Here is a 72089-nt window from a genome sequence, read left to right as displayed (position 1 = left end):
GGAAAGCGATAAAGTCACTAGGCCGAAGCCCGAGGAAAGCAGTAAAATGGACGCGAAGTCCGTGGACGCGAAGTCCGTGGACGCGAAGTCCGGAAAGCGATAAAGTCACTAGGCCGAAGCCCGAGGAAAGCAGTAAAATGGACGCGAAGTTCGTGGACGCGAAGTCCGGAAAGCAGTAAAGTCACTAGGCCGAAGCCCGAGGAAAGCAGTAAAATGGAGAGAGCGAGGGGAAGTAAGGGTGGGGAAGGATGCTAAGCGGTTCGTCGGGGACGTCGGCAGAGGCAGATTGTCCCATTCCAGGTTGAGCTTGTCATTTGTCGTTTCCTTGAGTTAGGGTCGAAAGGGTTCCTTATCATGCCCTTCGTTTGGTTCGGTGCCCCGATCTGCCGCACAAGCCAAACGCGCGTTCGTCAAGAAGGAGATGCCTCCTGGGATTCCCGATCACACCTGTGCATGGAAATGAAGGAACCTACAAAGGGCGTCAGTTGCACTTAGTCGGCGAGACAGGCATACGTAAGAGGAATCTATGTAAAGATGCGTCGGGGATTTGATATCGGTGACCATTGTAGGGTGGTCGTGTCCCTGTCGGAGAATGGCTTTTCTGAAACGGGTGACCAGTAGAACACGTGCGTAAAGGTAAAAGGATGGATCTTATGGAATCCTCCAAGTCAAGGATACGTTGATTCGACCCCCATTTCGAAGTGGGCCTCGAACCTGGAGAGTTGAAGAGAGTTTGCTTGCGTCGGAGAGTGCCGAACCACTACTCGGTGTAGCTTCACAAGGAAAGTGTCGCTTTTCTTTCATGGTCGAGCCGACATTGTCCCCTAACTTTTGCCTAGGTCGCGGGATGCGTGACGGCCTAGCGGGGTATTTTATTTAATTTCTCTCACATGAATGCTCACCTTTTGCTACGATTCCCCATGTTTGGGTGGGATCGTACCCCTCGGGTCCTCTAACTTTTGCCTAGGCCGCCTCAAAGAGGTTTTCGACCTAGCGAGGAAGTGATTTGTGCTCTCCTTTTGCCGCGACCCCCCTTTGCGGGATTTTAAGTCGTGCCACTCGTTCCCTAGTTTTTGCCTAGGCCGTCTCAAGGAGGTTTTCGACCTAGCGGGAAAATTTATTTTTCTCTCAAGAAAGCTTAGTGTTGGATAAATTGTGGGAATTGAAGCTCGTCCACGGAAATAGAAATCTCTTACAATGAAAGGGGCACGGAGCCCGAAGAATAAAGAATATACAAGTGTTCACGGATAATACTTCTTAAGGGCGTCAGCGTTGACGGGAAGGGCATTTTCAGTGCCGTCCATGTCGCTCAAGACGACCGCTCCTCTGGAGAAAACCTCTTTGACGACGAAGGGGCCATCGTATTTGTACGAGAACTTCCCTCAAGAGTCCGGCGTGACGTGTAGGACTTTCCTCAAAACGAGGTCGCCGGGGTTGAAATCGCGGTGGCGGACTCTTGCGTTGAAGGCTCGAGCCATTCTTTGTTGATAGCACTGTCCGTGGCATAGCGCTTTCAGCCTCTTCTCATCAATGAAATTTAACTGTTCGTACCGCTGCTTTCCCATTTCGCTTCTTCAAGCTCGGCCTCGGCAATAATCCTCATGGAGGGGATCTCCACTTCGATTGGGAGGACGGCCTCCATGCCATAGACTAGCGAGTACGGGGTTGCCCCGGTTGAGGTCCGTATGGATGTACGGTACGCCAGGAGTGCATAGGGGAGCATCTCGTGCCAATCCTTATAGTTCACCGTCATTTTTTCAATGATCTTTTTGATGTTCTTATTCGCCGCTTCCACCGCACCGTTCATTTGGGGACGGTACGGGGTGGAATTGCGGTGTCGGATTTTGAATTGTGCACAAATCTCGTCGATGACCTTGTTGTTCAGGTTCTTGGCGTTGTCTGTGATGATTGTCGCAGGGACCCCGTATCGGGCTATGACGTCGCGTCTGAGAAAACGGGCCACGGCTTTTGCGGTGACTGACGCAAGAGTGACGGCTTCGATCCATTTGGTGAAGTAGTCGATCGCCACCAAAATGAACATATGCCCGTTAGACGTTTTGGGGTTGATCGGGCCAATCACATCCATTCCCCACATTGAAAAAGGCCATGGTGCCGTCATGGGGCGCAATTCGTTGGGCGGCGCTTTGATCTGATCGGTGTAAACTTGACATCGGTGGCAATGTCTAACATGCTTCACACAATCAGTCTCCATGGTGGACCAATAATAACCCAAGCGCATGATCTTCTTAGCAAGCATGAGGCCGTTCATGTGAGGCCCACAGTTTCCCCCGTGCACTTCCTCCATGAGACGCCGCGACTCGTGTTCGTCGATGCACCGGAGGAGTGTGGAGTCGAAGGAACGGCGGTAGAGTATCTCACCGCTCAGAAAGTAGTGTATCGCGAGGCGTCTGAGAGTCTTCCGATCGCGGCGATCGGCGAATGGGGGATATTGGCCGGTTCGTAGAAGGTTCTTGATGTCCTCGTACCACGGCTTTGCCTCGGAAGCTTCGATTGAATTGCAGTGTGCCGATCCTTCGGCTATCTCGATCTCAAGGGGCTCGATAAGGTTCTCCCTCGTGATGCTCACCATGGAGGCGAGCGTCACAAGCGCGTCCACGAATTGATTTGTCATGCGCGGAGTATAGGTGAATGAGATGTCCTCGAAGTTCTCGGTTAACTTCTCGAGGTACTCGTGATACGGCACTAGCTTCGCGTCTTTCGTCTTCCATTGCCCCAGTGTTTGGAAGATAGTGAGCATAGAATCGCCGAACACTTCGAGCTCTTTTACTTTGAAATCCAACGCCGCTTGGAGGCCGAGAATACATGCCTCGTACTCGGCCACATTATTGGTGCACGGGAAGTCGATCTTTGTCGCTACTGGGTAATAGTGTCCGTCCGGGGATATCAGTACTGCGCCGATACCTGATCCCATGGAATTGACAGCACCGTCGAAATACATCTTTCATCCCGGCTCCTCTCCCTCGTCGTCTACTCGGAGGATTCCCTCATCCGAGAAGTCGGGGTTAATGGGTGTGTGGTCTTCAATTGGGAATTCTGCCAAATGATCCGCGATCGCTTGCCTCTTGACCGAAGTGCGGGACACGTACTCGATATCGTATTCCGTCAATTGACAACGCCATTTGGCGAGGTTCCGCGTGGAGGAGGGACTGTCGAGTAAGTACTTCAAGGGGTCTGCCTTTGACAGCAAGCGGACCGTGTGATAGAGCGTGTATTGTCGGAGCCTTTGCATGACCCACACCAATGCGCAGCACATCTTCTCGATTTCCGGGTAATTGGACTCTCCATCGGTGAACTTTTTGCTCAGATAGTAGATCGCGCGCTCCGTGTGCGCGGACTCCTCCTCTTGTCCCAACATGCATCCTAATGATTGGCGGCGTACCGTTAGATAAAGTACGAGGGGACGACCCGGTGTAGGCGGGACCAATACCGGTGGTTGGACCAGGTACGCCTTGATGGTGTCAAAGGCCTTCTGACATTCTTCGTCCCATTCAATCGCCGCGTTCTTGCGGAGCAAGCAAAAGAGTGGTTGGCATTTGTCTGTTAGGTTCGCAATGAATCGTGCGATGTAATTCAGCCGCCCCAAGAAGCCTCGTACTTCGCGGACCGAAGATGGCGGAGGAAGCTCTTTGATCGCCTTGACTTTATCGGGATCTACTTCGATGCCGCGCTCGCTGACCACGAATCCTAGTAGCTTTCCCGATCGAGCGCCGAACGTGCATTTTGCTGGATTAAGCCGAAGCTTGTACTCCTTTAAGCGGTCGAAGAGACGCTTCAAATTAACGAGGTGATCCTCTCCTTCTTTGGACTTGGCAATCATGTCGTCAACATAGACCTCGACTTCCTTATGCATCATGTCGTGGAACAATGTGACCATAGCCCTCTGATAAGTTGCCCCGGCGTTCTTGAGACCGAAAGGCATGACGCGATAACAGAAGGTTCCCCACATGGTAGTGAACGTCGTCTTGACCTTGTCTTCCTCGGCCATCCGAATTTGGTTGTATCCGGAGAAACCGTCCATGAAAGAAAACTGGGCGTGGCGCGCCGTGTTATCGACTAGTATGTCGATATGGGGCAAAGGAAAGTTGTCTTTGGGACTGGCCTTATTGAGGTCCCGGTAGTCGACGCAGACTCGGACCCTTCCATCTTTCTTCTCCACCGGTACGATGTTTGCCACCCATTTGGAGTAGTTGCAGACCTCGAGAAAGCCCGCGTTGATCTGTTTGACAACCTCCTCCTTGATGCGGAGAAGGAGGCTTGCTCATTGCCGTCGTAATTGTTGCCGTTTGGGCGGGAACTTCTCGGTGTCCAGCGGGAGGAAGTGCTTTACTATTGACGGGTCTAGACCCGGCATGTCGGCGTAGGACCAGGCAAAGACCTCTTGATACCTGGTCAAGAAATCGATCATTCGGACCCGCTGTGTTGGGTCGAGGCTTGTGCCGATCTTTAGGATGCGGGGCTCCTCTTGAGTACCCACGTTGATCTCTTCTGTTGGCTCGAGCGAGGTGAGTTGGCGATCCTCGAGGTGGCGCAAACTCTCTTCTATCTCAGGCACTAGACTGTCTTCGTCGAGCCCTTCCCCGAAGTATATGGGTCCAGGCTCTTCGAGACATTCTTCGGATGGGTTCGAATCAACGCATCGAGGATTTGGATTCGAGTGGAGCCTGGAGAATTGAAAGAATTGTCTTAGAGAAATTTAGAATGATATGAACAAAAGAGTAAGGAAGAGAGAGTGGAATAGACAAGGATTCAAAAAATGCATATAGGGAATTCATTGATAGTATGGATCATGAAGCCATAACAGAGTTCCTCCTTCCGTCGTAGGCTGAAGGCGTTCGGGATATCCAATACTTGGAATGTGACGCTAAAGGAGCATGGGCCGATATCTATGAGGAGATCGATTTCACCGTTCACCTCTCTCCTCGAACCATCGAAAGCTCGGACCGCTGTTTTGCTGGGACAGATGCGGTTGAGATCCACATTCATCTTCTTCAAAGTGGTCACCGGGCATACGTTGAGCGCGGAACCGTTGTCGATCATGACCCGGCCCACGATATGGTTGTTGCACTTGCAGACGATGTGCAGTGCCCGGGAGTGTGCGCATCCTTCAGAGGGGAGCTCATCGTCCGAAAACGAGATGGTGTTGGAGAAAATAGAGTTGACGGTTTCCTCTATCCGGTCCGGGGGCGTCCCTTTGGGGACTTGCGCGGCCGTCAGGACGCGCATGAGGGCCTCCCTGTGAGGTTCCGAGTTGAGTAGGAGGGCAAGCAACGAGATGTGGGCCGGAGATTTGGCCATCTACTCTACCACCTTATACTCGCTTGCTTTGATGACCTTCATGAAGGCTTCGGCCTCCTCTTCTGTCACCTTCTTAGACGAAGCAGGCAGGGTGCTAGGCCTCCTCTCCTCTTCGGCAGCGGGTGCCTTCCCTCTGTCAGTGGTCGTCGGATTCTCATATAGTCGCCCTGAGCGGGTTATGCCCATGACACCAAATTGTTGCTCCAGGTTTCCGACAGCTCCGTCATAGATCCAGGGGACCCTATCGCTCGAGTATGGCTCCGGGGCGGGGACGTCTATAACAAGCGGGGCATGAGGTATGTCCGTCCCGGTGAACCCGACTGCGGCTTCCGCAGGTACGTATTCGATTACTAAGGGGGAGGAACAACTTGGCTCGCCTTCGCCCTCTCCCGATGCGCATATAGTGATCATATTGATAGAGGGCCCCGGAGCCGGTCCATCGTCGGGGAGAGGATTAGCCTGTACGTTCGGAGGCTTTACAGCATTGAATACGAGCTCCTTCGCATCGATCATCTCTTGGATCCTCTCCCTCATTCTCCAACAAGTGTCCAGGGTATGCCCCGGCGCCCCCAGATGATATTCGCACTGCTTGCTTTGATCTTGAATGGTTGGATCGAAGCTCGGGCCGGGCGCTATTGTTCCGATATTCTCGCGAATTTATCGGTAGATGTGGGAAGGCGGAACCGGTAGGGTCGGGTATTGTCAGCGGGGTCGCGACGGTCCTGCACCGCCCTGTTGACTTTGCGGGGGCGGGGCCCGTTGTGCCGGCTGAGTAGTCCTAGGAGCCGGAGGTTGATATTGAGGGGCTTGGGATGGAGCAGGGGCATAATGGTGGACGACGGGCGATGATACTGCAGGTAGGGGTGGAGGCGGCAGTGCGGAATAGTAGATTGATTGGGCAGGGGCTTGAGATCGATACTGAGGTGCCTGCGGGGCGAATGAGGGAACTGCGGGAGGCACCGCCGTGTAGTTCATCGAATATTGCTGGGGGGCCTGTTGCGCCGTATGGACGGCGTTTACCGAGACTTCCTTTCCCCTTCTCCCGCTCGAAGATGATGATGTCGTGGGGGCCTTCTTCGACGACTCATCTCCTTTGCTGGTGGGGTCCTCCATCCTTCCGAGCTTGATGCCCAAATCCAGCTTTTTCCCGGCCTCGATGAGGTCGAAGAACGAGGAGGTGTGCGCCAACAAGTGCGAGTAATATACCCCTCTCAACGTGGAGTGGAACAATTGGATCTGTTGCACCTCGCTGATTGGAAGGATGTGCTTTGCTGCTTGGGCCCGCCACTTGGCAGCATACTCCTCAAACCTTTGGCCCCTCGCCATCTCTTTGGTGCTTAGCTCCAACAGGGTGGGAGGCGCTTCTGCGCAATACCGATACTGGTCGGTGAACTTCCGGGAGAGGTCCTCCCACGTTGGGATGTCTTCGGCCTTCAACGACATGAACCAATCGAGGGCCGATCCTGACAGGCTATCCTGGAAGGAGTGGATGACGAATTCCTCGTATTCCCAATACTGCAGCATCTTCCCTCGGTAATGGCGGAGGTGGTGGCGCGGATCCGTCGTGCCTTCATAGGTCTTGAACTCTGGAACCTTGAACTTCGGGGGCAGACGCATGCCCGGGAATAGGCTACAGTCGCCGTAGCGGGTGTTGGGGTGAACGTCGTTCGCTTGCAGGGCCCGTATAGTTTCCTCCATTCGATTCAGCCTACGCTCCTGTTCGGCGTCGGCCTCGGGGAAGAATTGCGTCGGTGGGGCGAGTTGGGCCGCATGAGTCGGCGTGCCCGGTTCGTGGAAGGTGGTGTTTATGGGGGGCGGTGCCTGGTAGGAGAGGCCGACGTGAGGCTGCAGAGTCGGATAAGGAGGGAGCTCCATGGCTTGAGGATGAGTTGGAGCAGGTGCGGTGGTTGCCGGGAAAACCGTCGGCGGGGGCGCCGTGTAGATCATAGCCGGAGCCGGTATGGAAACAGATGGAGGTGCAGACAGGATGTGCTCCGCGGACAGGAAGGCAGCCGGTGGAAGAGGGACTACCGAAGGGGCCGGCGGTGGCGGAAATTGACTTGTGAAGGGGTGGACCGTGGACGTATACAGCGTTGGTGGTGCGGGAGCTTCAACGTTCTCCGGGGCTTGGGTCGGTGGAGCCCACGGGGTTGGATCGACTGTTGGTCCCGGTCCCGGGGGAGGAGTAGAACTCGAGGAGGCCCGGTTAGGTCCTCTGAGCAAGGCGAGCAGCTCCGCCATATTAGTGACTATTTGGTTGACCGTGCCCTCGAGGGCCGCAATGCGGGCTTGGTCATTGGTGGCGGTGGATGTTGGTGAGGCCGGTGGGAGAGGCGCCCCTGAAGGTGCCGGGGGCGGGAGATGCGTCGGAAGGGCGCCGGAGTATGCCGGGAGTACGCCTGCGGGAGTAGGAGGGGGCAAAGCGTGTGTCTGCGGTGGTTGAGAGAGGGTCGGGACTGAAGGGTTGACTTCTTCGGAAATATCGACGTGGTCTCCTTCCGCCATCCTGAGACGTTAACGAGTCGGGTAGCGGTGTGACGCCAGTTGTAATCACCTAGATTCCAAGAATGTGTAAGGACAGACACCGATAACTCGAATGATAAGTGCGGAATTAAGTAGGATGAGGAAATGTGTGAGATGCATGAGCTTTCAAAACACTAATGTCATTACATTGATTCGCTCCAAGTCCCGTGGTTTTACAAAATAGAATATTCAGAAGAAAAGAAAGGAACATAAACGTAAAGCCGACATCCCTTTGCGCTCGGTGGCCGCTCGAAAGTGGCGTAGGTCCGAGCGAGGGCAAAAAATGAGTGCGTCTACTAATCCTAAGGATGGGTGAGGTTGCGCGCCCTCTTGTGCACTCGATCCAACTCCGCATCCAAGCGGGCCATCTCCCGGTCTAAGTGTGCGACCCGGGCGCGTGCTCGAGTCAACTGTGTCTGAAGCTCTCTATAGTCCGCGACCTCTGCGCGGGAGTCAACAAGCTCGTAACGAAGCCTATCCCGTTCCTCCCTGATGGCCCGTAGCTCTGCGTGCATGGCCGCTCGGGTGGAACTTTCGGCTTCGGGGGCGAGGGTGGATGTAGCGCAGGAAGTCGAGGCGGCCTGAGACCGTTGAGGCGGTGTCGATCCTTGCGGGTAGAACTGGGCCACGTATGCTGAGGTGGCAGAGAATGCTCGTTCCTCGTCGGTGGGGTGCTCGAGGAAGTACAGGCGTTGTATGACACTAGCGTCCCGTTGGCGACGGATCTCCCGAATCTGTAGGAATCTATCGGGGGCCGTGGATGTGGAGTCGGCCCATTGGAGGCGGAAAGGTAGGCGGTCCGCCTCGGCGGGAATGTCCTGTAAGCAGCCGAGTTGTCTGATTACTCGGCCGGGAAATATGAGGGTGCTTCCCAAGTGGCTGAGAAGGGGGACTCCCACAATTCCGGGATATCCCGTGATCATGGGGCCGCCGGGATTCCATCGGGTGACCCATAGGAACCGTGAGGGCGTCAGCTCGCGCCAAAAGCACCTCCATTCTGAGAAACTATGCTCGGGAGGTGGGATAACTGGTACCAGGCGCTCGATCAACGAGCGCTCGTCGGCAATGTAGGAGAACGGATGTGATGAACAAAAGGGGCGGATATGAGCTAGAAGCCAAATCTGTAGCAAGTGCGGGGATCCTCTCATCCTTCCGCGCCGAACCTCCCTAACATAGTCAAGAGACCGAACGGTCTCGGCTAACAAAGCCTCCACATAACTATGGCCTCCCACCGCTTGGAGGACGACTTGGGCTATAGCCCCGTCGATGAGGTTCAGCGAGTACGGGAAGAGGAGGGTGCCAAAGACCAAGAGCAAGAATCCATGGCAAGCGTCGCGCTGATAGGAAGCCGTTGTAGGCGTCATGGCGCGGAGGAGCGTCCAATCGGAGAGCCATGCAATCCGGATGCCTTGGTCCCACCTCTCGTGAAGCTCCTCGTGGATGTCTTGAGCAGGTATGTGGAGGAGATTGGAGAGCTGACCCTGGATGGTTGTGAACGGATTAGGCACGAAGATGCCGTGGATCGTGGACGTAGGCCTTTGGACGAGTGCCGTGTATTCCTCGATCGTGGGGGCCAACTCCGTCCCCTGGAAGTTGAATACCGCATGCTCAGGATCCCAAAGTTCGGCGGCAGCCCTCAGGAAGATCCAATCCACCGGGGTGTCGGTGAACATGACCACGTCTCCGATGATGCCCTGGATGAATGCATGGTCCACCGGTCGGAGAGTCCTCCAGATGCGCATGATGTCCTGCCTTGGCGGCGTGATTGCTTCGAGTCTAAGACCGGGAGCCGGGCGGTCCATCCTTACCTAGATGGGGGAGATGTCGGCTTAACATTTTTAGGATCAAATCAATGTAATGTCCTAAGTTTTTCGAAAAAATGTATGCAGTGCGGAAAAGTAAACTATAGTTGCGTTCTTTACAGTGTACATCGCTCTTTCTTATAAAAACAACAAAATGCCCGTCCTAAAGAAAACTACGGGCTGACTCAAGGACTCGACTTTGGGTCGGTTGACGGCATGAAGGTAAAATTGGTCGAGCATGACGGTCCCTGTGTATGCATGGTTTTCGGTGCTACTGGGAGAACCGCTAACTAGGGATGGGGGCTCCCGACTCAAGGGTGTGAATTCCTTGAAATCGAGCGAGGATCTTTGGGGGCCGGTTCGGTGGCATAGCCGACTCGATCCGTTCCCTTACTCGGAACCTCTGACTAACCTAGCTTCCTATATTGGTGCCCGTGGGATGTCGGACAAGGTGCCTAAGAAACTAGTATGATGTGCAATGCATGTGCGGAAAATAAAAGTGCGTAAAGTAGATAAGCGGGAAATGCGGAAAGCGGTAAATAGACAAGCAAACAAAACAAGCGGGAATGAGCCCGAACCCTCTAAGTGTCCCCAATGGAGTCGCCAAGCTGTGCGCACCCGAATTTCATCTCGTCGGGGCACGCATGCGCGCGCCTAAGCAAACGCGGCTTGGGAGTATCCACCTTCCCGGGGACGCGCGACGGACGCACGTGAGAAGGAGTCGCCACTTGCCATTTTACGACCCGAAGGTCGAGGGCCGGCAAGTTATCCGGGTCTAGGGGTACGGGGTACACCTAAATGCTAAGGCAATGGTCGTACGGAACCGAAAATTCCGAATTCGGGGGTTCTATTACGTGCGGGTCTATATCCCGCATGCCCTTTCGGTACTCTAGCTTGCTAGGCTTGCCATTTTGTTTATTTACCGCATGATTTAGAGTTGTGCTCGACTCGCCCGTTTTGACTCCGTAAATTCGATGAATCGATTGAGTTGGACCAAGAATCCGAAAGATGAGTAGGCTTGCACGTCGAGGAATCGGTTCACTATCTTAGCGTTACAGTTCATCGAACCGTGATGGTCGATTCCCTGCGCGAACCGAAACCGCGAGTATTCGAGCTTACTCACCTCTTGGTAACAATAGACCGACTTGGCCGGTTCGACACTCGGACCTCTCGCTCGCCGGTCGGGGATCCTTACAAGTGAATGATTATACAAATAAAATCCTCACGATGTTCTCTCGAATAATTATAAAGTGCAACTGAATAAGTAAATGGATCCCGATTGGTTTGCATTGGGCCAATATTCCGCTCCGGCTCACCGTGTGTTTTGAATGACCGATAAATAAATTAACGCAACGCGGACTCAAAGAGCCGGGGGTCGGGTCCAATCGAACCGACGGTTTGCAGGAGAACCAATTAGTTCCCATTGTAACCGTTGGACCGATCGAGCTCCCGGGTGATATCTAAACACGTTTCACACATCCAATCCAAATTTCCTTCCACATAGGCCATATTTGGAGTGCGATGGAAACTCGAGGCTAGATCCCATTCCGCACTCGGGTTGCACGCGCTCGGTGAGTTAAGAGGCGTTGGACCTCGTGTTCGGTGATTTGGGGCGTTGGACCCCGTGCAATACGTGACCTATGGGTTCGGGCCCGAACCGCAATAAATCATCAAAAGCAAGAATAAAGCAGAAGAAAACTGATATAAATGACACGATACAGAAAGCAACTGACAATTACTAATAAGTGTCGGTGAATACAAACGAATTGTGTATTAGGCCGAATATACGTGATTTAATCAGTTATTATCCGTGGTTGATTGGCAAACAATACATCTAACCTAGGCAAACATAGAGGGCGGGCTAGGATAAGGTTCTAAGCCAATTATATGTGTGTGTTTGTTTTATGACTCTTATTCAGTTAAGTGTCACTGCGGTTTCACCGAATTAGCCAAACTCGTGTTTTGACTCTAGATTGGAATCTATCATTCCGCCTATCCATTACCTAGTGTTTGATTAAGTCGAATGTACGGTTAATCCGATTGTTCGTGTTTTGTACCTGAAATAAGATACTCCCCACCGAATCTATGATAGAAAGAAAGAAACACCGAAAACAAACGAAATGGACCACGCGAATGAAACTCGCACCCGAACGGGTTGTCCTTTCTCGTTCATAGCTCTAGATGTTTCCAACTCCCTAAAGCCTAGGGTATCGGTGAATCACGGAATGACGACTATGCCCTTGGATAATAAAATTGTAATGTTCGTGTATAAATTGGAGGTCGTATTACGCGAAGGAGTCTAAGAAGGATTCTCGTGCCGCGACTCGGGCCGCCTCAAATCGGGCCCGGACTCGAGTCATGGCACGTGAGTACTCCCTAGACAACAATTCTATTCGCGTTACGTGACTCGGCATTTTAAAATTGTGGATTTTTTAATGGAAAAGGACATTCACGCCGTTCCGTAAATCATCGATGCGTTTACAAGTTAATGACCAATTTACCCAATTATTTATCCCGAATGATTTAATTAACCAAATAACACGTTCCGTTTCCCCGTTTGTGAAATTATTCGATGAAGGTGACCTTATATCGTGGGTATTATAGATTTAATGGATAATGATCTAAAATCGTCGCGTCTATCATGCGATCCTCACATAGCCAACGATAAAAATATCAATGCACTCAATTCCAAGAAACGACCCCGAAACGGCTAAGGAGGTCACCCTAGACTCGGGAAGGGTTCGGGGGCATTCGACCAATCCCGAAGGGGACAAGCCGAATGGTCTCCCCAACCCAACTCGAGTTATGGGCGATCTCCCACGCCGATTCTAATTATTTCTTACATGCATAATACATCGATTACGGTAATATTGCAAATTTCAACCGAATCAAAATAGTCACAATCGTGGATGCGCAAACGACCACGTCAACATGCACAAACGAGGCATTTATAGGAACAACCAAGAATAACGTTGACCCATGCGGTAGTGAAACGGAGGAACACGGGAACTAACCCCCTCGGAAAGAGAGAAGCCTCCATGGACCCGTGTAGTCAAAGGGGGCTCTCGGTCACCTTTCTTCAAAAGTGACCGTGAGCCCTCATGGCTCGCACGAGTCCAATGGGAGGTTCTCCAATCCCGAATCGAGCTTTTTCCCGTCATGTTAGTACATTATACATGGTACATGACAAAATAACGACAAAAGGGAACGGGGACCGATTAGTTTCGAGAAAGAAGAGGCGCCCTAGCCTCGGAAAAATCATGGAGGCTCACGAGTCGCCCCCTCAAGGCTTGACCGTGGGTTCCATGGTTCGGCCGTGACCCGGGTCTCTTCCGTCTCGACCCACATCGTCTCCCCTCATGAGATACACGTTCATCAACTTATAGGCATGATATATAAAAAAAAAAAAGAAATAAACATGGAACGTTGTATGGCATGCATGGGAAGTTCGGATCTAAAGGAAAAATGACATCTTGCATGCATTCCGGTTATTTCAAGACTTCATTCGCACTTCATACATACAAACATCGAAGATTCTAACCCTCCTAAGTTGTAGTAAGATGTTACCTAGCCTCGATGTACGAGGGAAAGAGTCGGGGAAGCGGCCACGAGAGTCGCAAGACTCGGTTTGGGGTCGCGGGGTGGGGTGACCCGAGAGGAGGACAGCCGCGGCAGTCTCGGGAGAATGGCTTGGCACGCGAGCTCCGGGCACGGCACGGTGCAAGGTCGGGCTCGTTGGACTCCTAAGAGGCGGATCTAGAGGAGCACGGGCAGACCCGAGCGTGCCAAGGCCTGAATAAACCCGAAAACGTGAGAGGAAACTCGGTAAAAATGGGGAAAACCCGGTTTGAGAGAAACGGGTGAATGGCTGTTGTGCACGGTTGATCGGCCCTCGGACCGTGACCACCTCTTCACGGGGGAGAGTGAGGGTCGTGAGGAACCCTTTGAACGTGATGGCACGACTCTCCGAAGTCGTGGGAAGAAACGGCACGTCGAGAAGCTCGGTATCACGCGGGTGACGTTATCGGGACCCGACTCTCTTCACGGCTGGAACATGATGATGGAGGCCTCAAATGGAGAATCTAAGCCCGGAAATGGACTTAGGGGGTGGAAAATATGTAGGTTAGGGAGTTTGGTGATTTTTGGTTTAAGTCGGGTCGGGTGGTTACCGGAATACCGGGTGGTTTTCCGGCGGTTTTGGCCGGTTTCGGCCTTGGCAAGGGGTGGCGCGAGCTATGGGAGTGGGCTGAAAGTTGAGAGGACTTTAGAGAGAAGTTGGCTTGAGAGAGAGTGAGAATGAAGAAGTCATTAGAACTAATGATGCTAGAGGCTTTATAGGGAAGACTAATGGTGTGATTAAGTGAAGCTAAGTGTGGTTTAAGGGGGGAAAAGGGGCTGCCGAAAATTAAAGAGAGGTTAGGGAGGGGAAGTGGTCATGTTGAGTGAAGGGGAAGGCAAAGGGGAGTAATGGGTGTGATGGATGGGTGATGGGAGGTGATAGAGGAAGTGATGGGTGTAAGAGCCAAAAATTCAAATTGTGTGGAGGGGGGAGCTTTGGAGCCGACGGTGGGAGGGAGGAGCCGACGGCTTGGGGCTGTCAATTCGAGCCGAGGGTTAAGCCGTGGCTTGGGGTTGAGCCGCGGCTTGATGCTTGGCTTGGCTAGGCTGTGGGTCCCATTCGGTTGAGGAAAAAGCCGGGAAACGCTTGAAACTTGATTGAACGCGCATCCGGCCTCCGATGTCCAATTAATTTGAAGATTTGGAATGCTTGAACTACGAGGATTTGAACGAGCCCAATATCACCATGCATCGCGTGGACGAACGTTCGGGCGACTCGACGCCTCAAGAGTCGGTTTTGCCTCGTTTGGACATTCGGAGTGGAGTTTAGTGTCCCTCGACCCCCGATTGACCTTTGTGCATCCTTGCATTTGTTTTGACGATCCTTTTGCCCCGTGGGGGATCGTTGGCCCGTTGTCCTCGGTCGGGGACCGTTGGCCCGGGAAGACCTAGGGACTTCGACCGGGATTTTCTCAGTGTGCCCTGAATGCCTTGAGGTGCTTGGAGATTATCGTGAGGTACTCGGAGATCGTTGTGGTCTCTGCTTTCCGTGGAAATACCCGAAGGTTCACCGGGAGGCGCTCGTGATCACTGAAACGTACTTCGGGAGATCGAGCCGAGTTCCGGAAGGTTGTCTGAAGCTTGTTCCCCGGCCCTGGTGGTCCCTGGGCGCCTGTAGACCCGTTTTGAGGGGCCATTTGCTTGTTAGTGGAGCGAACCCCGGGAGCTCTGTTTGAAAAGGCGTCCGTGGGGGATCGGGGTGTCCCGGCTTAAGCAGGATGTCCCAGAAATGCGCCCGGACGTGTCATTGGTCATTTTGGCACTGGGAGGGATTTTTGGAGCCCCATATTGGGCACCTTTCGGTGCTTCGGTGACTCAGTGATGAATAGTGCCACAGTGCCAGCTCCGTTGTTTTCGGGATTCCTCGTTCGTCTGTTCTTCTGACTGCTTTCTTCCGCCTTTCTCAGTGGACCGTGCTTTTCTTTATTGTTCATGACCCCGTGCCCGCCTATTTGCCTCCGATTGCCGGGCGATGAATAGTGTCCCGAGCTTCAGTCGGGAATTCTTGTGCGGGAAGCCGGTGGGCCAAAATGGGGTGTTGACAACTTCCGAGCGACAAAACGGGCATACCCCTCTTTGGAAGAGCATAACCGGAGACTGGTCTGATGGAATAACGACAAACAAAGTTGACCCTATATTGCCCCAAAAACTCCAGCGGACAGACGCAATTGGGCAAATCAGACAGCAGAACCCTTTTCAGTTTCCCGAGTAACCTCCGAGGAGCATAAAAGGCCATTTTCAGTGGAAATTCATATCCGGATGTCCTCTTTGGGGAAACTTGACGCCGGATGCCTACCTTACACTATGATAGCCTTCTCAAGGCTCAATGTGGAATCGTCGGAATGAATCACACAACTCATCTAGACCCCCCAAGCAGTGCTTTAAGGGTCTCAGATGCACTTTTCATGTCCTTAGAGGCCCAATCTCAACAACTAGAGATCACAGTGATCTCCGGATCGCCCAAGCAACTCAAAAAGCAATCTGAGAAATCCAGTTTCGGCCTCTTAGGACATCTTCGGCACCATATTTACATTACCAGCTTAAGGGTCATGTACCCACGTAATTTGACAATTTATGTCCAAATGACCGACATGGGATGCAGATACAAGATATGTTGTCAGAAGTGGGTAACCTCGCTCTGAATGCATAAAAGGAGCAAAATCGACTTCCGAGCCTCATACAGACATTTGGCAATTTCTCACGGAAAATGCCAATCTCTGACTCACTAAATATGTTTCCTCGCGTATATCGATAATTCAACATTCAATTCGAACCACGAGTTTCAAATATGCGATCAATCGAGACCCGAGCTTTTTCCCGGTTTCTCCTCTTCCGTCATGGGACCCACGGGCTTCCCAAGATGAGTCACCCCTTGCCCTAGAAGTTTCGGCTTCTTCTTCTTCAATGCAAGAAGCCAACTTGCACTCTTGCATAAAAATATCCAAGAAGTTTGAAGACAACACTCAAGCCTTCATCAATGCTCATCAATGCTCTTGGCTCTTCCACATGAATGATACTTGGCTCACATTCATCCTCATCCTCATTAAGTGGCCGAAATTTGCTAAGCATGGGGGTTAAGAGCACTTGCTTTTGCTAATTGTGTCATTAGCTTTGCCTATATATTGCATATTTGTTATTAAGTTATTAACTTCTCCTCTTGCACACTCTCTCCAAGCATTCTCCCTCTAGAAAACCTCTCAAACTCCATAGCCAAGAGCACCCAAGAACCAGCAAGCTTTAGCTTTGAAAAACCAAAAAGAAAACATCGAACAAAACCCGAAGTTCTTAACTCGGAAGCCGGTGTTCATCATCCTGACTTAAGTTCAAATATTCTCAAACTCCATGGACCACATGTTTTGGACCCAAGGAGTTCATTTATGAACTTAGATTTTTGGTTTGAAGTCATTTGCTCTTCATTTCAGGTTGATTTCTTCATTTCGGGCGAAGACCATGCTCTCGGGTGAACAGTACCCGCGTACAGCCGCGTGCTCTCGCGCGCCCGCGTGCCCTGCCCGCGCACCTGACGTCTTCCCGCGTGCCATCCTTACCCGAACATGCATCCTTTGCACCCGAGCATCCCTCCAAGCGTTCAACCGAGTCACCCGACTCTCGAACACTTCCCCGACTCTTTTCTCGTATCACGAGGCTAGGTAAAACATTCTCGACTTAGAGGAGTTAGGAATTTTTATATTTTTGCATGGCTATGGAGTGATATGGAGTATATGACATATTCCATCTGCAAGATTTAATTTTTATGCATTTTCACGTTATATTATGCATGCTCGTCATCATATAACATGTTAGCATGTCGGGAAACGTTTGGATCGTCACTCGGAAGACCATCCCAACCCGAAACAAGCAAAAGAGCTCTCGGGTTTGCCTCAAGAAGAGGTGACCGAGGCTTGGCTTGCTTTCCTCGGGTTAAGATCGGCCTTCTTAGTCCGATCCAAGCTCGATTCCCGAGTTTTCTCGTGTTTTCTTACGTGCATGAAGTCGGTATTGTTTAATCGATTCCGTAAATAACATGTTTGTGCATGCTTCCATGTTTGAATGTGTTAAACAAATCATGGCAATACCGGCTTTTGTCAAAAATGTGTCATTTATCGTGTTTGTTGTTTGAGCATGCGAGAAATGATTCAAAACAAGACGTGGAAATCTCGTGGAACCTAATACGGGCCATGAGATCTCTCGGCTTTCTCCAAGGAGAATTGGCCGAGAGTTTCATGGAGTTATTCGGGTTCCATGAGGCTTCCTCCTTCCGTTTTAAGTCCGTTCTCGGATCTCGTGCAATTTACAAGTTTCTTTACATCAAGAACCTCACATGAAATGTCTTTCAAGCAAAACATGCATGGATTCGAATATCGATGACTTATTTGGGTTCATTCGGTTATGAGGGTATCTTTGGTTATTTGACCAAATTATCCTCGATCCTTGTGAAACCATCTCGGTTGTCGAATCACGAATCGTTTTCACAATTAATGCATTCGGCAATAACTTTGAGCATTAATTCCACGAACGGGCTAATCGGGACGCTCACACGATTAATTCATTCAATTTAAATAAGTTTGCATGAATTGAACAATAATTTGTAACTTGCGTCGACGAATTACAAAACGGTGTTAAAGCCCTTTTCAAAACCCTCATACTTTCAAATCCGTATTGTGTTGTTCCCTTTTCGAAAAACAAATTTTCAAATCAAGGGCAAAAACATCATTTTGTGATTTGGTGTCATCTTAGCATCGTTTAGGGTGCTAGTCGGGTATTCTGCATCGAAAATACAATTGCCTGACTAATCATTTCACTCGACTTAACAAAATGCTAGAAAATGGTTAGGTGGAACTCTAGGTTCCAAATCTAGAGTCAAAATACAACTTTGGATCAATTCAGTGGTAATTCAGTGTCACAACACCGAATCACTGTAAAAGCAATCCACACACATGAGACTTGACTGCGAATATCTTGTTCATCAGGTTCTCAAAAGCAAAGCCGAATGCTAAATATTTTGAACATGATTGCTTGCTTAGAATATGGCATTTGCTTGCAAAAACAGCCATGGGTCAATAAACTTGCTAAGACACGTACAATTGATAGTAACAAACACTTTGTCTGTTATTAACATGTTGCGTGTTATCTTTCTGCACCTGTTTGTCATGCGGGTCGAGCCTAATCCCTAGGCCGAACAATATTAGGGTTCAACGCCCTAATCATCGATCACAGGATTCGACGCCCTAATCAACACTCACAGGGTCCAACACCCTATTCAGTGAGAGCGTGCATTAAATTTCAATTCTTCGGTCTTTTCCCTAAACTCACGATGAGTTAGAGCAGAATAATAACCAAACGCGAGTCGACTGGAATTCAGCCATTTGCAAGTTGTATTTATTCTGTACATTCATTTTGTAAGAATTCAAGTCGGTAAGCATTGTAAGGATTTTATTCTGTACATTCATTTTGTAAGAATTCAAGTCGGTAAGCGAACGGTCCGAGAGTCGAATTAATCGAATCGGTCTAATGCTTGCCCAAAGGAAAGTAAGTCCAAGAACTCGCGGTTCTGGTTCACGCAGGGATTCAACCTCCATGGTTCGATGAACTGTAACGCAAGATTGTGAACCAATTCCCCGACACACGGGGTTTACTTCTCTCTCGGCTTCTCCACCGACATCGTTTAGTTCATCAAATCTCCAGTGTCAAAACGTGCGAGCTGAGTGCAACTTAATCCACGCGGTAAATAATAAAACATGCAAGCCTAGCAAACCAGAGTATCGAAACGGCGTGCGGGATATAGGCCCGCACGTAACATGAACCCCCGAACACGGACTTTCCTGTTCCGCATAGACCAATGCCTTAACAACAACCAGGTGTTCCATACCCCTAGACCTCGGGTAACTTATCCGCCTTCGACCTACGGGTCGTAAAATGATAAGTGGCGACTCCTTCTATCATGTGTGTCCGTCACGCGTCCCCACGGGAAGGTGGGCACTCCCAAGCCGCGTGATCCAATAGCGCGCATGCGGGCCCCGACGAGAGTCCACATTCGGGTCCGTACAATCATGTTTGACGTTTTATGCATGCAAGAAACGATTAGAACCGATACGAGAGACCATCCAGAAATCAAATTGAGTCAAGGAAATATTCGGTCATCTCTATTATGGAATGACCGAATTCCCCGTGACCCTCTTTGAGTTTAAGTTGGCCTCTTTTGTTGCTTCGAAATCGGCTCTTGGAATTGAGTGTAATTTCTTTTTTCGTTTAATCGTTGATTACACGTTAGCTCCCATGTTAGGCGCGTTAGTTTTGAACGATCGCCCATCGAATCCATAACTTTCATGACTCGAAGACATAATCACTAAATAATCCCACAAACAGAGAAATGTGACGTGTCATTGGACTAATTAAACCATTTGGCCTAAATAATTGGACAAACCGAATATCAATTTGTAAACGCATCGCCGGATTACGAAACGGTGGAAATGCCCTTTTCAAAATGCACAATTTCATAACATCGAGACGTATAACACGAATAGAATCAGTGTCTGGGGAGCACTCGCGTGCTACAACTCGAGTCCGAGCCCAATTTGAGGCTGCTCAAATCGAAATACGTGAGTTCTCTTTGGACCTCTTCGTGTCACGCGATCTCCATTTTACACATGCACTTCACACATTTTACCGCCCAAGGGCATAACCGTCATTTCGTGATCCGCCGATATCCTAGACGTTAAGGAGATCGAACCACCACGATCTATGGATAGAAAGGGGTAGCCCGTTCGGTGTTTCTATCCTCTTACCGTATATTCGGTAGTTGGTGTCAGCACCCCATTTTGGCCCACCGGCTTCCCACACGAGGATTTCCCACCGAGGCCCGGGACACTATTCATCACCCGGCAAACAGAGACAAGTAGGCGAGCATGGGGTCATGAGCAATAGGAGAAGAGCACGGTCTACTGAGAAAAGCGGAGGAAAGCCATCGGAAGAACGAATGAACAAGGAATCCCCGAAACGACGGAGCTGACATTGTGGCACTATTCATCATCGAGTCACCGAAGCACCGAAAGGTGCCCAATATGGGACTCCAAAAATCCCTCTCAGTGCCAAAGTGACCAATGACACGTCCGAGCGCATTTCCGGGGCATCCTGCTTAAGCCGGGACACCCCGATCCCCCACGGACGCCTTTTCTGACAGAGCTCCTGGGATTCGCCCCACTGACAAGCAAACGGCCCCTCAAAACGGGCTTAGAGGCATCCAGGGACCACCAGGGCCGGGGAACAAGCTTCAGACAACCTTCCGGAACTCGACTCGTTCTCCCGAGCTACGTTTCAGTGGGCACGAACGTCTCCCGGCGAACCTTCGGGGCATTTCCACGGAAAACAGAGATCGCAACGATTTCCGGGCACCTCACAACGATCCCCGAGCACCTCAAGATATTCAGGGCACACTGAGAAAACCCTGGTCAAAGTCCCTAGGTCTTCCCGGGCCAACGGTCCCCGACCGAGGACGACGAGCCAACAATCACTCACGGGGCAAAAGGATCGCCAAAACAAATGCAAGGATGCACAAAGGTCAATCGGGGGTCGAGGGGCACTAAACTCCACTCCGAATGTCCAAACGAGGCAAAACCGACTCTCGAGGCGTCGAGTCGCCCGAACGTTCGTCCACACGACGCATGGCGATATTGGGCTCGTTCAAATTCTCGTAGTTCAAGCATTCCAAATCTTCAAATTAATTGGACATCGGAGGTCGGATGCAAGCTCAATCGGGTTTCAAGCATTTTTCGGCTTTTCTCACAATCGAACGGGACCCACAGCTCAGCCAAGCCGAGCCATCAAGCCACGGCTCAACCCCAAGCCACGGCTCAAACCCTCAAGCCGCGGCTCAGCCGCAATAAGCCACGGCTTGCCCCTATGGCCGGCGGCTCAAGCTTCCCCCCACCACAAAATTCAAATCTTCTTACACCTCTTACACATCCATCACTTCCTCTTACACATCCATCACACCTATCACCCTCCTTTGCCTTCCCCTACACTCAACATGACATTTTCCCCTCATCAATGCCCCTCTAATTTCGGCAGCCCACTAATCCCCCCCCTAACTGCACTTAGCTTCTCTTAATCGGGCCATTAGCCTAGCCTATAAAGCCCCTTTCACCATTAGGCCTAATCACTTCTTCATTCTCACTCTCTCTCAAGCCAATTTCTCTCTAGAATCCTCTCAAGCTCTAGCCCTCTCCCTCACTTTCGTTCAGCCCGTGCCAAGGCCGAAACTGGCTAAAATCGCCGGAAAACCACCCGGTATTCCGGTAACCACCCGACCCGACTTAAGCCAAAAATCATCAAACTTCCTAGCCTACATATTTCCCACCCCCTAAGTCCATTTCCGGGCTTAGATTTTCGATTCGAGGCCTCCAACACCCCGTTCCAGCCGTGAGAACTTTCGGGTCCCGAGACTTCCATAGCCGCGCACACCGAGCAAGCCACGTGCCATTTCTTCCCACGACTGCGGCGAGTCGTGCCATCACGTTCAAAGGGTCCCTCACAACCCTCACTCTCCCCCGTGAAGAGGTGGTCACGGTCCGAGGCCCGATCGACCGTGCACAACCGTCATTCACCCGTTTCTCTCAAACCGGGTTTTCCTCATTTTTACCGAGTTTTCTCTCACATTTTCGGGTTTGTTCAGGCCTTGGCACGCTCGGGTCTGCCCGTGCTCGTGTAGATCCGCCTCTTAGGAGTCCAACGAACCCGACCTCGCACCGTGCCGTGACCGGAGCAAGCGTGCCGACTTGTTTTTCCCCGACTGGCCGCGGCTGTTTTCTACCCGGGTCACCCATCCGCGACTTCAAGCCGAGTCTTGCGACTCCCACGGCCACTTCCCCGACTCTTTCCCTCGCACATCAAGCCTAGGTAACGTCTCTCTACAACTTAGAGGAGTTAGGATCCCCGATATTTGTTTGAATGAAACGATAACGAGGATTGGAGAACCGGGATACATAAAAGATGTCACCTTTTTTTTAGATTCGAACTCCCCATGCAAAGCATGCATCGTTACGCATTTTATTTCCATTGTTACGTCCATATTTCGTATGACCATGCATACATAGTACGAGGTGGTTAGGATCCGTTGGGATGAGACCGTCACCAACTCAAGAGAGCCGTGAGGCCTCTCGGCCAAACCTCCTAAGGGAGGCCGTGAGCCCTTTTGGCTCTCTAGAGTTCGTGGTCGCCTCATCCTTTCGGATTAGGTCATCTCTATAGTCGTGATCCCCTTAACCGTGACCAAGATACGATAATACGGTGAGAAACATTCGAGATCTAGGGGGGAGAGGTCCTCACGGGTGCTGAATAAGCCAAATGTAGTATCGCAAATTTCATTAAACATGATGTTCGTGTTCATTTCGTGTGTTTGTTCATATGCTTGATGTCATGACGGCACCCTTTTATTGAACGCTCGTATTGATGATTTATATGGTACGTGAAGCATGCAAGAAACAATTGAAATCGGTGTAAGAGACCGCTCAAGACTCGGGGATGAGCCAAGGAAATGTTCAGTCACCTCCATCGGGGCGTGATCAAGTGTCCCGTGGCTCTTCTCAAGTCTAGGTCGGCCTCTTCTCCCGTTTGGGAATTGGTTCTTAGAGTTGTGTGTGATTGTATCTTCCATTTAATTGTCGATCGTGTATCGGTTATTCATTAAATATGTTAATTTGGATAATCACCCATCGAATCAGTGATTGTGATACAAATTGATAACCACCGAACAATTTCACAAAAATGGGAAAACGGGATGTACTATTCGATTAATTAAAACACTCAGATTAAACAATTGGGCAAATTGGTTATTAATTTGTAAACGCATCGATGATTCACGGAACGGCGAGAGTGTCCTTTTCCATTAAAAATTCACAATTTCAAAATACCGAGTCGCATAACACGAATAGAATTGATGTCTAGGGAGTACTCACATGCCACGACTCGAGTCCGGGCCCGATTTGAGGCGGTCCGAGTCGTGGCACGAGAGTCCTTCTTAGACTCCTTCGCGTGATGCGATCTCCCATTCATACATGAATATTGCAACTTTATCATCCAAGGACATAATCGTCATCCCGTAATTCACCGATACCCTAGGCGCTAGGAAGTCGGAAATACCTCGATCTATGGACGGAAAAGGGCCACCCGTCCGGGTGCGAGTCTCATTCGCACGACCCATTCCGCCCACTCTCGGTGTTTCCATCTTCCTATCGTAAATTCGGTGGGAAGCATTTTATTTCAGTTGCAAAACACGAACAACCGGATTAATCGTACATTCGGCCTAATCGAACCCTAGATAATGGATAGGTGGGATAATAGATCCCAATCTAGAGTCAAAACACGAGTTTGGCTAATTCGGTGAAACCACAGTGACACTTAACTGAATGAAAGTCATAAAACAAACACACACATGTAAATGGCTTAGAACCTTATCCTAGCCCGCCCTCTATGTTTGCCTAGGTTAGATGCATTGTTTGCCAATCAACCACGGATAATAACTGATTAAATCACGTATATTCGGCCTAATACACAATTCGTTTGTATTCACCGACACTTATTAGTAATTGTCAGTTGCTTTCTGTATTGTGTCAGTTATATCAGTTTTCTTCTGTTTTATTCTTGCTTTCGATGATTTATTGCGGTTCGGGCCCGAACCCATAGGTCACGTGTTACATGGGGTCCAACGCCCCAAATCACCGAACACGAGGTCCAACGCCTTTTAACTCACCGAGCGCGTGCAACCCGAGTGCGGAATGGGATCTAGCCTCGATTCACCGTCACACTCCGAATACGGCCTATGTGGAAGGCGGATTTGGATTGAGCGCGTGAAACGTGTCTGGATATCACCCGGGAGCTCGATCGATCCAACGGTTACAGTGGAAACATGTCGTTTTTCTACAAACCGTCAGTTCGATCGGTACCGACCCCTGGCTCTTCGAGCCCGCGTTGCCTTAATTCGTTTACCGGTCATTCAAAACACACGGTGAGCCGGAGCGGAATATTGGCCCAATATCGGGATCCATTTACTTATTCAGTTGTACTTTGTAATTATTCGAGAGAATATTGCGAGGATTTTATTTGTATAATCATTCACTTGTAAGGATCCCCGATCGGTGGGCGAGAGGTCCGAGTGTCGAATCGGTCGAGTTGGTCTATTATCACCAAGAGATGAGTAAGCTCGAATACTCGCGGTCTCGGTTCGCGCAGGGAATCGACCATCATGGTTCGATGAACTGTAACGCTAAGATAGTGAACCGATTCCTCGATGCACAAGCCTACTCATCTTTCGGACTCTTGGCCCAACTTGATCACTTCAACGAATTTACGGTGTCAAAACGGGAGAGTCGAGCGCAACTCTAAATCACGCGGTAAATAAATAAAATGGCAAGCCTAGCAAGCTAGAGTACCGAAAGGGCGTGCGGGATATAGGCCCGCACGTAATAGAACCCCCGAATTCGAAACTTCCGGTTCCATACGACCATTGCCTTAGCATTTAGGTGTACCCCGTACCCCTAGACCCGGGTAACTTGCCGGCCCTCGACCTTCAGGTCGTAAAATGGCAAGTGGCGACTCCTTCTCACGTGCGTCCGTCGCGCGTCCTCGGGAAGGTGGACACTCCCAAGCCGCGTTTGCTTAGGCGGGCTCATGCGTGCCCCGACGAGATCAAATTCGGGTGCGCACAGCTTGGCGACTCCACTGGGGACATCTAGAGGGTTCGGGCTCAATCCCGTTTGCTTGCTTGTTTGTTTATTTACTGCTTTCCGTCGTTTACCGCTTATCTACTTACGCACATTTATTTCATGCATGCATTGCATATCATGCTAGTTTTAGGTACCTCGTCCGAAATCCCACGGGCGCCAAAGTAGGAAGCTATGTTAGTCAGAGGTTCCGAGTAAAGGAACGGATCGAGTTGGCTATGCCACCGAACCGGCCCCCAAAGATCCTCGCTCGATTTCAAGGAATTCACACCCTTGAGTCGGGAGCCCCCATCCATAGATAGCACGGTCCCTGTAGTACCAAACCATGCATCGTGTTATGCCTCCGTGCAAGCCTTCAACCCGACTCCGACAACAGTCCATCGAGTCGGCCTGCGAGCCATTTGAGTCTTTTCCCTTTCGAGAGCGATGTACATGTAATTTCTATTAAGCCATGGGCATTTACTCTCTTCGCACTCATGCATCATGCAATTTTCAAAAATTAGGATGTCATTCATGTTGACGAGTCATAAGCGGATTTTCCTGCCGTCTTGGTAAGGGACGCCTTGCTCGGTCTCCTGCCCGCACCTCGACAGAGTTCGCCAATACACGAGGACCTCACCGACCCGCCACAGAACGCGAATGGTGTATATTCCGGGACAACATGATCGACCTCATCAACACTAGGTTCGATCACCGAGAGGTCGCTGAGAGATGAAGAACTCGTCGGCCAACCACCTTAGAAGGAGCTCTCCCAAACCCGTGCCAAGATGCAGAGATGCGGTCAGGAGCTCGCTTGGGCGAACGCCGCCCTGGAGAGGTCTAGGAAAGGGCCTCATGGAGACCCACACATGGACTCTAGGATAGATGTCTCCGCAAGGCCCTCGCCTAGACCCGGTGCTTTCCGAGGCGGCGCTCGCTCAAACCCCGAGTGTGGTGGCAAATCAGCTTAAGGCTCTATTTTACAAAATTTGCATTGTACTTTGAACCTTTCGAGTCAATGTGCACGACAACATTAGCTTTTGAAAACTCACGCATTGCACGCATCCTATTCATTTACTGTTTTACACGACAATTAATACTACCACACGGTAGACAAAGTTGTGACCGCCTTTGCAGGTGTACCAATCGTGGTCCTCACCCTTCCTCTAGGGCGAGCCGATCAGTAGCTCAAGGGCCAACCGTCCAAGCAACACTAACTTCCCATTAATCCCGCACAATCGATTATGTCATTGCATGGTTGAGTACACGTCCCTCTATGCTACAAGTGCTTCCATCAGCACAACTGAGCGTGCCATTTCCGCGTCGTGCGAGCATGCCTCCACCTTCTCCATGCACACACCCTCAGCGCGCTCGCACGACGCCTACCAGGCTCAACTAAAATCCAAAATCGACTTGGATTCAAATTCATCCAAGCGATACTCCGAGGAGCAAGTCTAATCCTTCAACCGCAAAAGATCACAGGCAACAGCTCCGACGAACAGAGCATGGCCCTGCCCACCCGCCGCGAAAGTCACTAGCACGATCACATCTCCGACCGGAGAATGATCCCTGCCCACCCTCCGCTGTGGCCATCAACCAGCCACTGGGGCAACATGCACTTTTCCCTAAACTCTCTTTTACACTTATTTATATGCATTCCAAAACGAGCTCCTGGCATGAACGAACCTTTCACGGGCGCACTAGGACAACCCCGAAGACGCCCTTTTGGTTCTGTCGGAATTGTTCGATTCGTCTGTCCTCATGGGATCCGGCTCCTCGAGCCTCCCCTAGGACGGCTGAGCATGCCAACCCGTAATCGGGGAAAGTACACCTATGTGGCCCCTAGCCGCGGTCTGCCCACTCCAGGGTGGCGATGACTAGATCTCGGAATTGAGTGTCCTCCACGCACGGCACCCCATGGGTCGTACGTTGGACAAGGGGATTTTCCTATGGGTCCACTCCACATTTCTTACCACATATTCCACCGATCAATCACCTAATACATCGTCTTCTTTGTCATCTCTCACAGCGACATGCCGGTCACAAGCAAAGAACGATACACGGGTTCATATCTCCCTGAGAATTCCTCTCGGACCCTTCCCTCATACTTCGATGAGGGAGGTTTCCGACGAATATGTACCCCCCACGAAGCCGAAGACAGAGACAATCGAACAAATCGTTCAACCTCGACGAGTGCATCTCCACCGAGATCGAACGACACCCCGGGGCAAATTGGGCCTTCCCCCACTGCACACTTATCACCGACAACATGCAACGACAAGTCCCGGGGTAGGACACATTCGGCTTCAAGAGTGCCTATCATCCAAAGGGCACCCTCCACGGGAGCGACAATGCACAATCGGGAGCGGCGATGGCACAAGACGCCCGACACAAATCACAAAGACCGGGGCATCCCCGTCCAACATTCACGCGGAGGCAACCTTGGTCACCCACACTCCTGGAGCAATTTTGTTTTCGTATTAGACAATAAGGGAAAGGACTTGTAAAGTTTGCAAGGAAAAAGACACGAAGTTCGACTTTCGAGTGCATAAGAATCAGACTTCTGAGAAAACCAGCCATCACAAAATTGGGCTAGGACAACGAAGTACATCAAGTCTCCACGGGGCTAAGCAAACGAAAGTAGCCTCGGTGATGCAAAGTCGAGGAGTTTCAAACGAATACAAGGGGCACAATACAGACCCCAGCTGCAAGAAAAAAATAGAGCGAAAAGAAGCGGGAAAAACCCGCCAATGAAGAGAGAGAGAAAAGATGCGGGAAAAACCCGCCAATGAACAAAACAAGGCACCGCCGAGATATAAAACTCCGGCACCGCTAATTTGAAGAAGAAATCAACAAACCCCGACAAAAAGGGGGAGCAGCAGACGCAACTCCTCGACGGAGATAGAACGTAACGCACTTGGAAGTTGAATCCTTCGAACCCTTCGCCCTTGCAAACTCGTGAGACAAAAGAATCAAGCCCGCTAGGTCGAAAACCCCTCAGGGCGACCTAGGCAAAAACTAGGGCAGGAGAGAGGCACGACTGAAAATCCCGAGGCGGGCGGTCGTGGCAAAAGGAGAGCTCATCCCCTTTAGGTTGAGAGGTACGGCCCCGAGGCGGGTGACCGTAGCAAAAGGAGAGTAAAATGAGAGATAAGCAAAACAGTCACCCTAGGCTCTCGCACACTGCGCGAACCAGGGATCCCCAAGAGAAATGGCCAGGTTGTCTACTCCGACACGATCCCCGATCGGCTCTCCTACCGAACTCAACCGTCCAAGGCGGATTCTTCTATAAGCACAGCGGGCGACCAAGTACGCAATCCAAACAGTTCAAGATAGCCAACACCAACCGAAGGACGGAAGAGAATGGGGGTACATCTCACTGCAGGCGTGAACTCGTGTATCCTTTCAGTCCTGGGGCAATGTGCTCCCCAAGCTTTCTCTTTTCTCTTTGTCATTGCACAACTCCAAAATGGGTCACAGCCACCCTTCAATCGGCTACCACAAAGCCAAAATCCTAGACATTTCTTTCCGGGAGTCTAGTTATAACACTCTGGAAATGACTAGACCAAGGTCTGACCAAATTTGAACAAAAATTCCCCATGCGGGTTACAAATGCAGCCGCCCTATGGCACCTTGATGAGAAGGGTCCTAAGCTCACAGGCGCGTCGAACAACCGATAGAGCCACTTGGGCACCTTTGAGAACGTCTCGATATGCCCATGCAAGGCCAACAGGAGCCCCGGAGGCCTCGCATCGGGGCCTCTGAAAGCGGGACCCCCATTCACATCACCAAATCAAAACTCTCCACGGGTCGCCCAGGCGACTCGAAACGGAAGAGCATGCGTCACAAACACTTCCTTTTACCTGTGCTTACAAATCGCTAGTAATCCCATGACTTGATAATGATGTTAGGATCACAGATGCCAAGCAGCTAGAACCATGGCAGGCGTTGATTCCCGGTCTCACGGGGTACGTAGGCGTTCACTTTCATGCAGGGCCAAGTCCCGTCATTATCACTATTCTGCAGGGCTAAGTCCCATCATTACTCTTCTGCAGGGCCGAGCCCCATCTTTACTTTTATGTAGGGCCGAGTCCCATCTTTGCTTTTATGCAGGGCCAAGTCCCACCACCACTCTTATGTAGGGCCAAGTCCCACCATCTTCACTTTCATGCAGGGCCAAGTTCCATCATCATTTTTCTGCAGGGCCGAGCCCCATCTTTACTTTTATGCAGGGCCGAGTCCCGTCTTCACTTTCATGCAGGGCCAAGTCCCGTCATCACTTTTCTGCAGGGCCGAGTCCCGTCTTCACTTTTATGCAGGGCCAAGTCCCATCTTTACTTTTATGCAGGGCCGAGTTCTGTCTTCACTTTTATGCAGGGCCGAGTCCCGTCTTCACTTTCATGCAGGGCCGAGTCCCGTCATCACTTTCATGCAGGGCCGAGTCCCGTATTCACTTTCATGCAGGGCCGAGTCCCGTCATCACTTTTCTGCAGGGCCGAGTCCCGTCTTCACTTTCATGCAGGGCCGAGTCCCGTCTTCACTTTTATGCAGGGCCAAGTCCCATCTTTACTTTTATGCAGGGTCGAGTCCCGTCTTCACTTTTATGCAGGGCCAAGTCCCATCTTTACTTTTATGCAGGGTCGAGTCTCGTCTTCACTTTTATGCAGGGCCGAGTCCCGTCTTCACTTTCATGCAAGGTCAAGTCCCGTCATCACTTTTCTGCAGAGCCGAGTCCCGTCTTCACTTTTATGCAGGGCCAAGTCCCATCTTTACTTTTATGCAGGGCCGAGTACGGTCTTCACTTTTATGCAGGGCCGAGTCCCGTCTTCACTTTCATGCAGGGCCAAGTCCCGTCATCACTTTTCTGCAGGGCCGAGTCCCATCTTCACTTTTATGCAGGGCCAAGTCCCATCATTACTCTTCTGCAGGGCCGAGCCCCATCTTTACTTTTATGTAGGGCCGAGTCCCATCTTTGCTTTTATGCAGGGCCAAGTCCCACCACCACTCTTATGTAGGGCCAAGTCCTACCATCTTCACTTTCACGCAGGGCCAAGTCCCATCATCATTTTTTTGCAGGGCCGAGTCCCGTCATCACTATTCTGCAAGGCCGGGTCCCGTCTTTACTTTTCTATAGGGCCGAGTCCCATCTTTGCTTTTATGCAGGGCCAAGTCCCATCATTACTTTTATGCAGGGCCAAGTCCCATCATTACTTTTCTGCAGGGCCGAGTCCCGTCTTCACCCTTTGCAGGGCTGAGTCCTGTCTTTACTTTGCTGCATGGGCCCATAAGCCCGTGTTCTTACCTCCCTGCACCACACGGACCCATAAACCCGTGTCTCTACTTTTCGTAAACTTATAATTTACTGCTTTTCGGACTTCATGTCCACGGACTTCGCGTCCATTTTACTGCTTTCCGCGGGTTTCGGCCCTTCACCTACTACTTCACATCCTCCAAATCCCAATCATGCTACTATCTCATGACAGGAGGGGCAAGCTACCATGGAGAACGACGATAGAAGCGGCCGCCGGGACCAAAAGGGTGCCTCTCATGGTCTTTGGCTACATCCTCTAACCGAGCACGCAACCAAAGAGGGGCAAGCTGTCAGCACCCCATTTTGGCCCACCGGCTTCCCACACGAGGATTTCCCACCGAGGCTCGGGACACTATTCATCACCCGGCAATCAGAGACAAGTAGGCGAGCATGGGGTCATGAGCAATAGGAGAAGAGCACGGTCTACTGAGAAAAGCGGAGGAAATCCATCGGAAGAACGAACGAACAAGGAATCCCCGAAACGACGGAGCTGACACTGTGGCACTATTCATCATCGAGTCACCGAAGCACCGAAAGGTGCCCAATATGGGACTCCAAAAATCCCTCTCAGTGCCAAAGTGACCAATGACACGTCCGGGCGCATTTCCGGGGCATCCTGCTTAAGCCGGGACACCCCGATCCCCCACGAACGCCTTTTCTGACAGAGCTCCTGGGGTTCGCCCCACTGACAAGCAAACGGCCCCTCAAAACGGGCTTAGAGGCATCCAGGGACCACCGGGGCCAGGGAACAAGCTTCAGACAACCTTCCGGAACTCGACTCGTTCTCCCGAGCTACGTTTCAGTGGGCACGAACGTCTCCCAGCGAACCTTCGGGGCATTTCCAAGGAAAACAGAGATCGCAACGATTTCCGGGCACCTCACAACGATCCCCGAGCACCTCAAGACATTCAGGGCACACTGAGAAAACCCTGGTCAAAGTCCCTACGTCATCCCGGGCCAACGGTCCCCGACCGAGGACGACGAGCCAACAATCACTCACGGGGCAAAAGGATCGCCAAAACAAATGCAAGGATGCACAAAGGTCAATCGGGGGTCGAGGGGCACTAAACTCCACTCCGAATGTCCAAACGAGGCAAAACCGACTCTCGAGGCGTCGAGTCGCCCGAACGTTCGTCCACACGACGCATGGCGATATTGGGCTCGTTCAAATTCTCGTAGTTCAAGCATTCCAAATCTTCAAATTAATTGGACATCGGAGGTCGGATGCAAGCTCAATCGGGTTTCAAGCATTTTCCGGCTTTTCTCTCAATCGAATGGGACCCACAGCTCAGCCAAGCCGAGCCATCAAGCCACGGCTCAACCCCAAGCCACGGCTCAAACCCTCAAGCCGCGGCTCAGCCGCAATAAGCCACGGCTTGCCCCTATGGCCGGCGGCTCAAGCTTCCCCCCACCACAAAATTCAAATCTTCTTACACCTCTTACACATCCATCACTTCCTCTTACGCATCCATCACACCTATCACCCTCCTTTGCCTTCCCCTACACTCAACATGACATTTTCCCCTCATCAATGCCCCTCTAATTTCGGCAGCCCACTAATCCCCCCCCTAACTGCACTTAGCTTCTCTTAATCGGGCCATTAGCCTAGCCTATAAAGCCCCTTTCACCATTAGGCCTAATCACTTCTTCATTCTCACTCTCTCTCAAGCCAATTTCTCTCTAGAATCCTCTCAAGCTCTAGCCCTCTCCTCACTTTCATTCAGCCCGTGCCAAGGCCGAAATCGGCAAAAATCGCCGGAAAACCACCCGGTATTCCGGTAACCACCCGACCCGACTTAAGCCAAAAATCATCAAACTTCCTAGCCTACATATTTCCCACCCCCTAAGTCCATTTCCGGGCTTAGATTTTCGATTCGAGGCCTCCAACACCCCGTTCCAGCAGTGAGAACTTTCGGGTCCCGAGACTTCCATAGCCGCGCACACCGAGCAAGCCACGTGCCATTTCTTCCCACGACTTCGGCGAGTCGTGCCATCACGTTCAAAGGGTCTCTCACAACCGTCACTCTCCCCCGTGAAGAGGTGGTCACGGTCCGAGGGCCAATCAACCGTGCACAACCGTCATTCACCCGTTTCTCTCAAACCGGGTTTTCCTCATTTTTACCGAGTTTTCTCTCACATTTTTGGGTTTGTTCAGGCCTTGGCACGCTCGGATCTGCCTGTGCTCGTGTAGATCCGCCTCTTAGGAGTCCAACGAACCCGACCTCGCACCGTGCCGTGACCGGAGCAAGCGTGCTGACTTTTTTTCCCCGACTGGCTGCGGCTGTTTTCTACCCGGGTCACCCATCCGCGACTTCAAGCCGAGTCTTGAGACTCCCACGGCCACTTCCCCGACTCTTTCCCTCGCACATCGAGGCTACGTAACGTCTCTCTACAACTTAGAGGAGTTAAGATCCCCGATATTTGTTTGAATGAAACGATAACGAGGATTGGAGAACCGGGATACATAAAAGATGTCACCTTTTTTTTAGATTCGAACTCCCCATGCAAAGCATGCATCGTTACGCATTTTATTTCCATTGTTACGTCCATATTTCGTATGACCATGCATACATAGTACGAGGTGGTTAGGATCCGTTGGGATGAGACCGTCACCAACTCAAGAGAGCCGTGAGGCCTCTCGGCCAAACCTCCTAAGGGAGGCCGTGAGCCCTTTTGGCTCTCTAGAGTTCGTGGTCGCCTCATCCTTTCGGATTAGGTCATCTCTATAGTCGTGATCCCCTTAACCGTGACCAAGATACGATAATACGGTGAGAAACATTCGAGATCTAAGGGGGAGAGGTCCTCACGGGTTGGCGGTATCAAGGGGCACGACCACCTTCCTTACTAGGAGGCCGAGTGGCCCTTGACCCAACCGAGACCATGGACTTCTCTTCCCGTGATGTCGAAAGCTTCTCGAGACATATTTCCGGATTTGGTGCTGAATAAGCCAAATGTAGTATCGCAAATTTCATTAAACATGATGTTCGTGTTCATTTCGCGTGTTTGTTCATATGCTTGATGTCATGACGGCACCCTTTTATTGAACGCTCGTATTGATGATTTATATGGTACATGAAGCATGTAAGAAACAATTGAAATCGGTGTAAGAGACCGCTCAAGACTCGGGGATGAGCCAAGGAAATGTTCGGTCACCTCCGTCGGGGCGTGATCAAGTGTCCCGTGGCTCTTCTCAAGTCTAGGTCGGCCTCTTCTCCCGTTTGGGAATTGGTTCTTAGAGTTGTGTGTGATTGTATCTTCCATTTAATTGTCGATCGTGTATCAGTTATTCATTAAATATGTTAATTTGGATAATCACCCATCGAATCAGTGATTGTGATACAAATTGATAACCACCGAACAATTTCACAAAAATGGGAAAACGGGATGTACTATTCGATTAATTAAAACACTCGGATTAAACAATTGGGCAAATTGGTTATTAATTTGTAAACGCATCGATGATTCACGGAACGGCGAGAGTGTCCTTTTCCATTAAAAATTCACAATTTCAAAATACCGAGTCGCATAACACGAATAGAATTGATGTCTAGGGAGTACTCACGTGCCACGACTCGAGTCCGGGCCCGATTTGAGGCGGTCCGAGTCGGGGCACGAGAGTCCTTCTTAGACTCCTTCGCGTGATGCGATCTCCCATTCATACATGAATATTGCAACTTTATCATCCAAGGACATAATCGTCATCCCGTAATTCACCGATACCCTAGGCGCTAGGAAGTCGGAAATACCTCGATCTATGGACGGAAAAGGGCCACCCGTCCGGGTGCGAGTCTCATTCGCACGACCCATTCCGCCCACTCTCGGTGTTTCCATCTTCCTATCGTAGATTCGGTGGGAAGCATTTTATTTCAGTTGCAAAACACGAACAACCGGATTAATCGTACATTCGGCCTAATCGAACCCTAGATAATGGATAGGTGGGATAATAGATCCCAATCTAGAGTCAAAACACGAGTTTGGCTAATTCGGTGAAACCACAGTGACAATTAACTGAATGAAAGTCATAAAACAAACACACACATGTAATTGGCTTAGAACCTTATCCTAGCCCACCCTCTATGTTTGCCTAGGTTAGATGCATTGTTTGCCAATCAACCACGGATAATAACTGATTAAATCACGTATATTCGGCCTAATACACAATTCGTTTGTATTCACCGACACTTATTAGTAATTGTCAGTTGCTTTCTGTATTGTGTCAGTTATATCAGTTTTCTTCTGTTTTATTCTTGCTTTCGATGATTCATTGCGGTTCGGGCCCGAACCCATAAGTCACGTGTTACATGGGGTCCAACGCCCCAAATCACCGAACACGAGGTCCAACGCCTCTTAACTCACCGAGCGCGTGCAACCCGAGTGCGGAATGGGATCTAGCCTCGATTCACCGTCACACTCCGAATACGGCCTATGTAGATGGTGGATTTGGATTGAGCGCGTGAAACGTGTCTGGATATCACCCGGGAGCTCGATCGATCCAACGGTTACAGTGGAAACAAGTCGTTTTTCTGCAAACCGTCGGTTCGATCGGTACCGACCCCCGGCTCTTCGAGCCCGCGTTGCCTTAATTCGTTTACCGGTCATTCAAAACACACGGTGAGCCGGAGCGGAATATTGGCCCAATATCGGGATCCATTTACTTATTCAGTAGTACTTTGTAATTATTCGAGAGAATATTGCGAGGATTTTATTTGTATAATCATTCACTTCTAAGGATCCCCGATCGGTGGGCGAGAGGTCCGAGTGTCGAATCGGTCGAGTTGGTCTATTATCACCAAGAGATGAGTAAGCTTGAATACTCGCGGTCTCGGTTCGCGCAGGGAATCGACCATCACGGTTCGATGAACTGTAACGTTAAGATAGTGAACCGATTCCTCGATGCACAAGCCTACTCATCTTTCGGACTCTTGGCCCAACTTGATCACTTCAACGAATTTACGGTGTCAAAACGGGAGAGTCGAGCGCAACTCTAAATCACGCGGTAAATAAATAAAATGGCAAGCCTAGCAAGCTAGAGTACCGAAAGGGCGTGCGGGATATAGGCCCGCACGTAATAGAACCCCCGAATTCGGAACTTCCGGTTCCATACGACCATTGCCTTAGCATTTAGGTGTACCCCGTACCCCTAGACCCGGGTAACTTGCAGGCCCTCGACCTTCGGGTCGTAAAATGGCAAGTGGCGACTCCTTCTCACGTGCGTCCGTCGCGCGTCCCCGGGAAGGTGGACACTCCCAAGCCGCGTTTGCTTAGGCGCGCGCATGCGTGCCCCAACGAGATCAAATTCGGGTGCGCACAGTTAGCATTATTATTTCTGTCACAAAACATATAAAATCGGATTAATCATGCACTTGACTCAATCAAACATTAGATAATGGCTAGGCGGAATACTAGGTTCCAAATCTAGAGTCAAAATATGAGTTTGGCATATTCAATGAAGCCGCAATGACATTCACGAAATGAGATCTTAAAACAAACTCACACATGTAATTGGGCTAGAACCATAGCCTAGCCCACCTCTTTGCTTGCCTAAGTTAGATACATTGTTTGATAATCAACCTCGGTTAATAACTGATTAAATCACGTACATTCGACCTAATACAGACTTGTCTGTAGTTGTCTATATTTGTCTGTTTTTGTCTTTTTTCATCAGTTTTATCAGTCTTCTTCTATTTTCCATTTGCTTTTGCTGATTTGTCACGGCTCGGGTCCGAACCCATAGGTTACGTAATACACGAGGTCCAACGCCTCTTAACTCACTGAGCGCGTGCAACCCGAGTTCGGAATGGGATCTAGCCCCGAGTCACCATCACTCTCCAAGTATGGCCTATGTGGAAGGCGATTTGGATTGGATGTGTGAAACGTGTTTAGATATCACCCGGGAGCTCAATCGGTCCAACGATTATAGTGAGAATCTATCACTTCTCCTATCACCCGTCGGTCCGATCGGACCCGACCCCCGGCTCTTTTAGCCCGCGTTGCTTTAATTTATTTATCAGTCATTCAAAACACATGGTGAGCTGAAGCGGAATATTGATCCAATGCGAGCTGATCGGGGATTCATTTATTCAATTGTAATATGTATTTCTTTGAGAGTACATTGTAAGGAACTTTATTTGTACATTCATTTGTAAGGATCCCCAATCGATGAACGAGAGGTCCGAGCGCAGAATTAATCGAATCGATTCGTTTATCTAGAAGGCAAGTAAATTTAATGTTTCATGGTTTCGGCTCGCACGGGGAATCGACCACTGTGGCTCGATGAACCGTTTCTAGCGAGCCGTTTCTTCGATGTGCGAACTTACGTTCCTTTCGGATTCCTGATTCGAATCAATTGATTCACCAACTTTACGGTGTCAAAACAGGCGAGTCAAGTGTAACCCTAAATCACGCGATAAATAAACAAAATGGCAAGCCTAGCAAGGTAGAGTACCGAAAGGGCGTGCGGGATATAGGCCCGCACGTAATAGAACCCCCGAATTCGGAATTTTCGGTTTCGTATGACCATTGCCTTAGCATTTAGGTGTACCCCATACCCCTAGACCCGGACGACTTAACGGCCCTCGACCTACGGGTCATAAGCAGTAAGTGGCGACTCCTTCTCGCGCGTCCCCACGGGAAGGTGGATACTTCCAAGCCGCGTTGCATAAGCGCGCGCATGCGTGCCCTGACGAGATTAAATTCGGGTGCGCACAGTTATTATTCCTCTCCGACTCATCGTGAGTTCAGGGAAACACCGAAAAACTGAAATTCAAGCGCTCTTAGTGAATAGAGCGTTGGACCCTGTGATCGATGATTAGGACATTGAACCCTAAGTGCAATGCGTCCTATGGGTCGGGCTCGACTCGCATGGACAAACAAGAGCAAAAAAGTAATAAACAACATCCAAATTATAGACAATGTGTTTGTTATTACCGAATGTACGTGGATTAACAGATTATTAATCGTGCAAGCAAACAATCGTGCAAAACATTTTTGCATTCGGCTTTGTTTTGAGAACTTGACAAAAAGAGTCAAATCTCGTGTGTGTGGATTGCTTTTAGATTGTTCTGTATTGTGACAGTGAATCACCACTGAATTAGCCAAACTCGTGTTTTGACTCTAAATTTGGAATCTAGAATTCCCTTAACCATTATCTAGTGTTTGGTTAGGTCGAGTGAAAGATTAATCAGCATTTTGCATGTTTTCTAACAGAAATAACTGTTCTAATTACTCGAGTCTACGCTAGGATGACCGAAACTCATCAGTGGATAAGAAAAGGCTTGCAGATAAACTTGCACCTGAACAGGTAGCCTGTTCCTATTTCGATGTTGTCGTGTCTCTGTCAAACTAACCTTAGGATGTCGTCAAATTACAAAATGACATTTATGCCCTTAACTTGAAAATTTGTTTTCAGAAAAGAGAAACAACGCAATGCGGACCAATTCGGTTTTTTAACCGGCGCCGACCAATTCCTTGGATTTTTTAGGGTTATGTGAGAACCCCGTAAAAGCCGAAAATTTGGTTGATCTATCCGAAAGTGATCTAAAAAGAACTTCTGTATTTCGACATGAATTACCTGAAATCAGGTAAAACTCAAGTCAAAACACACAAGTCTTTCCTAGACGTCCATGTTATATCATATCACGCGTCTTGGATTTTAAAGTATGGGAATTTTGAAAAGGGCATTAACTTCGTTTTATAATTTGTCGATGAGCGCACCTGAATTTCATCTCGTCGGGGCACGCATGCGCGCTCCTATGCAACGCGGCTTAGGAGTATCCACCTTCCCGTGGGGATGCGCGACGGACACGCGTGAGAAGGAGTCGCCACTTACTGTTTACGACCCGTAGGTCGAGGGCCGTTAAGTCGCCCGGTTCTAGAGGTATGGGGTACACCTAAATGCTAAGGCAATGGTCATACGGAACCCGAGGTTCCGAATTCGGGGGTTCTATTACGTGCGGACCTATATCCCGCACGCCTTTTCGGTACTCTAGTTTGCTAGGCTTGCCGTTGTGTTTATTTACCGCGTGATTTAGGGTTGTACTTGACTCGCCCGTTTTGATACCGTAAAGTCGATGAATTGATCAAGTTGGGCCAAGAACCCGAAAGATGAGTAAGCTTGTGCGTCGAGGAATCAGTTCACTGTCCTAATGTTTACAGTTCATCAAATCACGACGGTCGACTCCCTACGTGAACCGAAACCGCGAGTATTCGGGCTTACTCGTCTCTAGGTATTAATAGACCAACTTGACCGATTCGACACTCAGACCTTTCGCTTGCCGATTGGGGATCCTTACGAATGAAAGAATAGATGTACAAATAAGATCCTCGCAATGTACACTCGAATAATTACAAAGTACAACTGAATAAAGTAAATGGATCCCGATCAGTTTGCATTGGGCCAATATTCCGCTCTGGCTCACTTCTTTTTCAATGAACGATAAATAAATTAAGGCAACGCGGGCTCAAAGAGACGGGGGTCGGGTTCGATCGAACTAACGGTCGGCGGGAGAACCGATTGATTCCCACTGTCACCGTTGGACCGATCGAGCTGTCGGGTGATATCTAAACACGTTTCACACATCCAATCCAAATCGCCTCCCACATAGGCCATACTTGGAGTGTGATGGTGACTCGAGGCTAGATCTCATTCCGCACTCGGGTTGCACACGCTCAGTGAGTTAGGAGGCGTTGGACCTCGTGTTCGGTGATTTGGGGCGTTGGACCCCGTGTAACACGTAACCTATGGGCTCGGACCCAAACCGCAACAAATTAGCAAAAGCAAATGGAAAATAAAAGAAAACTGATAAAACCGATGAAAAACAGACAATAACTGACAAATATAGATAGATACAAACAAGTTGTATATTAAGTTGAATGTACGTGCTTAATCAGTTATTAACCGGGGTTGATTAGCAAACAATGTATCTAACCTAGGGAAACAAAGAGGTGGGCTGGAGTATGGTTCTACGCCGATTACATGTGTGGATTTGTTTTAAAACTTTATTCGGTGATATGTCACTATGGTTTTACCGAATTAGCCAAACCCGTATTTTGACTCTAGATTGGACTCTAGCATTCCGCCTATCCATTAACTAATGTTTGATTAAGCCGAATGCGTGATTAATCTGGTTATCATGTTTTGCAACAGAAATAAAATGGTCGCCACCGAATCTACAATAGGGAGATGGAAACACCGAAAGTGGACGGAATGGGCCGTGCGAATGAAACTCGCACCCGAACGGGTCGCCTTTTTCCTTCCATAGATCGAGGTGTTTCCGACTCCCTAATGCCTAGGTTATCGGTGGATCGCGGAATGACGATTATGCCCTGGATCGGTAAAACGTGTGCAGTTCACATATAAATTAAAGATCGCGTGAGACGAAGAGGTCTAAAAAGGACTCGCGCGTCTCGACTCGAGCCGTCTCAAATTGGGCCCGGACTCAAGTCATAGTACGTAAGTACTCACTAGACACGATTCTATTCGTGTTACACGTCTCGGTGCTTTGAAATTGTGAGCTTTTAAAGAAAAGGGCATTTCCGCTGTTCCGTGAACCATCGATGCGTTTACGAATTGATAATCAATTTATCCAATTATTTGGTCCGAGTGATTTAATTAATCGAATGACACGTCCCGTTTCTCCCATTTGTGAAATTATTCGGTGGTGGTGATCTTATATTATAGGTATTATGGATTTAATGGGTAATGGTCCAAAATCAATTTATCTATCATGAAACTAACACATGGCTAGCGATAAAACACGAACATAAGTGCACTCAATTCCAATGAATGAGTCCGAAGCGACGAAGAAGACCATCCTAGATCCGGGAGGGGTCAAGGCGCACTCGGCCATCTTCCAAAGAACTGGGCCGAGAGGTCTCCTTGACCCGCCTTGGATCGCGGGTGGTCTCCCACGTCGATTCGAGCCATTCCTTGCATGCATAATACGTCAAGCATGTCAATAACACATGTTTCGATGAAGATAAAAGGAAACCGACGCCGCAAAGATCTCAAAACGTGAGCGAACACACAAAAAAACACATACAATATATATATATATAAAGGAATCAATAAAACGACGTCGATTTGTGCAATGGTAAAACGTGAAAACACGGGAACCGACCTATTTCGAAATGAAAGAGGCTTCCTTGGACCCGTGTGGTCCAAAGAAACTCTCGGCCGCATTCCCTCAAGAATGGCCTCAAGAATGGCAGTGAGTTTCCATGGCTCACATGGGTCAAGACGGCCTCTTCGACCCCGATTTAAGTCTTTTCCCGTCATACGGGGTCCCTGCGACTCTCATCACCGACAATGCCAAGAACCTGAATAATAAGCTCATTGACGAGCTCTGTGCACAGTTCAGAATCCAACATCATAATTCCTCTCCATATCGTCCACAAATGAATGGCGCGGTAGAGGTAGCGAATAAGAATATAAAGAAAATCATCGAAAAAATGACGGTGAATTACAAGGACTGGCATGAGATGCTCCCGTTCGCACTCTTGGCATATCGGACTTCTATCCGCTCATCTACCGGGGCAACCCCGTATTCTTTGGTCTACGACATGGAAGCGGTTCTTCCAATCGAAGTGGAGATTCCCTCCATGAGGGTTCTTGCCGAGTCCAAACTCAAGGAAGCAGAATGGGCGAAGCAACGCTATGAACAGCTTAATCTCATTGATGAGAAGCGGCTAACTGCACTTTGCCACGGTCAGTGCTATCAGCAAAGAATGGCTCGAACATTCAACAAAAAAGTTCGTCCTCGCGAGTTCAGCCCCGGCGACCTCGTCTTGCAAAAAGTTTTACACATCGCCCCAGATTGCAGGGGCAAGTTCGCTTACAAGTACGACGGTCCATTCATCGTTAAAGAAGTCTTTGACGGAGGGGCAATCATTCTCAACGATATGGACGGAAACGAGAACGCTCTTCCGGTCAATGCTGATGCTCTTAAGAAATACTATCCGTGATGGTGTTTCTCTTATCCTACTGCGGGTGTTTTCTCAAATGCACATTACATTTTATCTTTCTTCGCATGTACAGTTCCCAACACTTTTAATTTCGTTAACTCATGTACTCCTATCTTCTGCTCTCTCCCTTTTCTTTGAATTTTTTCCTGAGAGAAAAAGAATGGATTTCCCGCTAGGTTTAAAACCTCTTTGAGGCGGCCTAGGCAAAAATTAGGGAATGAGAGGCACGGTTTAAAATCCCGCAAAGGGGAACCGTGGCAAAAGGAGAGCATGAAACAAAATCCTCGCTAGGCTGAAAACCCGAAAAGGGCAGTCTAGGCAAAAGTTAGAGGAACCGAGAGGTGCGATCAGACCCAATACGGGTAATCGTAGCAAAAGGTGAGATCTAAATGAGAGAAATGTCAAACAAAACACCCCGTTAGGTCGTCACGCGTCTTGCGACCTAGGCAAAAATTAGGGGACCTTCGGCAACTCAACCACAAAATGACAGCTACACTCAGCATGCAGCGGCAACATATAGTGGTTTGACAGTCTTCGATGCAAGCAAACTCTCTTTTACTCTCAGAGCATGAAACACGTTTCGACATACAGTCGAATCTTTGTATCCTTGATTTGGAGGATCCCAAAGAATCCCCCTATACCCTTATGCAAATTCTACAGGTCATGCCTGTTCTGTAAAAAGCCTTTCTTGTCAAATCACAAATCTAGCGGGATACGACCACCCCTTTAAATGGTCATCAAGTTCAAATCCCCAAAGTATTATTATTCAGACTTCTTTCCACATCTTCATTATGGCTGTAGAGTAAAACTGACAACTACTGTTAGATCCCATGGTTCTATATGCAGGAACGAAGATGTGAACCTCGGAAGAAGTCTTTCTTTGATGAATGCATGTCTGCCTTATGCCAAAGACCACAGCCAAAATCCAAGGAGAAGTCTTCAGGATAATACTCCATGCATTCAATCGCATCACAATCAGTTGGCAAACAATGAAGCATTCTGCCACTACATCGATTGCAACACGGACAAGCTCAGTGATGGAGGAAGCACAACGATTCCTTCCACACCTCACGCAACTCCCCAGCGTTTGCATTTACTTTCTGCAATGCATCCCATGCAACTTTACTTTTATGCATTTCGGGTACGTCCCGACTACTTTTCTGCACTTCGGGTACGTCCCGACTACTTTTCTGCACCATGCAAACCGCCGGGCAAAACACCCCGCACCTTGCAAACCCGCCGGGCAACACGCCCCGCACCCCGTAAGTTCATTGGGTAGGCGCCTTTGAACCGTGTTGTTCATTCGGTATGCGCCCCGTGCATATTGCAAACCCTTCGGGTACGTCCCGACTACTTTTCTGCACTTCGGGTACGTCCCGACTACTTTTCTGCACTTCGGGTACGTCCCGACTACTTTTCTGCACTTCGGGTACGTCCCGACTACTTTTCTGTTTAGGGGTCCATCCCCTCAGGTTCATCTTGACTTTTACATTTCTGCATCAGGTATAACATCCCCACATATCCAAAGTAAGAGGGAGAAGACTGTTATCGGAAATTCCATATCAATCATTGCTATCAAATTGGGGCGCTTCTGAAGTCTTTGGCTGCATCTTCTACTCGAGCATGCAGTCAAAGAGGGGCAAGCTGTCAGCACCCCATTTTGGCTCACCTTTCCCAAACAACAATATCAGCAATGATCCAAGCCACAACCTGAGCAGAATACAGAAAAACGACTTAACAGAGCAGAAAATCACTATTCATCCTCAAGTCAGCAAAATCGGGCAAATGACACATGCATTGGACAGAAGGAGTCCAGGGGTCATCAAGGAGCAACAGAGTGACTAGAGAGCTCAGCAATATCCAAAACCGGCATTTTCAGTATATCACACAGACAGTCCTATTTTCCGATAGTTCGCTCAATCATCGGAAGATAGCCAATATTGGACTCCAAAAATCCACTCCAATGCCAAACAGATGAAAAGTGTCCCCAAAGGCATTTTGCAAATCATCTGCTCTATACAGAACAACTTTCTGTATACAGACAACTTTTTAGTGGAAGTCCAAAAATGCCGGTTTCTCAGAGAAAAGTTAATTCTAAATATCAGATGCGGCCACGCCCCACAATCATACAGAGCACGTGCAGAGCTTCAGATTGTCTTTTGGAAGCCATACAGACACTCTGAATGACTTCCGAATGACAAAACGGGCATACCCTTCTTCGGAAGAGCGTAACCGGAGACTGGTCTGATGGAATTACGGCAAACGAAGTTCACACTACATTGCCCTGAAAACTCCAGCGGACATTCGCAATTGGGCAAAACAGACAGCAAAACCCTTCACGGTTTCCCAAGTAACCTCCGAGGGCTAGCATTCTCAATGCTCAATGTGGAATCGTCGGAATGAATCACACAACTCATCTAGACCCCTCGAGCAGTGCTTTAAGGGTCTCATATGCACTTTTCAAATCCTTAGAGGCCCAATCTCAGCAAACAGAGATCGCAGTAATCTCCGGATCGCCCAAGAAACTCAAAAAGCAATCTGAGAAATCCAGTTTCGGCCTCCTAGGACATCTCCGGCTCCATATTTGTATTTACCGGCTTAAGGGACAAGTGCCCACGTAATTTGACAATTTATGTCAAAATGACCGACGTGGGATGCAGATACAAGATATGCTGTCAGAAGTGGGTAACCTCGCTCTGAATGCATAAAAGGAGCAAAACCGGCTTCCAAGCCTCATACAGACATTTGGCAATTTCTCACGGAAAATGCCAATCTCGGACTCATTAAATCCATTTCCTCGCGTATATCGATAATTCAACGTTCAATTCAAACCACGAACTTCGAATGCGCGATCAATCGAGATCCGAGTTTTTTCCCGGTTTCTCCTCTTCGGTCGTGGGACCCACGGGCTACTCAAGATGAGTCACCCTTTACTCTAGAAGCTTCTTCTTCTTCTTCAATTCAAGAAGCCAACTTGCCCTCTCTTAGCCAAAATATCTTGGAGAGATTGAAGACAACACTCAACTTCTCATCAATGCTCATCAATGCTCATCAATGTCTTATCTTGGAGGATGAGGCTTGATATTTTCTAAGCATGGGGGTTAAGAGCACTTGCTTTTGCTAATTGTGTCATTAGCTTTGTCTATAAATGGCCCAAAAGTGATTAAGATAATCACTTCTCCTCTTACACACTCTCTCCAACCTTTCTCCTTCAAGAAATCCTCTCAAACTCCATAGCCAAGAACACTCAAGAACCAGAAAACTTCAGCACTTAGAAGGAAGAGAAAAGAGAACCGAAAAGATCCAAAGAGAGCCTTGAGTTCTTAAGTCGGAAGCCGATGTTCATCATCCCGACTTAAACTCAAAAATTCTCAAACTTCATATCCCACTCATTTTGGACCCATGGAGTTCATTGGTGAAGTTGGTTTTTCCATTTGAAGTCTTTAAATTATTGTTTCAGGTCAAATAGTGCATTTCGGGTGAAATCGCTACTCTCGGGTGAATAGTGACTCGCCAGTGCCAGCCGCGCGCACGCCCGCGCGCCTCGCGCGCACACTACGCGCCCCGCGCACGCTCGCGCGCCCCGCGCGCACGCCTGCACGTCCGCGCGCCTGCCCGCGCCCCGCGCACGCCCGCGCGCACGCCTACACGTCCGGGCGCCTGCCCGCGCCCCGCGTACCTCGCGCGCCTCCCGTGCATTCCAGCCACACTTCCCGTGCACTTAGCTCCCCGAATGTGCATCCCTTGCACCCAAACACTCTTCCAAGCGTTCAACCGAGTCACCCGACTCTCGAACACTTCCCCGACTCTTTCCTCGTATCCCGAGGCTAGGTAAATCACTCTTGACTTAGAGGAGTTCGGGCTCTTTACATTATTTGCATGGCTATGGAGTATTATGGTATTTTATGCATACTTAACTTGCAAGACTTAATTTTTATACACTTTTATGTTATGTTATGCATGTTTACCACCTTATAACTTGCTAGCATGTCGGAAAAAGGTTTGGATTGTCGTTTGGAAGACCATCCCGACCCGGAAATGGCGAGCAAGCTCACGGCCAAGTCTCTAAATGGGATGGCCGAGTCTTAAGTTGCTCTTTTCGGGTCAAGATTGGCCTCCTTAGCCCGATCCAAGTTAGTTTCCGAGTTTATTTTGTTGTTCTTGCATGCATGAAGCCGGTATTATTTTATCGATTCCTTAAATAACATGTTTGTGAATGTTTGCATGTTTAAATGAGTTAATCAAATCATGGTAATACCGGTTTTTTGTCAAAAACGTGTTTTTCATCATGTTTGATGTTTGAGCATGCGAAAAATGATTAAACCAAGACAAGGAAATTATTTGTGATTTGAATCGAGCCATGAGAGTATTCGGCCATCTTTGACAAGGTGAAGCCGAGGGCTTCTTGGCCTTTTTGAATCAAGAATGATTTCCTTATTTCAAGTTTAATTCATTTCTCGGATTGTATGAAATCGTAGTTTCGATATTTCCACGATTCCCATGTTAAAACATCGATTACATATCTTTTCAAAACAAAACATGCATGGATTCGGGTATCGTTGACTCATTCGGGTCCATTCGGTTACGAGGGTAGTTTCGGTCATTGGACCAAATATCCTCGATCCTTACGGATTCGTGTTGGTCGTCGAATCACGAATCGTTTTCACAATTAAAGTATTCGGCAATAACCTTAAGCATTAATTCCACGAACGGGTTAATCGGGACGTTCACACGGTTAATTCATTCAATTTAAACAACTTTGCACGAATTGGACATTAATTTGTAACTCGCGTCGACGAATTACAAAACGGTGTTAATGCCCTTTCAAAACCCTCATACTTTCAAATCCTTATTGTGTTGTTCTCCTTTTCTGAAAACAAATTTTCAAATCAAGGGCAAGAACATCATTTCGTGATTTTCAAATGATATGACTTGGCCCTGCAGAAAAGTGAAGACGGGACTCGGCCCTGCATAAAAGTGAAGACAGGACTCGGCCCTGCATAAAAGTAAAGATGGGACTTGGCCCTGCATAAAAGTGAAGACAGGACTCGGCCCTGCAGAAAAGTGATGACGGGACTTGGCCCTGCATGAAAGTGAAGACGAGACTCGGCCCTGCATAAAAGTGAAGACGGGACTCGGCCCTGCAGAAAAGTGATGACGGGACTTGGCCTTGCATGAAAGTGAAGACGGGACTCGGCCCTGCATAAAAGTAAAGATAGGGCTCGGCCCTGCAGAAAAATGATGATGGGACTTGGCCCTGCATGAAAGTGAAGATGGTGGGACTTGGCCCTACATAAGAGTGGTGGTGGGACTTGGCCCTGCATAAAAGCAAAGATGGGACTCGGCCCTACATAAAAGTAAAGATGGGGCTCGGCCCTGTAGAAGAGTAATGATGGGACTTGGCCCTGCAGAATAGTGATAATGACGGGACTTGGCCCTGCATGAAAGTGAACGCCTACGTACCCCGTGAGACCAGGAATCAACGCCTGCCATGGTTCTAGCTGCTTGGCATCTGTGATCCTAACATCATTATCAAGTCATGGGATTACTAGCGATTTGTAAGCACAGGTAAAAGGAAGTGTTTGTGACGCATGCTCTTCCGTTTCGAGTCGCCTGGGCGACCCGTGGAGAGTTTTGATTTGGTGATGTGAATGGGGGTCCCGCTTTCAGAGGGCCCGATGCGAGGCCTCCAGGGCTCCTGTTGGCCTTGCATGGGCATATTGAGATGTTCTCAAAGGTGCCCAAGTGGCTCTATCGGTTGTTCGACGCGCCTGTGAGCTTAGGACCCTTCTCATCAAGGTGCCATAGGGCGGCTGCATTTGTAACCCGCATGGGGAATTTTTGTTCAAATTTGGTCAGACCTTGGTCTAGTCATTTCCAAAGTGTTATAACTAGACTCCCGGAAAGAAATGTCTAGGATTTTGGCTTTGTGGTAGCCGATTTAAGGGTGGCTGTGACCCATTTTGGAGTTGTGCAATGACAAAGAGAAAAGAGAAAGCTTGGGGAGCACGTTGCCCCAGGACTGAAAGGATACACGAGTTCACGCCTGCCGTGAGATGTACCCCCATTCTCTTCCGTCTTTCAGTTGGTGTTGGCTGTCTTGAACTGTTTGGATTGCGTGCTTGGTCGCCCGCTGTGTTGAAGAAGAATCCGCCTTGGACGGTTGAGTTCGGTAGGAGAGCCGATCGGGGATCGTGTCGGAGTAGACAACCTGGCCATTTCCCTTGGGGATCCCTGGTCCGCACAGTGTGCGAGAGCCTAGGGTGACTGTTTTGCTTATCTCTCATTTTACTCTCCTTTTGCTACGGTCACCCGCCTCGGGGCCGTACCTCTCAACCTAAAGGGGATGAACTCTCCTTTTACCACGACCGCCAGCCTCGGGATTTTCAGTCGTGCCTCTCTTTTGCCCTAACTTTTGCGTAGGTCGCCCCGAGGGGTTTTTGACCTTGCGGGCTCGATTCTTTTGCCTCTCGAGTTTGCAAGGGCGAAGGGTTCGAATGATTCGACCTCCGAGTGCATTACGTTCTGTCTCCGTCGAGGTGTTGCGTCTGCTGCTCTCCCCTTTTTGTCGGGGCTTGTTGATTTCTTTTCGAATTGGCGGTGCCAGAGTTTTATATCTCGGCGGTACCTTGTTTTGTTCATTGGCGGGTTTTTCCCGCATCTTTTCTCTCTCTCTTCATTGGCGGGTTTTTCCCGCTTCTTTTCGCTCTGTTTTTTTTTCCTTGCAGCTGGGGTTTGTATCGTGTCCCCATGTATTTGTTTTACTTTTCCCGAATTTTTCGTTGTTGCGGGCGCTTTGATGCGCTTTGCCTCGTGGAGACTTGGTGTTTGTTCTTCATGCATTCGGAAGCCGAACTACGTGTTCTTCGTCCTTGTAATCTTTACAAGTGATTTCCCCTGTTGTCTAGAGAAAGAAAAATGCAAAATTTCCCTAGGGAGTGTGTGACCGAGGTTGTCCTGATACTTGCTATGGAAGATGCCCATTCTTGACGCGGATGACTAGGAGCATTCCAATGTCATTTGTTGGAGTGACCCACTATGGCAACTTCAGGCGAACTTTAACCAGGGATGCCCCAGTGTACGTCGCTTGCCGAGGTCGTGCTGTCGCGAGCTTCAACCGGGGATGCCCCAGTGTACGTTGCTTGGACAGCCGGATGATGTCCGAGGTGGTCTCCATGTGAATGATGAATGCGAATGCCCCGATCTTCATTATTAATGTGACCTAAGGTGGGCGCCTTGTACAATCATCGTCCCCGATCGTGCTTGCGGCTCCAGCATCAGTTGTACGCCGGAGAGGTGTGCCCTCAAAGCCGATAGGCATGTTTGTTTGTCGATTGAGACGGTTGCGCTGAAGGCATACGGCTCATTCGGATGCTTCCGTCGTTAGCTTCATAGGGGGTACCTCCTTGTCGGGCCCTTCCCTACTGAAGTATAGGAAGAAAGACCCGATAGGAGTTCTCGAGGAGGTGTGAACCCGCGCATCGCTCTTCGCCCGCGACCGGCGTGTCCCTGTGAAGGATGACAAAGAGGATGATGCATTAGGCGATTATGAGGTGGAATATGCGGTAAGAAATGTAAGGTGGACCCATGGGAAATTCCTTCGTCCAGCGCGCGACCCATGGGGTGCCGCACGTGGGGGACACTCAATTCCGAGATTTAGTCATCGCCACCCTGGAGTGGGCAGACCGTGGCTAGGGGCCACATAGGTGTACTTTCCCCAATTGCTGGTTGGCATGCACAGCCGTCCTAGGGAAGGCTCGAGAAGCCGGATCCCATGAGGACAGACAAATCGAACAATTCCGACAGAACCAACAGGGCATCTTCGGGGCTGTCCTGGTGCGCCCGTGAAGGGTTCGTTCATGCCGGGAGCTTGTTTGGGAATGCATATAAATGTAAAAGAGAGTTTAGGGAAGAGTGCATGTTGCCCCAGTGGCTGGTTGATGGCCACAGTGGAGGGTGGGCAGGGATCATTCTCCAGTCGGAGATGTGACCGTGCTAGTGACTTTCGCGGCGGGTGGGCAGGGCCATGCTCTGTTCGTCGGAGCTGTTGCTTGTGATCTTTTGCAGTTGAAGGATTAGACTTGCTCCTCGAAGTATCGCTTGGATGAATTTGAATCCAAGTCGATTTTGGATTTTGGATGAGCCTGAAAGCAGTAAATGAGAGGTGTCAAAACCTGAAAGCAGTAAATGCGGGGCCGGAGCCCAAAAGCAGTAAATACTGGGCCGGGGCTCGAAAGCAGTAAATGTAGGACCGAGGCCCGAAAGCAATAAATGCAGAACCGAGGCCCGATGCGGGGCCGAAACCCAAAAGTGGGGCCGAAGCCCAAAAGTGGGGCCGGAGCCCGATGCAGGGCCGAAACCCAAAAGTGAATGCAGGGCCGGAGGCCGATGTGAGGTCGAAGCCAAATGCAGTAAATGTGGGGCCGAAGCCCGATGCAGGGCCGAAGCCCGATGCAGGGCCGAAGCCCAATGAAATAAATGCGGGTCCGGAGCCCGATGCGGGGCTGAAGCCCTATGCAATAAATACGGGGTCGGAACCCGACGTGGGGTCGGAGCCCGATGTGGGGTCGAAGCCCATTGCAGTAAATGCGGGGCCGGAGCCCGACGTGGGGTCGAAGCCCAATGTAGTAAATGCGGGGCCGGAGCCCGATATAGGGCTGAAGCCCGATGCGGGGCCGGAGCCCGATGCAATAAATGCGTGGTTGATAGGAAAGTGCAAGAAATGTGAAAGCAAAGGTCAATGCTGAGGAATAGCGCAAGGCGCTGCAATGCGGTGACACTGATTTGCTTGCGGTCTTGCTTTGTGGAGCGGGGATGGGGACTTAGTGTTGAAATCCCAAGGATCTGGATGGATGGGAGACGTTTGTTGTCTCAATTGTGGTCGATCAGTATTTTAGACTGTCTTCTTGTGTAGAATTTCCTACAATGGGAAAAGAAAACAATGAAGGAGCAAACTATATTCGCCATTTCAATGTAAGGGCGTAGGGGATTGAACTAGCCTGGTAGGCGTCGTGCGAGCGCACTGAGAGACATGCACAAGGTGTGTCGAGGATGCGTGCATGGGCAAGGTAGGGGTGTGCTCGCACGACGCGGAAAGGGCACGCTTAGTTGTGTTGATGGAAGCACTTGTAGCATGGAGGGACGTGTGCTCAACCATGCAATGACATAATCGATTGCGTGGGATTAATGGGGAGTTAGTGTTGCTTGGATGGTTGGCCCTTGAGCTACTGATCGTCTCGCCGTGGAGGAAGGGTGAGGACCATGAGAGGTCCACCTGCAAAAGCGGTCACAACTTTGTCTACCGTGTGGTAGTGTTAATTGTCGTGTAAAACAATAAATGGATAGGATGCATGCAATGTGTGAATTTTCAAAAGCTAATGTTGTCGTTCACATTGACTCGAAAGGTTCAAAGTACAATGCAAATTTTGTAAAATAGAGCCTTAAGCTGATTTGCTACCACACTCGGGGTTTGAGCGAGCGCGGCCTCGGAAAGCACCGGTTCTAGGCGAGGGCCTTGCGGAGATATCTATCCTAGAGTGCATGTGTGGGCCTCCTCGAGCCCTCTTCCTAGACCTCTCCACAGCGGCGTTCGCTCAAGCGAGCTCCTGACCGCATCTCTGCATCTTGGCACGAGTTTGGGAGAGCTCCCTCCAAGTTGTGGTTGGCCGGCGAGTTCCTCATCTCTCAGTAACCTCTCGGTAATCGAACCTAGTGTTGGTGAGGTCGATCATGCTTGTCCCAGAGTATACGCAATCTGCATTTCGTGGCGGGTCGATGAGGTCCTTGTGTGCTGGTGGACTCTGTCGAGGCGCGGGCAGGAGGCCGAGCAAGGCGTCCCTTACCAAGACGATAAGAAAATCTGCTTAGGACTTGTCAATGTGAATGACATCTTAGTGTGTTTTGAAAACTGCATGATGTATATATGCAGAGAAAAGTAAATGCCCACGGCTTAGTACAAATTACAAGGTACATCGCTCTTGAAATAGAAAAGACTCAAGTGGCACGCAAGCCGACTCGATGGACTGTTGTCGGCGTCGGGTTGAAGGCTTGCATGGAAGCATAGCACGATGCATGGTTCGGTGCTACAGGGACCGTGCTATCTATGGATGGGAGCTCCCGACTCAAGGGTGTGAATTCCTTGAAATCGAGCGAGGATCTTTGGGGGCCAGTTCGGTGGCATAGCCGACTCGATCCGTTCCCTTACTCGGAACCTCTGACTAACCTAGCTTCCTATTTTGGCGCCCGTGGGATTTCGGACAAGGTACCTAAAGCTAGCATGATATGCAATGCATGCGTGAAATAAATGTGCGTAAATATATAAGCGGTAAATGACGGAAAGCAGTAAATAAACAAGCAAGCAAGCAAACGGGATTGAGCCCGAACCCTCTAGATGTCCCCAGTGGAGTCGCCAAGCTGTGCGCATCCGAATTTCATCTCGTCGGGGCACGCATGCGCGCGCCTAAGCAAACGCGGCTTGGGAGTGTCCACCTTCCCGGGGACGCGCGACGAACGCACATGAGAAAGAGTCGCCACTTGCCATTTTACGACCCGAAGGTCGAGGGCCGGCAAGTTACCCGAGTCTAGGGGTACAAGGTACACCTAAATGCTAAGGCAATGGTCGTACGGAATCGGAAATTCCGAATTCGGGGGTTCTATTACGTGCAGGCCTATATCCCGCACGCCCTTTCGGTACTCTAGCTTGCTAGGCTTGCCATTTTGTTTATTTACCGCATGATTTAGAGTTGCGCTCGAGTCGCCCGTTTTGACACCGTAAAATCGATGAATCGATTGAGTTGGGCCGAGGATCCGAAGGATGAGTAGGCTTGAGAGTCAAGGAATTGGTTCGCTATCTTAGCGTTACAGTTCTTCGGACCGTAATGGTCGATTCCCTGCGCGAACCGAGACCATGATTATTCGAGCTTACTCGTCCCTTGGTGACGACAGACTGACTTAACCGACTCGACACTCGGACCTCTTGCTCACCGATCGGGATCCTTACAAGTATATGAATAAATACACAAATAAGATCCTCACAATGTGCACTCGAATAATTACAGAATACAACCGAATGAAATAAATAGATCCCGATCGGTTTGCATTGGGCCAATATTCCGCTCCGGCTCACCGTATGTTTTGAATAACCGATAAACGAATTAAGGCAACACGGGCTTCAAGGAGCCGGGGGTCGGGTCCGATTGAACCAATGGTTTGCAGGAGAACCGATTAGTTCCCACTGTAACCGTTGGACCGATCGAGCTCCCGGGTGATATCTAAACACGTTTCACACATTCAATCCAAATCGCCTTCCACATAGGCCATATTTGGAGTGTGATGGTGACTCGAGGCTAGATCCCATTCCGCACTCGGGTTGCACGCGCTCGGTGAATTGAGAGGCGTTAGACCTCGTGTTCGGTGATTTGGGGCGTTGGACCCCGTGCAACACGTAACCTATGGGTTCATGCCCGAACCGCGATAAATCATCATATGCAAGAATAAAACAGAAGAAAACTGATATAGCTGACACAATACAGAAAGCAACTGACAATAACTGACAAGTGTCAGTGAATACAAACGAATTGTGTATTAGGCCGACTGTACGTGATTTAATCAGTTATTAGCCGGGGTTGATTAGCAAGCAATGCATCTATCCTAGGCAAGCATAAGTGGAGGATTGGAATGGGGTTCTAAGCCGATTACATGCATGTGTTCGCTTCAAGACGCTCATTCAGTTAAGTGTCACTGCGGTTTCACCGATTTAACCAAACTCGTGTTTTGACTCTAGATTGGGATCTATTATCCCACCTATCCGTTGTCTAGGGTTCGATTAAGTCGAATGTACAATTAATCCGGTTGTTCGTGTTTTGTAATTGAAGTAAAATGCTCCCCACCGAATCTATGATAGGAAGATAGGAACACCGAAAATGGACGGAATGGGCTATACGAATGAGACTCGTACCCGAATGGGTTGCCCCTTTCAGTCCATAGATCGAGGCGTTGCCGGCTCCCTAGCGCCTAGGGTATCGGTGAGTCACGGAATGACAATTATGCCCTTGGAATAAAATTGTGGTGTTTGTATGCAAATTGGAGATCACGTCACACGAAGGAGTCTAAGGAGGACTCGCGCATCTCGACTCGAGCCACCTCAAATCGGGCCCGGACTCGAGTCATGGTACGCGAGTGCTCATTAGACATCAATTCCACTCGTGTTACGTATCTCGGTATTTTGAAATTGTGAGATTTTTAATGAAAAAAGGGCATTTTCACCGTTCCGTAAATCATCGATGCGTTTACAAATTGAGGATTGATTCACCCAATTGTTTAGTCCAAATGATTTAATTATCCAAATAATACGTCCCGTTCATCTCGTTTGTGACATTATTCGATGGTAGTGATCTCATATTATAGGTGCCATGGGTTTAATGGGTAACGACCCGAGGTCAATTTATCCGTCGCGAAATTGATGCATGGTTAGCGGTAGAACACGAGCATAAGTGCACTCAACTCCAAGGAACGAACGCGAAACGACGAAGAAGGCCACCCTAGATCCGGGAGGGGTCAAGGGACACTCGGCCATCTTCCGAGGGACTAAGCGGAGAGGTTCCCTTGACCCGCCTTGGGTCACGGGTGGTCTACCACCTTGGTTCGGGCCATTCCTTGTATGCATGACGTATTAAACACGTTAATGATACATGTTCTAATCATCTCAAGACTATCACGATCATGGACACATGAAATCACACAAACACACACGAACGGGATATTTAAACGGGAACGACAAAGACGGCGTAGGCTCATACACTAGGAAAGCATAAAAAAACGTGGGAACCGGCTTATTTCGAAAAGGGAGAAACCACCTTGGACCCGTGTGGTCCAAGGGGACTCTCGGCCACTTTTTTAAAGGGTGGCCGTGAGTCCTCATGGCTCACACGGGTCAAGGGAGGTTCTCCGATCCCGAGCTAAGCTCATTCCCGCCATGCTAATAAATCTCATGCAACGAACAATGATAATAACCCGGGAACCGACAAATTTCGGGGAAGAGGAGGCCGATCAAGCCTCGGAGGGACCAAGAGAGCCCACGGGTCCCCTCCTTTGGGCATATGCCGTGGGCTCCCATGGTCTAACCGTGGCTTGAGTGTCTCCTCTACCGCGATTCTAGCCCTTTCTCCTCACGGCACAAACATTATAGGGATGTATGAACGAGACATGATGGACGTGCATGCATGAAAATGCATGGGAAACATGGATCTGAAGGAAAAACATAAACTTTCAAGCATTCCCTACCTTTAAAACGCACAAACACTTCGTACAAGTAAAGAGCTAAGATTCTAACTCGTCTAAGTCGTAAAGGAGCATTACCTAGCCCCGATGTACGAGGAAAAGAGTCGGGGAAGTGGCCGTGGGAGTCACAAGACTCGGATAGAGGGCTACGGGTGGGTGACCCGAATGTGGGCAGCCGCGGCAGTCCGTGGAAAAATGGGTCGGCACGCGAGCTCCGGGCACGGCACGGTGCAAGGTCGGGTTCGTTGGACTCCTAAGAGGCGGATCTACACGACCATGGGCAGACCCGAGCATGCCAAGGCCTGAACAAACCCGAAAATGTGAGAGAAAACTCGGTAAAAGTGAGGAAAACCCGGTTAGAGAGAAACAGGTGAATGGCGGTTGTGCACGGTTGATCGGCCCTCGGACCGTGACCACCTCTTCACGGGGGAGAGTGAGGGTTGTGAGGAACCCTTTGAACGTGATGGCACGACTCGCCGAAGTCGTGGGAAGAAATGGCACGTGGCTTGCTCGGTGTGCGCGACTAGGGAAGTCTCGGGATCCGAAAGTTCTCACGGCTGGAACGGGGTGTTGGAGGCCTCAAATCGAAAATCTAAGCCCGGAAATGGACTTAGGGGGTGGGAAATATGTAGGCTAGGAAGTTTGATGATTTTTGGCTTAAGTCGGGTCGGGTGGTTACCGGAATACCGGGTGGTTTTCCGGCGATTTTAGCCGGTTTCGGCCTTGGCACGGGCTGAATGAAAGTGAGGGAGAGGGCTGGAGCTTGAGAGATTTTTGGAGAGAGATTGGCTTGAGAGAGAAGGAGAATGGAGAAGTGATTAGGCCTAATGGTGAAAGGGGCTTTATAGGCTAGGCTAATGGCCCGATTAAGAGAAGCTAAGTGCAGTTAGGGGGGGATTAGTGGGCTGCCGAAATTAGAGGGGCATTGATGAGGGGAAAATGTCATGTTGAGTGTAGGGGAAGGCAAAGGAGGGTGATAGGTGTGATGGATGTGTAAGAGGAAGTGATGGATGTGTAAGAGGTGTAAGAAGATTTGAATTTTGTGGTGGGGGGAAGCTTGAGCCGCCGGCCATAGGGGCAAGCAGTGGCTTATTGCGGCTGAGCCGCGGCTTAAGGGTTTGAGCCGTGGCTTGGGGTTGAGCCGTGGCTTGATGGCTCGGCTTGGCTGAGCTGTGGGTCCCGTTCGATTGAGAGAAAAGGCGGAAAATGCTTGAAACCCGATTGAGCTTGCATCCGACCTCCGATGTCCAATTAATTTGAAGATTTGGAATGCTTGAACTACGAGAATTTGAACGAGCCCAATATCGCCATGCGTCGTGTGGACGAAAGTTCGGGCGACTCGACGCCTCGAGAGTCGGTTTTGCCTCGTTTGGACATTCGGAGTGGAGTTTAGTGCCCCTCGACCCCCGATTGACCTTTGTGCATCCTTGCATTTGTTTTGGCGATCCTTTTGCCCCGTGAGTGATTGTTGGCTCGTCGTCCTTGGTCAGGGACCGTTGGCCCGGGAAGACCTAGGGACTTTGACCGGGGTTTTCTCAGTGTGCCCTGAATGTCTGTAAGCCCGTTTTGAGGGGCCGTTTGCTTGTCAGTGGGGCGAACCTCGGGAGCTCTGTCAGAAAAGGCGTCCGTGGGGGATCGGGGTGTCCCGGCTTAAGCAGGATGCCCCGGAAATGCTCCCGAACGTGTCATTGGTCACTTTGGCACTGAGAGGGATTTTTGGAGTCCCATATTGGGCACCTTTCGGTGCTTTGGTGACTCGATGATGAATAGTGCCACAGTGTCAGCTCCGTCGTTTCGGGGATTCCTTGTTCGTTCGTTCTTTCGATGGCTTTCCTCCGCTTTTCTCAGTAGACCGTGCTCTTCTCCTATTGCTCATGACCCCATGCTCGCCTACTTGTCTCTAATTGCCGGGTGATGAATAGTGTCCCGGGCCTCGGTCGGAAATCCTCGTGTGGGAAGCCGGTGGGCCAAAATGGGGTGCTGACACGCGTGAGAGAAGGAGTCGCCACTTATCAGTTTACAACCCGAAGGTCGAGGGCGGATAAGTTGCCCGGGGTTTAGGGGTATGGAACACCTAGTTGTTGTTAAGGCAATGGCCTGTGCGGAACCGGAAAGTCCGTGTTTGGGGGTTCATGTTACGTGCGGGCCTATATCCCGCACGCCCTTTCGGTACTCTGGTTTGCTAGGCTTGCATGTTTTATTATTTACCGCGTGGATTAAGTTGCACTCGGCTCGCACGTTTTGACACCGTAAACTCGATGAATTAAACGATGTCGGTTGAGAAGCCGGGAGAGAAGTAAATCTATATGTCGGGGAATTGGTTCACAATCTTGCGTTACAGTTCATCGAACCATGGAGGTTGAATCCCTGCGTGAACCAAAACCACGAGATCTTGGATTTACTTGTGTCTGGGCAAGCATTAGACCGATTCGATTAATTCGACTCTCGGACCGTTCGCTCACCGACTGGAATTCTTACAGAATAAATGTACCAAATAAAATCCTTACAATGCTCTCGAAAACAATAAATACAAATTACAAAAGGGTCGAATTCCAGTCGTTTCGCGTTCGGTTATTATTCCACTCTAACTCACCGTGAGTTTAGGGAAAAGAACCGAAAAAACTGAAATTCAATGGACGCTCTCATTGAATAGAGCATTGGACCCTGTGAGTGATGATTAGGGTGTTGGACCCTGTGCTCGATGATTAGGGCGTTGAACCCTAATATTATTCGGCCTAGGGATCAGGCTCGACCCGCATGGCAAACAGGAGCGGAAAGATAACACGCAGTAGGTAAATAACAGACAAGGTGTTTGTTATTATCGAGTGTACGTGTTTTAGCAAGTTTATTAATCCGGGATATTTTGGCATGCAAATCCTACCCTAGACAAACAAGCACGTGCCAATATTTTAGCATTCGGTTTTGTTTTGAGAACTTGACAAAGAGAGTCAAATCTCATGTGTGTGGTTTGCTTTGACAGTTGTTCTGTATTGTGACACTGAATTTCCACTGAATTAGCCAAACTCGTGTTTTGACTCTAGATTAGGAATCTAGAATTCCTTCTAACCATTATCTAGTGTTTGGTTAGGTCGAGTGAAAGGTTAATCAGCATTTTGCATGTTTTTTGACAGAGATAACTGTTCTAGTTACCCGAGTCTATGTTAGGATGACAAAAACTCATCAGTTAGATAAGAAAAGGCTATGCAGATGAACCTGCACCTGAACAGGTAGCCCGTTCTTATCCCGTACTGTAGTGTTTCTGTCATGCTAACCCTAAGGGTGTCGCTGAATTGTGAAAAGACGATTTTGCCCTTTATTTGAAAATTGTTTTCAGAAAAGGGGAAACATCGCAATGCGGGCCACCTCGGCCTGTAGCCGGTGTCGACCAATTCCCTGGATCATCCAGGGTTGTGCAAGAACCCCGAAAAAGCCAAAGAACCAGTCGATCTGCCCGGAAATGATCTAGAAAGATCTTCTGTATCCTGACCTGAGTTACCTGGAATCAGGTAAAAATTCAAGTTGAGACACAGAAGCTCTCTTCAGACGTCCATGCTACATCGGACCGCGCGTTTCGGGTTTTGAAATTGATAAGTCTGAAAAGGGCACCAACGTCATTTGACAACTCATCGACGCGAGTTATCAATTAATGACCAATTCGTGCAAAATTGTTTAGATTGAATGAATTAACCGTGTGGACATCCCGATTAACCTATTCGTAGAATTAATGCTTAAGGTTATTGCCGAATGCATTAATTAAGAAAACTATTCATGATTCGACGACCAAAACGAATCCATAATGATCAAGGATAATTCAGTTGAATAACCGACAATATCCTTATAACTGAATGGATCCAAATGAGTCCTCGATACATGAATCCATGCACGTTTATTTTAAAAAGAGTCTTTAAACGATATTTTAACATTGGAATCGTAAAGATATTGAAATTAAAATTCACACAATCCGATAAACGAATTAAACTCGCGATAAGGAAATCATTCTTGATCCAAGAAAGGCCAAGAAGCCCTCGGCTTCATCTTATCAAAGGTGGCCGAAAGTTCTCATGGCTCAATTCGAGTCACAAATGATTTCCTAACCGCGGTTTAATTATTTTTCGCATGCTCAAGCATCGACCATGATGAATAACACTTCTTTTTAACAAAAAACCGGTGTTATCATGATTTGATTAACTCATTTAAACATGCAAACATTCACAAACATGTTACTTAGGGAATAGATAAAATAACACCGACTTTATGCATGCAAGAACAACAAAATAAGCTCGGAAACTAACTTGGATCGGCTAAGGAGACCGATCTTAACCCGAAAAGAGCAATTTAAGTCTCAACCCTCTCATTTAGAGACTTGGCCGAGAGCTAGCTTGCCATTCCCGGGTCGGGATAGTCTTCCTTACGACGATCCAAACCTTTTTCCGACATGCTAGCAAATTATAAGGTAGTGCACATGCATAATATAACATCAAATTGCATAAAAATTAAATCTTGCAAGTTAAACATGAATGAAACACCATAATACTCCATAGCCATGCAAAAATATGAAAAGTCCTAACTCCTCTAGGTCGAGAAATGTTTTACCTAGCCTCGGGATACGAGGAAAGAGTCGGGAAAGTGTTTGAGAGTCGGGTGACTCGGTGGAACCCTTGAAAAAGTATTCGGATGCAAGGGTGGACGTGCACGAACACGGTCAAGCGCGGTGACGGGCGTCGGGCACGATGACGGGTGTTGGCAGGCACGGTGACAAGCGCTGGTGATGCTGGTGACGGACGCTGGTGATGGACGCTGGTGGCGCTGGTGACGGTGGTGACGGACGCTGGTGAGGGACGCTGGTGGCGCTGGTGACGGGCGCTGGTGGCGCTGATGACGGGCGCTGAAGACAGGCGCGCGCGTATGGTGACGGGCGCTGGTGTGCTCGGTGATGAGCGCTGGTGGCGCTGGTGACGAGCGCTGGTGGTGGGCGCTAGTAGCGCTGGTGACGGGGAACGAGTGCTAGTGACGAGCGTTGGTGATGGGGCACGGGCGTGCTCGACGACGGACGCTGGCGTGTTCGGTGACGCTAGTGACGAGCGTTGGTGAGGGGCACGGGAGTGCTCGACGACGGACGCTGGCGTGTTCGGTGACGCTAGTGACGAGCGCTGGTGACATACACGGGCGTGCTCGATGACGGACGCTGGTGGGTTCGGTGACGCTAGTGACGAGCGCTGGTGACATACACGGGCGTGCTCGATGACGGACGCTGGTGTGTTCGGTGACCCTAGTGACGAGCGCTGGTGACAGACACGGGCTTGCTCGATGACGGACGCTAGTGTGCTCGGTGACGCTGGTGACGGGTTACTGTTCACCCGAGAGTTCGAATTTCACCCGAAATGACTAAAATGACCCAAAACGATGAGCAAATGACTTCAAACTGAAAAACTGAGTTCAGAATTGGAATCCTTGGGTCCAAAACGTGTGGTCCATGAAGTTTGAGGAATTTTGGACATAAGTCGGAATAGTGCCCGCTATGGATTCCGACCTAAACTCTAAGGATCTTTGGCTTGGTTTTCGGTTTTCATGGAGTGATTTGCTTGCTGCTAGTTCCTAAGAAGTTGAGAGTATTTTCTAGAGGGAGAAACTAGAAAGATCATGTGTGCATCATGAGTCATTAACTTAATGACAAATATGCAATATATATGTGAAGCTAATGAGCAATTAAGCAAAACAAAGCCCCATTAAGGGCCTCATTAGCAAAAGTCGGCTGCCCTAATGGAGATGAGGATGAATGTCATCCATGCATCTTGATGAGGAAGAGCCAAGAAGCATTAATGGAGATGGAGTTAATGGCTTGAGTGTTGTCTTCAACTTCCCAAGATATTTTGGGCTAGGTGAGGGCAAGAGAGGAAGAGGAAGAGGCCGAAAATTTTGGGGCAAAGGGCGGTTGCCCTTGGGCAGCCCGTGGGTCCCACGGCCCATGAGGAGAAACTGGGTGAAAACTCGGGTCTCGATTGGTCGCGCATTCGAAATTCGTGGTTCGAATTGAACGTCGAATTGTCGATATACGTGAGAAAACGGAGTTAATGAGCCCGAGATTGACATTTTTCATGGAGAAATGTCCCGGATGTGTGTGAGACTCGGAAGCCGATTTTGCTCATTGCAGGTGACCAGAGCGAAGTTGTTCGCCTCTGACAGCATATCTTGTGTCTGTGTCTCACGTTGGTCATTTTGACATAAATTGTCAGACAACGTGAACAATTATCCCTTAAGCCGGTAATGCAAACGTGGAGCCGGAGATGTCCTAGGAGTCCGAAACTGGATTTCTCAGATTGCTTTCTGAGTTGCTTGGGCGCTCCGGAGATTACTGTAATCTCTGTTTGTCGAGATCAGACCTCTAAGGACTTGAAAAGTGTATCTGAGACCTCTAAAGCATTGCTCGGGAGGTCTAGATGAGTCGTGTGATTTATTCCGACGATTCCACGTTGAGCCCTGAGAAGGCTAGCATGGTGTAGGATAGACACCCGGCGTCAAGTTTCTGTAAAAAGGACCTCCGGATATGCATTTCCACTGAAAATGGCCATTTCCGCTCCTCGGAGGTTACTCGGGAAACTGATAAGCGTTTTGCTGTCTATTTTGCCCAATTGTGAATGTCTGCTAGAGTTTTCTGGGCAATGCGGTATGAACTTCGTTCGCCGTAATTCCATCAGACCATTCTCCGGCTATGCTCTTCCAAAGAGGGGTATGCTTGTTTTGCCGTTCGGAAGTCATTTGAAGTGTCTGTGTGACTTCCAAGAGACAATCTGAAGCATTATTCATGCTCTGTGTGCTGGTGGGGCATGGTCCTGTCTGATATTTGGAATTAACTTTTCTCCAGGAAACCGGCATTTTTGGACTTCCACTGAAAAGTTGTCTGTATACAGAAAGTTGTTCTGTATAGAGCAGATGATTTGTAAAATGCCTTTGGGGACACTTTTCATCTGTTTGGCATTGAAGTGGATTTTTGGAGTCCAATATTGGCTATCTTCCGACGACCGAGCGAACTATCGGAAAATAGTACCGTTCGTGTGATATACTGAAAATGCCGGTTTTGGACATTGTTGAGCTCTCTGGTCGCTTTGTTGCCTTTTGGTGACCCCTGGAGTCCTTCTGTCACATCCATGGGTCATTTGCTCAATTTTGCCGACTTGAGGATGAATAGTGATTTCTTGCTCTGCCGAACCGTTTTCTGTATTCTGCTCAAGTCGTGGCTTGGATCATTGCTAATATCATTGTTTGGAATGGTGAGCCAAAATGGGGTGCTGACATCGGCGGCAGGAAATATGTCGAGGGTCCCCCTGAATAGATCGATAGTGCTCCTGCAGAGTTCAGTGGCAGCGTTGTTTGGGTTGTCAGTGGTTGGGAATGAGCCGGCGCAAGTGGATTGATTTCTTCGGGAATACCGGTCTGATTCTCCTGTGCCATTCTTATGCGTAGGCGGGTGGGATACCAGTGTGGGGTTGCCAGCGATTAGTACCCGGATTCCATGAGTGTGTAAGTGCATGCGCGATGTGCGCACCCGAATTTTAATCTAGTCGGGGCACGCGTGCGCGCACCTATGCAACGCGGCTTGGGAGTGTCCACCTTCCCGGGGTCGCGCGACGGACGCACGTGAGAAGGAGTCGCCACTTACTGTTTACGACCCGTTGGTCGAGGACCGTTGAGTCGCCCGGGTCTAGGGGTACGGGGTACACCTAAATACTAAGGCAATGGTCATACGGAACCGAAAATTTGGAATTCGGGGGTTCCATTACGTGTGGGCCTATATCCCGCACGCCCTTTCGGTACTCTAGTTTGCTAGGCTTGCCGCTTTGTTTATTTACCGCGTGATTTAGGGTTGCACTTGACTCACCCGTTTTGACACCGTAAAGTCGATGAATTGATCAAATTGGGCCAAGAATCCGAAAGATGAGTAAACATGTGCGTCGAGGAATCGGTTCACTATCTTCGCGTTACAGTTCGTCGGACCGTGGTGGTCGATTTCCTGCGCGAACCGGGACCACGAGTATTCGAGTTTACTCCTCTCTTGGTAACAATAGACCAACTTGACCGGTTCGACACTCGGACCTCTCGCTCGCCGATTGGGGATCCTTACAAATGAATGAATGAATGTACAAACGAATCCTTGCAATGTTCTCTCGAGTAATTACAAAATACAACCGAATAAGTAAATGGATCTTGATCGGTTTGCGTCGGGTCAATATTCCACTCTGGCTCACCGTGTGTTTTGAATAGCCGATAAATAAATTAAGGCAACGCGGGCTCAAGGAGCCGGGGGTCGGGTCCGATCGAACCAACGATCTGCAGGGGAACCGGTTGATTCCCACTGTAACCGTTGGACCAATCGAGCTCCCGGGTGATATCTAAACACGTTTCACACATCCAATCCAAATTGCCTCCCACATAGGCCATACTTGGAGTGTGATGGTGACTCGAGGCTAGATCCCATTCCGCACTCGGGTTGCACGCGCTCAGTGAGTTAGGAGGCGTTGGACCTCTGTTCGATGATTTAGGGTGTTGGACCCTGCATATTACGTAACCTATAGGTGCGGACCCGAGTCGCAACAAATCAGCAAAAGCAAATGGGAAACAGAAGAAAACTGATAAAACTGATGAAAAACAGACAAAAACTGATAAATGCAGATAAATATAGACAAGTTGTACATTAGGCTGAATGTACGTGATTTAATCAGTTATTAACCGGGGTTGATTAGCAAACAATATGTCTAACCTAGGCAAACAAAGAGGTGGGCTGGGATATGGTTCTAGGCCAATTACATGTGTGAATTTGTTTTAGAACTCTATTCAATGAGGTGTCATTGCGGTTTCACCGAATTTGCCAAACTCGTATTTTAACTCTAGATTGGAATCTAGCGTTCCGCCTATCCGTTATCTAATGTTTGATTAAGTCAGATGCATGATTAATCCGGTTTTTCGTGTTTTGCAACATAAATGAAGATGCCCGCCACCGAATCTACAATAGGGAGATAGAAACACCGAAAGTGGATGGAATGGGCCGTACGAATGAAACTCGCGCCCGAACGGGCCGCCCCTTTTCGTCCATAGATCGAGATGTTTCCGACTCCCTAATGCCTAGGATATCGGTGAATCACGGAATGACGATTATGCCCTTGAATGGTAGAACGTGTATAGTTCACATATAAATTAAAGATCGTGTGACACGAAGAGGTCTAAAGAGTACTCGCGCATCTCGACGCGAGTACTCGCTAGACACTGATTCTATTCGCGTCACACATCTCGGTGCTTTGAAATTGTAGACTTTTAAAGAAAAGGGCATTTACGCCATTTCGTGATCCGTCAATGCGTTTACAAATTAATATTCAATTTGTCCAATTATTTAAGCCGAATGATTTCATTAACCAAATGACACATCCCATTTCCCGTTCGTGGAATGGTTTAATGATTGAGACCTCAAACCTCAATTGTTATGGATCAATGAAATGATTGTTCGATATTAACGTACCTAGCATACGAATTAACATGAAACCAACGATTAAATGAAAATTGTGATTACAATCAATTCCAAGAATCGATTTTGACCGTTTCTTGCATGCGTAAAACATCAAACACAATGACAGCGTACATTTTACATAGCCGGTGCCGCCATGATCTTAGGAATGCAATCAAATATACAAACAAGCACAAACACGATATTTAGAGGAATCGATAAAACGGCACCGACTCATGGGAAAAGAAAAATGTAAAAACTCGGGAAACGACTTGAGTCGGGGAAAGGAGACCATCCATGGCCCGAGGAAGCCAAGAGGGGCTCTCAGCCACCTCCCTTGGGGTGAGGCCGAGAGGCTCCTTTGGCTTGCCCGAGTTAACAAGGTCTTCTCGACTCCGATTCAAGCTATTTCCCGACATGCTAGCACTGTATACGATGAAGACATGCATAATACGATGTAAAAGCACATAAAAACATAAACTTGCATGCGAATCAGTCATGGACCGCCTTATCTCCCCACAAATGCAAAAAAAAACATAAAAGTCTTAACTTCTCTAAGTCGGGAATGATTATACCTAGCCTCGGGATGCGGGAAAAGTCGAGGAAAGTCGGAAAAATGGCTTCGGGAAGTCGATTCTGCCCCTTGGAACGAACAGACCCGAATCAGTGAAGTCGGGTCGGCGACAGACCCGACTGGCAGTCCAGCTTGTCGGGGCTGTACCAGTTGATCGGGATGGAATTTTCGTGCGGGGCCAGTTGCATTGGATTCCCAAGAGACCAAGGATCGCGTCTGCGGTGTTTTCGGGAGGAGAGCACGCGTAGATTTCCGGAAATCAAAAACAATGTCGGGTCAGTAAAAAAAGACAGACCCTACTGGCTCCCGATGAAGAAACGGCTCTACAGGAGGCTCCCGGTGGTCTTTTGATGCAAGGTTGGTGGCATTGGACTCCTAACTGACTGAGGATACCTGTGATAGGTGGATCGTAGTGAGATTCAACCCGAGATGACCTGTATGCTTCAGAAAAGAAAATCAGAGGGACAGACCCGACTGGGCTGTTTGGGTTGAAACGGCTGCAAAGGGGGCTCCAGGTGTTGCACCAAGCTGGCTCGAGTTCCTCCGACTCCTAAGGGACTGCTCTTGGTGTTCGTGACCAGCTTGTGGCATGCACACGACTGATTTCAACCGGAAATGTAAAGAGAAACCGATAAAAAAACTGTGGAAACCCGGTAAAGGAAAAGATTGAAAAAGGGCGGTCTTGCGCGGTTGAGCGGCTCTCGGCACGTGACCACCTCGTCACGGGGGAGAGTGAGGGTCATGAGGAACCCTTAGAAAGTGATGGCATGACTCGCCATGGTCGTGGGAAGGAATGGCGTCGAAGAAGCCCGGGAAGCCGTGAAACCGTTTAGGGAGCCCGATTCTGGACAGGGGCAAAACAGATTGCTGGAAGCTTCCAAATGAAAATCTAAGGCTGGAAATGGACTCGGGAGGCCGAATACATGTGGGGTATGAAGTTTGTTTGAGGCTCGGATAAGTCGGGAAGGAAGAACTCGCCTAGAAACCGGGAAACTCCCTAGGGACCTGAATCTGGACTGGGCTGGAACGGGATGCTGGAGGCTCCGAATCACAAAACTAACACTGGAAATGGACTCGGGAGGTCGAATACATGTGGGTATGAAGTTTGTTTGAGGCTCAGATAAGTCGGGAAGGAAGAACTCGCCTAGAAACCGGGAAACTCCCTAGGGACCCTATTCTGGACTGGGCTGGAACTGCATGCTGGAAGCTTCAAATGCCAAAACTAACACTAGAAATGGACTCGGGAGGTCCAATACATGTGGGATATAAAGTTTGGTCAAGTTTGGTTCGGGTTGAGTGGCTGTCACCGGAAAACGGTTGGGTTTTCCGGCAATTTTGCCTTGGTTTCGGGCTGAGGGAAAGCTGGACGAATTTCTGAAAAATGCTGAGCTCTAAGGGGCTTGAGAGGATTTTCTAGAGTGAGAGAGCTTGAGAGAGAATGGATGGAAGGATGGATGGGAAGATTAGGGTGGGGAAGTTGTCTTGTTGAGTGTGGGGAAAGGAAGAGAAGGGAAATGAGAGTTGATGGATGGAAGGATGGATGGGAAGTGTGTAAGAGATATTTTGAAATGTATGGTGGAGGCTCATTTGGCTCTACTCTAGAGTAGAGCCATGGCTTGCGGCTTGGCTTGGCTCGGCTCGGCTTGGCTAGCTCAAGGGTTCCACTTTACTAGGAAGAAAGCCAGAAGAAGCTCGGGGCTCGATTGATCGTGCGTTCGATTTCCGTGGTTCGCTTCAACGACGAATTATCAATGTGCGCGAATACGGTTTTAATAAGCCTAATATTGACATGCTTCTTGAAAGCGAATGCTCGGATGACTCGGGAACTCAAAAGCCGGTTTTGCTCCGTTTGGATGATCGGAGCGAAGTTGTCCTCTTCTGATGCCTATTTGCACTTCTGCGTGTTGTAAGGCTCGCACCAGTGCATTTTGCGCATTGAGCGAAACGGTTTACTCGCCGACCCCGGCTGGAGATCGATAACCAGAGATGACCTAGGAGTCCGCGAACGGGGCTTTCTCAGTGTTTCCCGAGTGTTCTGATGTGTTCGGAGACCACTGTGATCTCCGTTTATCAAAAATGAGTCCCGAAGGTTTGTCGAGAGGCGTTCGTGACCATTGAAACGTCACTCGGGAGATCGATATGACTTGCTTGGTCCGAACCGAAATGATTTCCTAGCCCCTGCGGGTTGTTGGGAGTGGGTGGTGCAAAGCTCGGATGTCAACATTTTCCCGAATGAGCTATGAGCACAAGATTCCCCGTGAAAGGGGCCTTTTTGTTACTGGAATGGTACTCGGGAAACTTAAATGGATTATGCAATGCGATCGGGGTTTATCTCCCAAGCCCTTGAGGTCCCTGAGATTTATTGACACAAATTTCGTGCACTGACGATTTGTTAAAAGGGTCTCCGGCTATGTCTTTCTGTAGAAAAGGACCCCTTTTTCCCGGGTCGGTGTGCGCACCCGAATTTAATCTCGTCGGGGCATGCATGCGTGCGCCTAAGCAAACGCGGCTTGGGAGTATCCACCTTCCCGTGGGGATCCGCGACGGACGCGAGTGAGAAGGAGTCGCCACTTACTGTTTACAACCTGTAGGTCGAGGGCCGTTGAGTCGCCCGGGTCTAGGGGTACGGGGTACACCTAAATGTTAAGGCAATGGTCGTACAGAACCGGAAATTCCGAATTCGGGGGTTCTATTACCCGCGGGCCTATATCCCGCACGCCCTCTTGGTACTCTAGCTTGCTAGGCTTGCCATTTTGTTTATTTACAGCGTGATTTAGAGTTGCGCTCGACTCGCCCGTTTTGACACCGTAAATTCGATGAATTGATCAAGTTGGGCCAAGAGTCCGAAAGATGAATTGGCTTGTTGTCAGCACCCCATTTTGGCTCACCATTCCAAACAACGATATTAGCAATGATCCAAGCCACGACTTGAGCAGAATACAGAAAACGACTAGGCAGAGCAAGAAATCACTATTCATCCTCAAGTCGGCAAAATTGAGCAAATGACCCATGCATGTGACAGAAGGACTCCCGGGGTCACCAAACGGCAACAGAGCGACCAGAGAATTCAACAATGTCCAAAACCGGCATTTTCAGTGTACTACACGGACGGTACTATTTTCCGATAGTTCGCTCGATCGTCGGAAGATAGCCAATATTGGACTCCAAAAATCCACTCCAATGCCAAACAGATAAAAAGTGTCCCCAAAGGCATTTTGCAAATCATCTGCTCTATACAGAACAACTTTCTGTATACAGACAACTTTTCAATGGAAGTCCAAAAATGCCGGTTTCCTAGAGAAAAGTTAATTCCAAATATCAGACGCGGCCATGCCCCATCAGCACACAGAGCATGAACAATGCTTCAGATTGTCTCTTGGAAGTCACACAGACACTTCAAATGACTTCCGAATGGTAAAACAAGCATACCCCTCTTCAGAAGAGCATAGCCGGAGAATGGTCTGATGGAATTACGGCAAACGAAGTTCATACTGCATTGCCCGGAAAACTCTAGCAGACATTCACAATTGGGCAAAACACACAGCAAAACCCTTTTCAGTTTCCCGAGTAACCTCCCAGGAGCGGAAATGGCCATTTTCAGTGGAAATCCATATCCGGAGGTCCTCTTTGGGGAAACTTAACGCCAAATGCTTACGTTACACAATGCTAGCCTTCTCAAGGCTCAATGTGGAATCGTCGGAATAAATCACACGACTCATCTAGACCTCCCGAGCAGTGCTTTAGAGGTCTCAGATACACTTTTCAAGTCCTTGGAGGTTTGATCTCGACAAACAGAGATTACAGTAATTCGGAGTGCCCAAGCAACTCAGAAATCATCCTGAGAAATCCAGTTTCGGCCTCCTAGGACGTCTCCGGCCCCACGTTAGCATTACCGGCTTAAGGGATAATTGTTCACGTTGTCTGACAATTTATGTCAAAATGACCAACGTGAGATGCAGACACAAGATATGCTGTCAGAAGCGGACAACTTCGCTCTGGTCATCTGCAATGAGCAAAACCGGCTTCCGAGCCTCATATGCTTCCGGGGCATTTCTCCATGAAAAATGCCAATCTCAGGCTCATTAAACCCGTTTTCTCGCGCATATCGACAATTCAACGTTCAATTCGAACCACGAACTTCGAATACGCGACCAATCGAGACCCGAGCTTTCTCCCGGATTCTTCTCTTAGGTCGTGGGACCCACGGATTAGGCCTAGCCGCCCCATCCTTGCCCTAGGTGTCCTCTCCTTTGTCTTCTTCATCTCCATGAAGATAAGAAGACAACTTGCACACTTATCCCCCTAAAATATCTAAGTGTTTCATTCTTGCACTCCAACTCCCCATCAATGCTCATTAATGTTTTATCTCTTCTCCATCAATGCCACTTGCAAGAATATCTTCTTCCTTCATTAAACAAATTCGGATCTCCTAATCCATGCCCCTTAATTGCACTTTCACACTTAATTGCACTTAAGCATAGCCTATATATACTTTCTAAGTCATTAACTTAATCAGACACCTTCAAGCACTCTCTCTCTAGCATTTCTCACTCTTCAAAAGCTCTCAAACTCCATAGCAAACCGCAGCAAGCTTCAGCCATTTCCAGCAAGCAAAACCAAGCAAAACGGGGCAAAGTCTTAAGTCGGAATCCATCCCGGCTTGAATCCAAACTTTACCAAACTTCATATCCCACATGTTTTTGAGCCCCTCTATCCATTTCTGAACTTATATTTTAAGTTTGAAGCCTCTAAGCCATAGAACCAGCCTTGAACAAAATCTGGACAGATTTGGTCCTTCTCGGGTAAAAAATGTCAAACCGGGTTTCAAGCCTTTCCAAGTCGGTTTGAGCTACCAAAACCCATCAAACACCTCCCCACACAACCCTAGGGTGTCAAGGAGTCAAGAAATCCAAGAAAAACCCGTCGGTTTAACCCCAGGAAGAAGAAACAGCCCGACTGCCCAGTCCGGTCGAAATTTCTGACTGTTTGTGCGGTTTTCTTGCAGATCGGGTCGATCCGAGACTCTTTTCGGAAAACGACCACCACAGCCACCTCCAGAGGTGAGTTAGCAGTCGGGAGCCGTTGGCCTTGCTCAAATATTCCATCGGGAGCCTCCGTAGCAACGTCCGACCCGACTGGTGCCAGACGGGTCCGAATTTCCAGACATGCTCTGTTTTCCGTGATCTTTGCAGGGCTGTACGGGTCGACCCGATAACTCTGGGACCAAACGACCACCACAGTCACCTCCGGGGGTCAGTTAGGAGTCAGGAGCCGCTGACCTTGCCTCAAAATTCCATCGGGAGCCTCCGTGGCGACGTCCGACCCGACTGGTGCCAGACGGGTCCGAATTTCCAGACGTGCTCTGTTTTCCGTGATCTTTGCAGGGCTGTACGGGTCGACCCGATAACTCTGGGACCAAACGACCACCACAGTCACCTCCGGGGGTCAGTTAGGAGTCAGGATCCACTGACCTTGCCTCAAAATTCCATCGGGAGCCTCCGTGGCGACGTCCGACCCGACTTGTGCCAGTCGGGTCTGTCCAGTATTTCAGCCGGGTCTGTTTGATGCCATTCGGGTCTGTTCAACGGAAAACAGCCCAAACCCGACCCATCAACGGTCCAACCCGACTCTTGAAGGTCCCATCCCGCATCTCGGGACTAGGTATGGCCATTCCCGACTTAGAGGAGCTAGGACTTTTACATTCTCGTTGCGTTTATGGAGTTATAAGGGGTTTTATGTATGTTTTATTTTCAAGTTTTAATCTTTATGCATTTTCCATGTTATATCATGCATATTTGTCCTTGATTTATATGCTAGCATGTCGAGAAACACTTGGATCGTAGTCGAGAAGAACATCCCGACCCGGGAAAGGCAAAGAGCTCACGGGTTTCCCTCCAAGGGAGGTGACCGAATGCTCTCTTGCTCCTTTCGGGCAAGGAACGATCTTCTTGACCCGATCCAAGCTTGATTCCCGAGTTTCATCGTATTTTCTCACGCGCATGAAGTCGGTATTGTTTTATCGATTCCTTAAATAACTTGTTTCTGCATGTTTCCATGTTCGAATGCGTTATTCAAATCATGGCAATACCGACTTTCGTTTAATCGTGTCATTTATCATGTTTGTCATTTAAGCATGCGAGAAATGATTCGAAACGAGACGGGGAAACCTCGTGGAACCCCATTCGGGCCATGGGACCTCTCGGCTATCTCCTAGGAGAAATAACCGAGAGCCTCTTAGACTCGTACGGGTTGCATGAGGCTTCCTCTTCCCGTTTTGAGTCCGTTCTCGGCTTTCGTGTAATTTGCAATTTACATTATTGCCGCAATCTCGCATGAAATGTCTTTCCAAACCAAACTTTGCATGGATTCGTAATTCGGAGACCCTTTTGGGCCTATTAGGACCAAAAGGTGTTCCGGCCATTGTTGGCCGAATCATCCTCGGTCTTTCTTGACCTGTCTTGGTTGCCGAATCACGAATCATTTCCACAATTAATGCATTCGGCACAACCCTTAAGCATTAATTTCACGAACGGGTTAACTAGCGTCGACGAGTTGTCAAATGACGTTGGTGCCCTTTTCAAACTTATCAATTTCAAAACCCGAAACGCGCGGTCCGATGTAGCATGCACGTCTGAAAAGGGCTTCTATGTCTCAACTTGAGTTTTTACCTGATTCCAAGTAGCTCAGGTCAGGATACAGAAGATCTTTCTAGATCACTTCCGGGCAGATCGACCGGTTCTTTGGTTTTTTCGGGGTTCTTGCACAACCCTGGACGATCCAGGGATTTGGTTGACACCGGCTACAGGCCGAGGTGGCCCGCACTGCGATGTTTCCCCCTTTTCTGAAAACAATTTTCAAATAAATTGCAAAATCGTCTTTTCACAATTCAGCGACACCCTTAGGGTTAGCATGACAGAAACACTACAGTACGGGATAAGAATGGGCTACCTGTTCAGGTGCAGGTTCATCTGCATAGCCTTTTCTTATCTAACTGATGAGTTTCTGTTATCCTAACATAGACTCGGGTAACTAGAACGGTTATCTCTATCAGAAAACATGCGAAATGCTGATTAACCTTTCACTCGACCTAACCAAACACTAGATAATGGTTAGGAGGAATTCTATATTCCAAATCTAGAGTCAAAACACGAGTTTGGTTAATTCAGTGGTAATTCAGTGTCACAATACAGAACAACTGTAAAAGCAATCCACACACTTGAGATTTGACTCTCTTTGTCAAGTTCTCAAAACAAAGCCGAATGCTAAAACGTTGGCACATGTTTGATTGTTTAGCATATGGCATTTGCTTGCAAAAACACCCCTGGGTTAATAATCTGTTAATTCACGTAAACACGACAATAACAAACACTTTGTCTGTTATTAACATGTTGCGTGTTATCTTTCCGCACCTGTTTGCCATGCGGGTCGAGCCTGATCCCTAGGCCGAATAATATTAGGGTTCAACGCCCTAATCATCAAGCACAGGGTTCAACACCCTAATCAACACTCACAGGGT

Source organism: Punica granatum, chromosome 4, assembly GCF_007655135.1.
Source record: "Punica granatum isolate Tunisia-2019 chromosome 4, ASM765513v2, whole genome shotgun sequence".
Classification (NCBI taxonomy): Eukaryota; Viridiplantae; Streptophyta; class Magnoliopsida; order Myrtales; family Lythraceae; genus Punica; species Punica granatum.
This window is presented reverse-complemented; position numbering follows the sequence as displayed.